Source organism: Chenopodium quinoa, unplaced genomic scaffold (assembly GCF_001683475.1).
Source record: "Chenopodium quinoa cultivar QQ74 unplaced genomic scaffold, ASM168347v1, whole genome shotgun sequence".
NCBI classification, from domain to species: domain Eukaryota; kingdom Viridiplantae; phylum Streptophyta; class Magnoliopsida; order Caryophyllales; family Amaranthaceae; genus Chenopodium; species Chenopodium quinoa.
In genome coordinates this window covers 11,063,106-11,135,194 of record NW_018742738.1, presented here as the reverse complement: position 1 = coordinate 11,135,194, position 72,089 = coordinate 11,063,106, and the positions used below count along the sequence as shown (strand labels likewise).

At 36.0% G+C, this 72,089-nt stretch overlaps 3 protein-coding genes across 3 annotated transcripts; 1 reads left to right on the top strand and 2 right to left on the bottom strand.

Annotated features, from left to right (window-relative positions):
• Nucleotides 1–36,687: 36,687 nt before the first annotated feature.
• LOC110724082 lies at nucleotides 36,688–37,176 on the bottom strand. The gene has a single exon (XM_021903479.1). The coding sequence runs from the start codon at nucleotides 37,174–37,176 to the stop codon at nucleotides 36,688–36,690; it is 489 nt and encodes a 162-aa protein (XP_021759171.1).
• A 2,108-nt stretch (nucleotides 37,177–39,284) lies between these two features.
• Nucleotides 39,285–47,931, bottom strand: LOC110724246 (pentatricopeptide repeat-containing protein At1g80880, mitochondrial-like). Its single transcript, XM_021903659.1, has 3 exons — nucleotides 46,683–47,931; nucleotides 43,699–45,104; nucleotides 39,285–40,170 (listed from the first exon to the last, which is right to left on the bottom strand). The coding sequence occupies exons 1-2, from the start codon at nucleotides 47,291–47,293 to the stop codon at nucleotides 44,000–44,002; spliced, it is 1,716 nt and encodes a 571-aa protein (XP_021759351.1). The 5' UTR covers nucleotides 47,294–47,931; the 3' UTR covers nucleotides 39,285–40,170; nucleotides 43,699–43,999.
• Nucleotides 47,932–50,285: 2,354 nt separating this feature from the next.
• LOC110724081 (pentatricopeptide repeat-containing protein At1g80880, mitochondrial-like) lies at nucleotides 50,286–50,750 on the top strand. Its single transcript, XM_021903478.1, has one exon. It carries the CDS (start codon nucleotides 50,286–50,288, stop codon nucleotides 50,748–50,750), a length of 465 nt encoding a protein of 154 aa, XP_021759170.1.
• Nucleotides 50,751–72,089: the final 21,339 nt, after the last annotated feature.

The window sequence follows — 72,089 nt, the reverse complement described above, 5'->3', positions numbered from 1 at the left end:
TCATCCTCTGTATTTTCACACCGATTCACCCCATTTCACTCTTCAAATGTCTTCTTCTCAACCAAAAATCATTGATCTCGAAAGCCATGAGTCCCTATCTTCTGGATCTACTCGAACTCCAAAAAAATCTGAGCGAACCACGTACATACCTCGTCGTGGTTCTGGGGTGATGAAGCCGCTCCGTCGTGCTTCTGTAATTGCAAGGAGGAAGATTCATGGTGCGAAGCTTGCCGAATACATTTCAAGCGACGAGGATGACAAGCCCATTAAGGTTTCTGGGTCCAAAAGGGCGGTTCCGCCACCTCACATCGCAGATCTGGAGGTAGTGTCCACCAAAGACGGTGGATCTGCTGCTGTGGTGGCTGTTCCAACTGCTTCACCACCACCAGACGCTAAATCTGAGACGGGGTCTTCGTTGTTCCAGGAGCTCACTGCCGGAGAAGTTCTCCAGCCACCCACTTCCCATCCCATGATGGGTGGGAGTGCTTCTGGGTCTGGCGCTAGTAGGAACTAGGAAGCGCTTGAGGGGCTCACCTCCTAGGGGCCAGGATCCTGATGATGTACTGGAGGCTTACCTCCAGATCTACTACCCCCAGTAGTCCCTTCCCCCATACTAATTGGGCAGCGTAATTTCTAAAACTCTAATCTTCTTCTTCAGTTCCAATTTATGCTATATTATGGTATTCATGAGTCCCCTATTGGTTGTTATGCCTAGTCTGATATTGTTTGTTGGTTGGCTTTGATTTGATGTGTTTCCTTTTATTATTGAATATGTTGTTGGTGCATCAATTGTTGGTTGTTTGGGTTTGAATTGTTGTTTTATAAACGAATTGAAATAATCCCCTGATATGTTTGGATATGTTGTTGTGGTATGACTTGTTGGTTGTTTGGATAAGAATTGTTGTTTTGGATTAAATTTGATGAGTCCCCTGTTTTTTTTTTTTGGAATTGAAATGTTGGTTGTGTGCTTCAGTAACTATGGTTGGAGTATGAAACGCATATGTTGGTGGTGTATCAGTTGTTGGTTGTTTGGGTTTGAATTGTTGTTTTTATAAAGGATTAATAATCTTTATCCAGTGATATGTTTGGATATCTTATTGTTGTATGAGTTGTTGGTTATTTGGATATGAATTGTTGTTTTGGATTAAAATTGATGAGTCCCCTTTTTTTTGGATTTGAGAAGTTGGTTGTGTGCTTCAGTAACTATGGTTGGAGTATGAAATGGCCTGTGTATGATTTTGTTCCTTGAGTCCCCTATGTATGATGCATTGAGTCCCCTCTCCCAACTGATTGCATCAAATTGAATCCCATCCAAATGATGAAGGGACTCATCTGATAGCTATTTGAGTGACATGGCTGCTCTAGATATCTCTGATTGAGGTATCTATTGAGGTATCATAACTCATTGATGCCTTGAAAGAGAAATGTAACCTTATCTGATGGAATATTAGTGACCAAAATAGATTGAGTTTCCCTTAATAACCAAAGTATAGTACCATACAAGACTGCCTAACAATGTTTACATCAACTATGTACCAAAATACACCTAACCAATACCAACAAAAACTACAAAAAACATGTTAAGCTTTTACTGGTTAGATGTGGCAGTCTTTGGCTGTGTTGGTTTCAATGTGGTTCCTTATAGTCTTCAATCTGCATCCATTTCCATTTGAAATTCAATTGCATTTGAACTTGGAATTGTGATTGAATCAAGATAGGAAACAACCTCTGCAATTAATTCCTTGTCTACTTGAAGCAATTCTGGTAGAACACCTTGCCTGTCTAGACTTCTTTTTTTCATGTGTGGTATTGTGTAGTTGTTTCCTCCTTTTCTTCTTAAGACCTCAACCATGCATGACTGAAGTGTAATCCAACTGTATTTGTTCAACTCTAGATCAAATCCTTTGAATGCTATTTCAACTTCTTTGATGAGATCATCTAAAGTTTGAGGAAATGACTGATATTGCAGTGATTGAATGACATTGAAAAGTCCTAAGTCTAGAACATTCATGTCTGGTGATTGTGCTGGTTGAAAAACAAATTGTATGTTGAATCCATATGCTTGACATGCTTCTTGAAATTCTGCATCTTGTGTTATTTGGTGAGGCCTAGCATTATCCCATTGGATAGTTATGTTTTTGGGAAGTTGGGGTGGCCATTGTTCATGTATTGTTGGCAACACATGATTAAGTAGCATGTCCCTTATTGCTTCCTTGTTAATTCTCTGGACTGCCTTAGCCTCAATGGTTCCCTTGTCTCTGTTTTTACTCTTTTTCTTTGCTTCCTCATACTTCACAAAAGGGAAAAGACCATACTTCCCATCATATAATAATTGTTTGTTTGCATCATACAATGGTTTCCCAATCATGCCCATAAACATAGCCTTTATCTTGAACCTTTTGGACTGTTGGGCTCTGTATGGATTGTCTTCAGCTAGGAGGAGGTAGAATGTCCTTGTTTCTGGGTTTATAAAAAACCACTATTCATCAATGTGTATCCATTGTTGCGTGTCTTCAAATAAAGGGTCCCCTTCTGCTGGAATTGGGGTTATGTGACTTAGAACCCATTTCATTCTTGTTATTTTATGCTGGTCAGTGAGTGCTGGTTTGTTTGTGCTTGTGTGTGTTCTCAATCTACTCCTTTTCCTTAATCTGTGAATAGCTGACTTAGACACATTAAGTGCTGCAGCATATCCTCTTTTAGTTTGTCTTTTGTACAAAGGCACTGATGTTAAGAATTCATCACTGTACTCCTTTTGTTTTCTGCCCACAGTGCCTATTTTTTTGGTCCTTACATCTACAACATTTCCTTGTAACATGTGTTGCTTAATTACCTTAAACCATCTTGTTGTTGTTGATCTATGCACATGATGCTTTCTTGCCAAACTGGATAAAAATCCCCTTGGCATTGAGTCCCCCTCCATATTGAGCATGATCTCATCAACTAGTTGGCGCTTTTCTTCTACTTTCATTTCTCTGCTTTGTCTGCCATACATATGTAGTGATCCATGTACTTCACCATCATCATCTCCATCATAACCACCTTCTTGTTCTGAGTTGCTGTTTTCATCTTGAGTCTCTTCATCTGTGAAATGATGCCATGCTTCCATTGTTTGCTCCTCATTGTACAGTTGATTTTCATTAAAAAGGAGTTCTTCCAAGAACTCTGCCATGAGTCCCTATACTTTTTTTTTTTCAGGCTGACTGTAGGTGATGAAGTGGTGGTTGGATTTTTTTGGAATGGTCTTCAACGGAGCCTAGAAGAATGGAACATAGATGCTGCTTTTGTCTTTTTAGCACTGTGAATTTTAGGCTAACTATGAACTAATTTTAGGATTATGTAATTTGTAGGATGGTCTTTTGTAAACAATTAACTACTCACCCTTAACCCTCCCAACCCCTCCTGCTATCTCTTTTGCTTGAAAAACAAACTGAAATCTGGTTTGGATAGTCCTCTTTTTATAAGGGGATATGATTTGAATATGAAAAAGTTTAGGTTTTGGGGTATTTGGCAAATTTTTTGAATTTGCCTTCAAAATTCGAGAGGGAATTTCGTGGGAAGTCAAAAAAATAAAGGGGATTCCCTCCTCAATTTGGCTGAAAAAGGGAGGGAATCCCCACCCATGTGCAAAGTCAGGGAGTATTTGGGTGGGAAAAGTACACCTCACCATTTTTTCCCACTTGTTTTACTTTATTAAAAAAAGACCCCACATGCTTTCCCTCCTATTTTACTCCCTTAATTACTTAATTTCCACATGCTTAGAGTCCCTTAAAAGTTTTGCCTAGGTATGCGTAAAATGGTCCTTTGTTGCAACTAAAATGAACCGGAGGTAGTATATACATTAGCTATTTAATTAGGGTTTTTGATTTCGCGTAATTATTGTTGAAAGTGAGAATTTGGATGATAACAGGAAGGTTCACTGTATGTTTTTTTTTTTTTCAATTTTTTGAAATATGGTCAATTATTAGTTGAAGTAGATAATAGGGTAACTATGATTTAGAAGGGGTCACTATATTTTGGAAAGTGGTGTTTAGCTTAATTATAATCAGGTTGATCATTGTGTGGATAAGAGAATCACTATATCATTACTGTTAGACCTTGGACGTACATCTGATGAAGAGATTGCTTGAGTAAATTCTGATTGTGAGAATCATGTACTAGGCTCAACTAAAGAGGAAGAGTGTAGAGGTGTCTGCCTGTAGTCACCACTATAGGTAATTATTTTGCCACCAGTTCTGTTGACACATTCTAATATCAATTAAAATTACTGCTGGAGGATAACAGATGCAACAAGATCACCCAAGCATCATCGTAAAAAAAGAAGTGAACATATACCTTTTGTGATCATTGAACTAGCGACTTTAATTTTCACTTTTCGTTTGGATACAACAAATATGTGGGCATAATAAATTGACAAGTGACAATAGTGTTTGTTGGGCTGCTTTAGTTTGTTTAATTTTTACCTAGTTTGACTTTAGTAGTTGTATTTCTTTAATGTTATACTTGTATGAGCTGAAGTTTGTTAATGTTATATCTTGTTCTTGTGGAAATTAGTAAAAATTCAATTATAAAGCCTATTAGCTTAATTGGTTGAGCTGTGTGCAAGTGCACAATGATGTAGGTTCGAATCCTACATAGGCTATGAAAAGATAACTAACCATATGTTGATAAAAGTTAACTATTAAAGTGTTGATAAAAGTTAACTATTAAAGTGTACAGGATAACTTTGTTTATGAAGGGATCACTATATTTAAAAAAAAAAAAAAAGAAAAAAAAGAATGGTTACTATGTATATATAATATATTAGGGTCACTATATGTATCAATATGGGTGATTATATTATAACAATGGTGACTATATAAAATTATACGATAGACAATATTTGATGGGTTATTAAATGTAAATTAAGTCATTATGTGTAAAAATTCAATAACTATAGAAAAGATGACTATATCTAACTATGGGTTATTATATTTAAGATAAGAATCACTACGTGTAAAAATACAACAACTACAAAAAAGATGACTATATCTAACTGTTATTATGCGTGTAATTGTGTAAGTATGGGTGATTATATATATATATAGGAGTCAATATGTCATATGTGTAAAGTATGAGTATTTGTAAATAAGGACCACTATATGTTAACAAAAGGTAACTATATGTATATATAGAGGTCGTAATATATGGGGAAAAAATATCTTTGAAAAAGGGATAACTATTTGGTAAAAAGGGTCATCATTATATATTTATATGTGTATATGTTAGCCTATGTAGGATTTGAACCTACATACCCTGTGATAGTTCACACTTCTTCACAGTGCTCGACCAATTGAGCTAATAGGCTTTGCATAGTTTTATATGATTTTCCAAATCCTATGATACTCTAGTATAAAAGCATACATGTCTTTGAATAAAATGCTCATGTGCCCTGCTTGTAACCAAACATACATAAAAACATAGATAACTAATAACTTGATAAGGATCAACCAATCAAAGCCAACCTTAGGAAGACATAAACAACAGCAAAGAGTTTTGCAAGGTGATCAGTATTTGGACAAAGTGACCTTTATTAGCTTAGAGTCACCTTTACTAAGTACTTAATACATTGTTGTTAGCTAGCCTCCTCCCAGAGTCCCAATACCTCCATTTCACAGACTTCCCATTTGTCTTGACATGTTCTAATAATGTCACATTCAATAATTTAATTGATTTGAAAGTCTTAATCTATTACTCTGCAATTTCAAGTTGTTTTCCTTTAATTTGAAGTTTCATGCTTCAGATTTAAGGAATAAATTTGAAGAAAAAAAAAAAAAAAAAAAAAAAACAAGACTGGAATACATCTTCTTAATTTTACTTAAAACAACAAGCACAATTAATGAACTAGAAAAGCAAAAGAAATCATATACTACTCACAACGTAATTTATGTAATTTTCCAGTCTTTTGAAGCTATGAAAAATTACATCTCTCACCATGATCATAGTTTCAATGCTTTAAACCTCAAATTATATACAAACGAAACCAAAATTGATGAATAAAATTCCAATTGATTAACGTTTTAGAATAATTAAAAGCCCTAAGTAGAGAAAACATAATGATTTGGGAAGAATTAAATCGAATTTAAAACATAATCAATTTTTATTCAGGATAAATAATCGAATATTTGACAGAAAATCAAAAAAAAAATGATACCTTTATATTTGTGTTTGAATCTGATTCAAAAACTGATTTGTTGAGATCAATTGCAGCGAAATTTCGTTCTTCAATTAATGAATTTGCATCCTGATTTTGTCGATGTTGTTCGTAGAGGAGAGAGAAACTAATTGGGGCTTTTTCTTTAACTAATGAAGAAATATTGGGTTATAGAAGGGATTTTGTTGAATTGGGCTGGCAGGTATGCGTGGGGGTATTTTCTTCACACAACAGCACGTGAGACCATAAGGTCCAGGTCCACCCAAGAACTTTTGCCAAAAAAAACTTTTATATTATAATATGCATATACAACGTTAAATTACTTATGTTATCTTATAATATGTGCTCTATGATTTTTGAATTATATTTAGTCTATTCCTAATTAAGTTTGTGAATGTTTTTGCACTATTGAATGATGTTTTCCAAGAAGTTGTAAACAATTTGAATAATTGTGCAGGAAAAAACGAAAATTTTAAACACAACCCAATATACACATTTCATTGATTTATCAAACTATTTTCCCTATAAACCCAATGTCGTGAAGAGTTTAAACACAACTCAAGCCAATATAATTAGAAATAAAAAAGGGCAAGTCACTCCGTGCGCATCGCGCGTGTAATACCTCGTATTTCTATACGTATTTTAAGTAAAATAAGTATTTTGAGAAGTATTTAATTAAATTGAATTGATTTATTTAAAGTATTTTAGTTATTTATTTTAAATAAGTTTGGAAATATTTATAAAACGAAAGTTTATTTAATTAATTAATTTAATTAAGTTAGGGTTTAATTTAAGAAAAGTTTTAATTTTGTAAAGTTTTATTAGGGATGAGATTAGGAAAATTAAAAGAGGAAAGTTGGGGAAAAAGAGTTTATAGAGAAGGGGTATAAATATCCCACATATGAGACAAATCAAACTTTGTCCAGAGTGGAGAAAATCCAAGATAAACTTTTTTCTCCTTTCTCCTTATTTTTCTTTCTTTTTCTTTCTCCTTTTTCCCCTTCCCCTTTCTTTTTTTTTTCATTAATGCAAGCTACAACATATAAATTTTTTTGTTGATCAATTCTAGATTTAATTAGGGATTATAGGACGCTCAAAAATATCAATCCCACTAATTATTTTAGGGGAATATCTATGTTTAGAAAATAATGATAAATTACTCTATTTTGTATTAAGTGTATTGTATTTGATAAGCAATTAATGAATGATAGTTTTTTCCGAATTTTTTATTCACTTTTTTTTTTATTTCATAAATTTTTATTCACTTTTTTATCATAATTATTTATTCACAATCAAATAATTTTGTTTTTATTATATCTCTACAATAATAGATTTTTATTGAATCTTTAAAAATAGTTGAATTTATAGCACCATTACTTGCTTATAGATCTAGCTCTCATATTATCAAACAAATAAATCCCGCTATTCAATTTTTTTATTAACCTTGTTAAAAATGTGTGTAAAGGCAAGTTAAATTTTTATTTACGGGCAAAAGTAGTTAAGCAGTACAATAGTAATAACATACTAAATATGGAGTACTTGGATTTATTCAGCTTAGATAACCTTGTCTTTTTTTTAAAAAAAAAATATTTTTTTATGTAGTAATCAAAAAATTGTTTCGACCCCAAATTATTAGGATGTAAGAAACTCCAAACAAAATATTAGGTAGAAGACACCTCAATAATCATGTTATAAAAACAGAAAGTTTAATGAAGTTAATTAATACACGTCTTAGCACCGGCTAAAATCCATATACTTCCTCTGTTCTTTTATTATTGTACCACTTGCATTTTTAGAAAGTTTCACAAATATTGCACCATTTCTATTTTAGGAAAAAAATTATTTGTGTTCACATTACAAATGCCCAACATACCCTTGCTTTTTCACACTTAATTTTTAATTTATCAATATGTCACATGGACAATTTTGTATTTTTACCTTTCTCTCTCTTACTTTTTCCACTACCAAAATATTTGTATTCAACCCCTATGGTGCAATAATAAAAAAACGGAGGAAGTATATAAACTCAAAAATAGATTAGAATGCGTGACATTCAAAACTATGAAGCTATAACTTAGGTTATTTTTATATAAACTAGAGCAGTCAACTCGCGCTGTAACACCCTAGAAATTCCTTCCTTTCAAAATACCTGTTTTGCTCTGTTTAAAACTTTAAATAGGAATACCTAAGACATTACCGCCACCGTGATAGTAGTTAAGACAACTATCAAAGACACACAGTGGAAAACTAATTTCAAAACAATTCAAACCAAGTCAACATTAAAAACCAAACAACAAGAGTAAAGTCAAACCAAAGTAAAACGAAGTAAAATAAAATCAACCTACAACTTGGAACCACTGTAGGCCCTTATTAAAACAAAACCGAACTTAAAAACTTTTTTTGTTAGTCACAAATAATAATAGTCATAAATAAATAAAGCAATAACACATTCATATACTTATAGAAACTAGCATGATTCGCTCTTCACTCATGTCTATTCATGAATATGCTTCATCACCTGAAAAGCTTATCTCTACTTGTTTCCACTACTCTCCATTAAAAATGTTCATCATAGGGCCAAGATAAAGACAAGGCCAACAAACACACAAAACACACACAATCAGCAGAGCTGAGTACATAAGCGTAAATAACACACTAGCACACAATTTCCTATCAACACATAACTTACATTGTTGCACCTGTGTTTCAAACGAACGACATTAAAAAAATGTTCTCACTAGACACTAAATAATTTATATAATGTTGACTACGCATCGAACGGGTTTTCCCCTAACCTCCCCCAAATAAATTTGAGGTTACTGACACGGGAGCTAACCGTGCCAGCATCAATAACCACTCGTAAGTGGCGGAATTCCTGCGCATAATAATAATAATAATAATAATAATAATAATAATAATAATAATAATAATAATAATAATAATAATAATAATAATAATAATAATAATAATAATAATAATAATAATAATAATAATAATAATAATAATAATAATAATAATAATAATAATAATAATAATTGATAAGTTTGGGAAAATTGGAGACTGTTTTGATTTTTCAGAAATTTTGATACTTACAAGGATTATGTTTTCTTTTTTTTGGTTCTAAATAATTTACTATAAGCTGAACTACGACTTTGCTAATTCCTGTTTCCATACATCTTGTTCAGTAGAATTTTCACTACATGGATGGTTATTCTTTGCTAGGTACTTTGTAATTTTTTTTTTTTTTTTGAAAGAAGTCCTAAAGGACACTAAATTTCATTAATTAAAGCTATACGACATCTACAATTGACAAATAACGATAATGAAAATGAATTGGACATTTGCTAAAAATAACACCACCTTTTAGCGATCTTCCGAGAATAAAACGACCTTTGGATTATTCCAAAATAGAACGGCTTTTGATACATATCAACCAAAAATAGAACATGACCGGTTGGTAACCTATTTAAAAGGTTACCTATGACACGTGTCACACTACCATTTGGTTAATTTTTTTAATACTTTTTTTAAAACAAATAAAAAACCCTTAAAATTTCAAAAAAAAAAAAAAAAAAAACTTAAAATTGAAAAAAACAGGAAAATCAAAGGAAATTCCCTCCCACCACTGCCACCTGCCAGGGCTGCACCGCCGGCGCCTGAAACCCCTTCCCCGTGCCGGCTTAGCCACTTTGCCGGTCGTCTACACCCAGTTTTCCCTTTAACCCACCACCAGAAAGTCGAAAACCCCTAAAACTACTTGATCGATTTTGGGGTTTTAGGGTTTTTGGATGGTGGTTCAAAGGGGGAAAGTGGTGGAGACAGCCGGTTGAGGGGCGAAATGGGTTCGCCGGCACAAGGGAGGGGGTTTGGCCGTCGGCTAATGAGGGGAGGAGGGTTATCATTTTCGAGGAGAGGGAGAAGGGTTTTTAGGTGGAGGAGAGTGGTTTAGGGGAAGGGGAGGGGTTGGGTGGTTGGAATGGTACCATCGGGTACGGAACTCTAGTCAAAGGGGGAAGGAGGCGAAGATAGCCGGTGGAGGGGCGAAATAGGTTCGTCGGCACAGGGGAGGGGGTTTGGGCGGGACCGGTGAGGGGAGGGAGGGGGTTTTAGGGTGGAGAAAGGTGGTTCAGGGGAAGGGTCGTCGGGCTGGTACTGCCGGTTACGGATTTCTGGTCGCTGGCGATGGTGGCAGCCTTGGCAGGTGGTTGTGGGGTTGTTGCCGTAAAGAGGGAGGGGTTTTCTTTTCTTTTTTCTTTTTATATTTTTTTAATTTTTTTTTAGATTTTTTTTAAGTTTTTTAATTTAAGTTTTGTTTGTTTAAAATCATTTTTTTTAAATGTTAAAATAAAAAGAATATTATAACCAATCACAGATGTGACATGTGTCAAATGTAACCTGTAAAACAGATTACAGGTTTATTGTTCTATTTTTGGCAGATGTGTATCAAAGGTCGTTCTATTTTGAAATAATCCAAAGGTCGTTTTATTATCGGAAGATTGCTGAAAGGTGGTGTTATTTTTGGCAAATTTTCCAAATGAATTTAACAAAATCAAACAAGAATTAATTAAGGAAGAGCTAAGAATCCAAATACATAAATATCACAATTCGGTACATTCTCGATTTGTTTTCTCATACAACTTTTTGAGTGGATTGGTCGTCGTTTCGCAATTTTGTGAGAAATTAAATTCTTGTGCTGATTCCGTAACCCGAATCCGAGCCATAATCAATCGTGACCCCGCACAATCGGAGACCAAGTTAAACACACATAAAACCTTGTCTTTCGATTCGAAGGAGTCCGAAAAACACTATCTTTTGAAGGAGATAGTTAAAACCTTGTCTGTCGAACGAGATAAATCCTTTCCTTCGAGGGATACATTATTGTAAATTTGTAACCTAAGAAACAAAAACCTTAAAAGAAAATAAAGATTGGGGTTTTCCACCGGTGAAAATTGATGGAATCCCGACCCCTTCAAAATTGACAATGAAGGCTAGAGTTAGGAGAGAGAAGAAAGGGTTTCGTTGTTGCTTTGGCTTTTTTCCTCCTCACTTTTAATGTGCACCATACCTGCATTATTTGGGTTGATTTTCGACAAAATTTGTAGCCAATTGAGTATGTAAATTTGATCATCATTTTGAAGATGAGTTCTTTGAAGCTTCAACATTCTCTTGGTATTCTTGGATATCTTTTAGACTTAACTTGATCAATTTATAGTCATTTGTTCTTTTCAAGGTATACTAATTTTTTTTATGGGTTAAATTATGATGTTATTAAATAATGCACAATGGTTGATTACGTTAAAAAAAACTAGTTTTTTCGAGGATCTAATCAAGCAATGAAGATCATATATAAAGGTTTGGAGTCATGAATTTTCAGGGAATCTATGCACCCAGAATGTGGTGATTACATTTAAATGTTGCAATTATATAATGAAATAAGAGCTACAAGAAAAATCACTTTTTGTAGCGATTAGGGCCGAACCCATAAAGATGTAACTTTCAACTTGCGACAGTTCTTCGAGGTCAAACCTTCAATCTTAGGGCATCAATTGAACCCAGACAACTTTGAAGCTTTTCACAGAAGGAATTAGGCATACTCAATTGTAGTCCCCTAGCTTTGCCATATCTTGTCTATACCTAAGAGGGACTTCTCGAATGAGAATTCACTAGGAGATCCAGCTTGCCTTGAAGTAGCCTTGTGGCATAGATAGCGAGTCCTACAGAGAGAGGGCGTTTGGTTCAGTTTCACTCTGAACAATGTCCTTTTATGTTCCTATTCAATTCTTCCTATCCTAACTTTACAATATGCAAGTATGTTTGTGAAATAACTAAGAATGTCGTATCATTTTTACAATCGTCATGGTTTTCCCATATAAAATCGATACAGAAAACATAATAATACATATCCACACTATTTTTACACATTTATATAATTTTGAGAAATCGTATCATTTAAAATCGCCACTAAATCCTAAAAATCGATACGAAAAGCCTTTTCAACACTAGATATATTAAATATTGTTTGACAAAGAGTACATAAAATATGTCATAGCTTATTGGTGAAACATTTAATATAAGAGTTTGAGGTTGCATGTTTGAATCTTGTAAAGATCATATACAAGTTTTTTTTTTTTTTGAAGAAAATGAGTTAAACATTTATAGCGATTGTAATCGCTACAATAATCACCACGATTGGATGTAGTTTTTCGTATCGATTATTGAGGCCAACCCTAGCGATATTGAAAACCACTACTAAAGGCTAAGGCAACGGGAGATATTGTATCGAATGACCATTCGTTGGGAAAGATTTTTGTTGCAATTACAATCGATACTAAAGGTTAAAATAATCGCTACGAAAAGGTTATTTTCTTGTAGTGATCTGATGGAATAGTGGATCATTGTCTTATGGCTTTACTTTGTTATTTGTTCGACGAAGATCTGTTATTGGGCGTGGGTTCTATTTTGATTTTTTTTTATATATAGTTTGAACTTTGAACATACTCTGTACTCCCTCCATATCAATTTACTCGCAACAAAGGGGGTGATTGTGGGCTCTAGGCAAAAGATTGAAAATATGATTAATGAAAAAGAAGGGCATATACTTAAGTGTTAATCCAACCTAAAAAAACAAAATAAATAAAAAAATCACAATCCACCGGTCCACCACCACCTATCACCACCAATCCACCACCTATCACCACGAAACCACCCAACACAACCATCTAGCACCACAAAACCACCCACCCACCACCATCACCTAGCACCAAGAAACCCACAACCCACAACCCTCAACCCCACCACCCACGAACCCCGAAACCCAAAACCCACAACCCCACCACCAACGAACCCCGAAACCCACTACCACCACCCACAACCCCAAAACCCACGATCCTAGATCCACCACCCACAACCCTGAAACCCACCACCTACAACCCCGAAACCCACAACCCACGAATCCAGATTCACCACCCACAACCCCGAAACTCACAACCCACCAACCCAAAATTCACAACCTAAAACTCGAACCCAAACCCAGAACCCCAAAATCCGAAACCCACAACTCTCTATCATCAATTAAAGCTTTGATTGGTCAAATTTAACTCACAACTCTCTATCATCAATTATAAATGGTTAAATTTGACCATAAAGCCTTCAAATATGTGCTTCAATGACAAAATAACAAGAAGAGAAAGAGAGAGAAAACGGAGGCGCCCACAACAAATGGGACGGCGGCAGTGACTTTCGGTGACGGTGGTGTCTCCATAAAACGTTGTGGTCTAATCGAGGGGATATGAACAAAGAAAGAAATTTATAGGTTGATGAACATAGAATGGAGATTGGTGGTGGTGCTGGTGGTGAGAATGAATATAGATGGAAGGGGAATTATTTTGGTGGAAATAACTAAATTAATCAAAGTTAGGGTTTAATTTAATAAGTTAAAATTAAGTAGTTTAATAAGGGTGTTTTAAAAAAAGGGTAATCATGTAAAATCACACATAAAAACTTACTATAAAAGGAAAAAAAAAAGTTTGTTACGAGTAATATGTAATGGTCATTTTTCGTAATTATTGCGAGTAACTTAAAACGGAGGGAGTATTTTGTTTGTTTGAATGTTCTGTTTGGTCAATATATGAGAGTAAGGTTGTTGATTGACATCTTCATTATATATGACCATAACAATAAATAAACAATTCAGTTGGGGATCAAAAAGATTTTCAGTTTCACCCTAGATGCAGTTTCTTACAATTAAATCATCTTGCATTTATAGATGATTTAATCTTGTTTTGTAAAGGTGAGGATTATGAGAGCATTTGCCACTTTTGCAGCTTCTTTTGGTTTAGTAGCTAATGAAGGGAAATAAAATATCTACTTTTGTAATGTTGAGTTAAGAGTTAAAAAGAATGTTTTGTAGAGTTTTGGTCTTAGTGAAGGGTGCTTACCTTTCAAGAATCTTGGAGTGAGTGTGAGCACTAAGAAGTTGTTCAAGAATGAATGCCATTATCTAATTGATAAAATCACAAGCAGAATTAGAAGCTAGGGTAGAAGGTCTTTTTCCTATGCTGGAAGAGCACAACAAGTCAACTTAGTGTTAATGTCTTTGCACATCTACTGGGCATCTATTTTCATCATCTCTAAATCAGTGTTAGATGGTGTTGCTGTTGTTTGTAGAAACTACTTCTGGAATGACAAACTTGTTTTTTTTTTTCTAGATCTCCTCCTATATCATGGGACATTGTTTGTAGAAGTAAGAAGCTAGGTGGATTGTAAGTTCATGACTGTTACTTGTGGAATGTGGCTACTATTTGTAAGTACACTTGGAATATTGCCCAGAAACAAGATATCTTGTGGCTCAAGTAGGCGAATGGGTCTTTACTTAAAAGACTAAAAATTGAAAAGGTTCCAGTGCCCTCCCTCTGCTAGCTGGAACTGGAAACAAATATGGAGAGTCAAGGATGTAATGAAAGATGGATATGTTGGTGACAGATGGATAGCTAACAGCAAGATATAATTGGCTAATGCAACAGCATGATAAGATTCCTTAGAGTGATTGGGTTTGAAATATACTTAATATTCCTAGGCACATGTTCATTTGTTGAATGATCATGTGGAGGAGAATGCGAGTGAAAATCTTTTTAACCAGGATTGGTGGGACTACAGATGATTAATGCCCTTTATACTTAGATGGTGTTAAGATTGTAGATCATTTTTTCTTTAAGTGCAAGTACGATAGAAAATGTTGTGAGTTAACTACAGAAGAGATTGAGGCAGTAGGGTGTTTCAAAGAACATTAAAGATTGCAATGAAAAATTGTTGGCTATTAGAGGTAGAATAAAAGGCTAAGGCCGGTTAATCGATCATCGGAGTTGTTTTATTGGGCTTCTCTACAACATTTGGAGGTAGAGGAACTGTGTGATATGGAATAAAACCTTGATTAAACATGAGCTTTGATCCAGAAGCGGTTTGATGAGTTGTATCAGAGAATTTCGTATTCAATGCCAGTGAAGTCTAGCAAAAAATAACTAGATCTAGTTTTGAGAGATTTTCTAGAAATAGGGACTCTTAGCTTAAAGTTAGTTTGTTTCTTGTTTTGTTCTAGTTTTGAGGACTTTCTTAGTCCTATGTCGTATTTTGGAGTTTGTTCATGATTCTTTTAATAAAATTTTTACCCTTTTTTTTAAAAAAATTAAATTAAAACAATAAAAGGCTAGTTCTATCTTTGGTTATAAAAACATGTAAGCCTCAACTCAGTTAGCAAATTCGCATGCTTCAAAAATTAGATTATTTTCGATCCTTATTCTTTAATTTTATTTAGTTTTTTTGCTTGGTTTGCTTTTTATTTAGTTTTGCTTTGCTTTGTTCTCTCCATCCGTGAGAGTCTGTCCCATATTTTTTTGAACTTTTTCAATTTTATGGAATTTTGATTCTCATCTATATATGGATGAGAATTTTATTTTAAAGGTTATGATAATTATTAGGAAAGTGATTTGGATCCATATAAATTTAGGATTTATCATCAATTCTACAATATAAACATTAGCATAGAATATGAAGGTTTCTATTTGGAAGGATACAAAGACATCGAAGATCACTGCTTGAGTCAAGCTTGAAGTTTGACGTGATGGAGTGTGAACTATGCCAAATATGCAAATTAGTTATGATTTTGATTGTAAAAGTTATGTTAATCTCTCTTAATTTGTTGTTTACAAATGATGGTTTTGATTGTAAATTAAAGTTATTATGTTAATTTCTTTGAATTTGTGGTTGACAAATCTTTATTATTATTGTAGATGTGCCATAAAACTATTCATTATAAAAAAAATAAAAAATAAAAAGTATCAAAGGTGGAGGTGTAGTACGGAAGAGTATAAGACATGAGACCAAACTGCATTTTTATATCATATTATCTCATAACTCTCCTACACCAAATATTTTTTCTTAAAAAAGTATTGTATCTTATGTTTTCATTCTGAAACAATGAATTTAAAGGAAGGTCTCATCATATCTTAATTGCACTGGACCATAATAATTGGGACTGCCCTATCCATCCCATTAATCCAATTATAAATGTTTATGAATTTGGATATTTTGAAAAAAAAATATTTTTGTTCTTCCTTCATCCTCAAATGATTTTTCCACTTGTGAAAATACATTAGAATTAAGAAAGAGAAAGAAAAGTAGTATAAATACATGGGAAGGTTAAAGTAGATAGATAAATATATGAAAACAAAACTAAAGTAATAATAAAGTTAAGAGAAAGAAATTTTTTTATTTTTTCTAAAGCTAACATTATAGTGTAAAGGGATGTAATGATGAGACAATAAAATCTAATTAAATAATAAGAAGTGGGGGCAAATGTCATTACTCTTAGAAGCGCTAAAAAGATAAACAAAAAGTGAGAATAATGCACCCACAAACATAATAATTTCTGCAGAAAAAGATCATAAAATTATTATTATTATTATTATTATTATTATTATTATTATTATTATTATTATTATTATTATTATTATTATTATTATTATCAAAGAATTATAATGTAAACATATTACATGTGAATATTGATAATTATTATAAAAGTTTATTTATACTTAAAATGAATACGATTTATAATTATTATTATTTGTACTTTTTAGTTTTAACAAACATTACAAAATAGATCATGATAGCCACAATAAAAGAGATTACGATGGTTGAGTTAAAATTTGGTAAGTTAGATAAAAAAAATTAGATTAAAGCGTAAAATATGATAAACTAAGTTCGCTTGATGGGAGTTCCATTTGGTAGTAGAATGTTGTAAACTTTCATAAGGGAAGTCCCTCCAGTTATCATATACATAATATCGCAACCAACTTGAACCATAATTTGTTGTGGGAATATAAACCATAACCCAAATTTTTCCCTAAAAGCATGTTGTGCCAATTCATAATAGCTATCAAATCTCTTCCCAGATACAATTTCATGCATTTTCACCATTTGCTAGAGTGTGTATAATGTTACGATACATGACAATACTAAATTTGTCACACTAGGGCCCCTGAATTAAAATTTGGTAAGTTGGATAGGAAAAATTGAATTAAAACGTACAACATGATAAAGTAGGTACGCTTGATAGGGGTTCCATTTGGTACTAGAATATTGTAAACTTTTATAAGGGAAGTCCCTCCGGTTATCATATATACAACATTATAACCAACCTGAACCATAATTTATTGTGGGACTATAAACCATAATCCAAATTTTTCTCCAAAAACATGTTTTCCCAATTCATAATATCTGTCAAATCTTTTCCCAGGCACAATTTCAAGCATTTGCACCATTTGTCAGAGTGTGTATAATGTTACAATCCATGAAAGTACTAAAATTGTCACACCAGGACTGAAATACAAACATTCATTCAATGTCATTTGTTTTAATATTATGCAAACTAATCATACGACTACACAATCTCCTAAATTATGTTTTCCTAATGTTTATATTTTTTTAGTATAATAAAATCAATTTGCTTCGTATTATATAATGACATGCAATTTTATTACATTATTAAATTATAACAATATATAATTTGTCGAGAATAAAAGCAGATCAATTAGTATCCATAATCACAAGGTTGCTAATTCATATTTTATTGGGCTACTTATGAGTCATGGACATAATATGTTATGGAGTACAATATTGGATTTGTACAGATATACTCACATAGTCACATATATTCACATTAAAAAAAAATCTACTAAAAATATCTCAAAAATTTTGGCTTCTTCAAAAATTTGTTGCCCGAATTCAATTGACTCATAATGATATTTGTGAATCCGTCCTTGACGTCAAATTCTTCCAATAAGATTGAAATTGGGTTTCAAAAGAGTAATTTAATTGCTTAGTCGGTTTTTTTTTTTTTAATTTTTTGTGAAAGAATTGCTTAGTCATTTTAATTTGTTAAACAACAATTATTGTGATTGATATGCATTATCTAGTTCATATTGAAAGTAAACTATTGTAGGATACAAATCATCACTGTCAACACCAAATTATCAACTTTAAATTAAGTTTCTCTGGGTTGATTTCAAGGAAAAAAATTTAGCTAAAAACAAAACTAATTAGTTCAATATACAAAATATTGGTTTCTACTTTTGATTTCTTGGTTGAAATTAATTAATAAAACTAAACTGTTTTAATCACAAAGAAGACTTGTTACATAAAAGTACATCTTACCAATCCTATTATCACAATTAGGGGTGTACACCGGTCCCAAACCGGACCGGACCTGGACCGGACCTGTTTGGACCGGGGACCTGAATTGGGTAATTATGAGGACCGAGGACCGGACCTGAATTAACAGGTCCGGTTCTGGGCCAGACCTGAAAAATCAGGTCCGGTTCCGGGCCAGACCTGAAAAATCAGGTCCGGTTCCGGGCCAGACCTGAAAAATCAGGTCCGGTCCGGGTTTGGACCTGAATGGACCTGTTTTGTGTCTTTTTCGTTTTTTTTTAATACAAAACCTGTTGGACCTGCATATGGACCTGCATATGGACCTGTTTTGTGATTTTTAGACCTGTTGCATAATTTAATAATTACATACAAACCAAAATTATCAATTACAAAACTACATAAAGTCTATAAAGTCCCGATTCTCAAACACCAAAAATACAAATGAGTCCACCGAAAAATACAAATAAGTCCACGAAAACTTAGTTTCAATTTTTCAGAGTTTGGTTTTCTTCTTCTTTTTTTTTTTTTTTTTTTTTTTTTTAATTACGATTTTCCCGGGTTTCAGGTCCGGACCTGAAAACCCCGGGTTTGGACCGGGACCGGGAACCTGGATTTTTAAGAACCGGGACCGGACCTGAATCAACAGGTCCGGGTCAGGTCCGGTCCGGTTCAGGTCGGTTCAGGTCCGGTTTCAGGTCCGGGCCAATTTTTGTACACCCCTAATCACAATTAGATAAAGTAATGCATTAAAAAGGTTTTTTTATTTTTATTTTTATTTTTACAATTACCACTTACAATGGTTGATGTTTTAGTAATTATGTACCAACTACAGTTTTTTTTAATGCCGTAGAATGTGAAGCGTGCATCATTGGACTAGAAGCAGCAGCTAGCATAGGTGTGCAAAAATTAGAGGTATATGGAGATTCTAGTTTGATAATAAATCATATACTTAAAAAAATGGAAAATAAAGAACTTCACAATGATAGATATTGTACCAAGCACACCTAGAGAAACTTATGGAGCATTTTGAACATATTGATTGCAAATATCTCCCAAGGGATGATAATCAATTTGCCGATGCGCTAGCAACATTAGCCTCAATGATCAAAATTCCAGATCACTTAAATATGATGCCATTGTGCGTTAATAGAAGAGAAGAACCAGCGTATTGCAACGCAATAAAGGAAATAAATGACATTGAAGGAGACAATCCTTGGTTTGATCATATCCTCCAATATATTACTCATGGCACATATCCTAAAAATACTTCATCGAAATGCCAACGAGTCTTGAGAACACTCGCGGCCCAATATGTCTAATAAATGGTCAATTATGCAAAAAGGGACCTAATGGTCAAAGCTTATTGTGATAGACCGACCAGAATCCACACGCCTTATGGAAGACACTCACAAAGGTGTTTGTGGACCTCACATGAACGGAAAAATGCTTGCTAAAATAATCTCACGGCAAGGGTACTATTGGTCCCCTATGGAACATTATTGCATACAATATGTTAAGAAATGTCCAGTGTGCCAAATGTTCGCTAACTTACAACATCTCCCACCATCCGAACTGTACAACCTCACTTCCCCTTGGCCTTTCTCGACTTGGGAAATTGACATAATTGGTAAAATTTCTCCAACGAGAACAAGAGGACATGAGTACGTACTAGCAGCCATCGATTACTTTACTAAGTGGATCGAAGCTGCTTCTTACGTAAATATCACTTCTAAACATGTCGCAAATTTTCTCGAGCGAAACATATTTTGTAGATATGGAATTCCACACGAACTAATTAGTTATCAGGGATCTCAATTCAAAGAAGAAGTTGACCCTCTTAGCTCGTTATAAACTAAAACATCATCACTCATCTCCATACATACCTCAAATGAACGGAGCTGTAGAATCGGCAAATAAAAACATAACAGTCATCATTAAGAAAATGGCAGAAAATTTTAAAGACTGGCCGAATAAACTACACTTCGCTCTATGGGCTGATAGGACATCCATACGAACATCAATAAGAGTAACTCCATACTCCTTAGTTTTCGGAATGGACGCAATTCAACCAATTGAACTGTGACAGGCTAAAGTCGTATCACCTAATCAAAAGTAATTCCTAAAACCACTAACTAATAATAGATAGGGAAGTAAGGTCGAATCCACAGGGAAACAAGTCTTTTTATTCATAATTAACTAATATAATCTAAATTATGAAGTAACCAATATATTATAATCAAAAGGAACTAAAACTATGAAGATTAAGAATAAGGAGAAAACAATGAATTAAAAGGCCTAGGGCATAGGTTCACCAATAAATAATATTCCAGGGTAAAACATAATAATCAATTATCAATGCATAAATTAATCAGATTATAAAGAGCTTTCGCTACGTATTAAAATCACACAATTAATTTACCGGTATTAAATCTCATCTCTCGAATCTTGACTTAACCATTTATAAATTAACCTGCCTATTGAAACTAAACCTAAACATCAATTCTCATCTTTCGAATCTCGAATCAATATTGTCAAACTCATGCATAACAGATCTGCGCAAATCTAGTCACAGAGCAATATATCAATAAATAGGAAATTAATCTAGCATTGACAATTAACAACAATAAATTACCCCTTCATATTATTTACGGATCCCCATAAACCCTAGATATAAAACTACTCACACATAATTAAATCTAAACAAATCAAAGTAATAAAACAAGACATGATCAAAGGAATAAAATAAATAACTAAGATTAAGAGAAGAGAAATCGTTACCAAAGAAATCTGGAATTAAGAATAGAGTTAAGAACAAAGTATATGAGAGAGAGAAACTAATCTAAAAGCTAAGTAGAGAGAGAAAATCTAAGAAAGAATTAAGAAAGAGTTAAAAAAAAAGATCCTAAACTTGCTTAACGGAAAAGTATTTATACTAAGCAAAATCCTAAACTAAAACAAACTTAATCGTCGAAAATTAACTCCTTAAAATAACACGCGCCCGATCGGGCTAAAGGCCGCCCGATCGGGCGCGCCTTTTCCTCGCGTACTCTTCTAAACAACCGTGCCCGATCAAGCTAGTAGCTCACCCGATCGGGCGCGCCTTTGGCCACGCACCAGCACAACTCTTGCGCCATGCCCGATCGAGCTAAGCTTGCCCTCGAGGCTTGGAACTTCGATTGGGCTTATTTCTTCGGCCCAATCCGGATATCCAATTAGGGTCTTGATCATTCGGTCCAAATACCTCGGTATCCCGATTATCGAGCCCTTAATCACCGGCTTGATGACTCTAACCGGCCTTGGGCTTCAAAGATGGTCGTGATCCTCCAATTTCCGCAGTTAATCCGTGAAAACCCGGGAAAATGCTCCAAAAGTGCAATTTCCTACAAAACTCAACCAAAACTACGAAAACAATAGAAAACACCAATTAGTAATAAAAGTGGCTCTAAAGAGCCAAAAACACTACTAATTATGACCAAGGGACGGGGGTAAAATACTATGTAAAATACACATATCAAACTGGATGTACCATCCCTACGCATCGTGCTCGAAAGTAAGATGCCGGAAGCTGAATGGGTAAGAGCGAGGTATGAAGAGATTTATTTCTCGACAAACGACGATTAAGAGCTTTGCATCATGTACAAGTCTACCAACGACGCATTACGCGACATTTTAACAAATGGGTACGACCCCGAAATATTAAAAAAGGTGACTTTGTACTAAAAGTGGTTAGAGGTCCACCAATCGATCCAAGAGGGAAATTCAAACCTAATTGGATAGGACATTACCGCGTAATTGAAATTTTATCAGGAGGAGCTGTCAGATTAATGGATATTGGGGGTGATGAAATTCACCAATTAATAAACATTGATCGACTTAAAAATATTACATATGAAATCTAGATAAACTCGTTCATTCATTAAACAAACTTTTTTTTAGCATTCAAATAAAGATTCTAAGTGTTATGCACTTTACCGAACACCACAGTAAAGTTCACAACACTTAGGGGGGTAATTAAAAAAAACAATATACCATTCAAAGCGTTCAGATTTTTTCAAACATCACGAAAATCTCTTCACACTTGGGGGGTAATAATACGATTAAAAAAAAGAAAAAAAAACACTCGTAGCACAGGTCTCGCACACAACTAAAACAGTTACGCGCGGCGGGCACGTGCAACCTTGGATGTTGCGCCCGCCACCTGATGACATGCGCGCGACAGCCGCGCGCAACCCATCCAGTTGCGCGCGATTTGACTGTCACGACATGTTATTAGGCTTATTTCCATATTTTTGAATCTCAAAATAACGGAATATTAACGGAATCTTATGACTAATCATACGCTTGACTTTGTTAACACTTGTTTTCTTTCTTTTTCCTCTTTCCTAGTGTCTTTTATTTTTATTATTTTATTTTCTTACTAACTTTTTTTTAATTATTTTATTTTTATTTTTATTTTTCTTTATTTCCTTTTCCCCTTTTCACCTTTTCTTTTCCTCTATCTTTTTTTCCTTTCTTTTTCTTTTTCTTTTTCCTTTCCTTTTACTTTTTCCCTTTCTTTTTTGTTTTTTGAGGGGGGTAAGGCGGGAACCCTTTCCCTCCCTCGAAAATTTTTCTATTTTTTTTCTTTTTCGAAAAAAATAATAATAATAAAAGAGAAAAAAAAACTAATGGAAACAAAAAAAATATATGTGTGTCATATGTACAAAAAAAAACACAAATAATAACATAAGTACATTTGTTTCCCATAATAAAATAAAATAATACAAAAGGGAGTTAGGATGCTCGACAACTCCCGAAAGGCTGTTGTATATCCTGCAAAATCCAAGACAAAGATTAGTACACTAAATGTGTAATAACTTTGACAAAAAAAAAGAAGGAAAGAAAAAGACTTACCGTGACAATCCGATGATCTATCACGGCATGACAAAGCCACGAGGGCTCTTCGATAAGCAGCTCGGAAAGCACGCAAAGTCCTCACCATGCCGTTCACGGTCTCTCGCGAAACTTGTTTCAAAAAAATACAAGGTGTAGACACCCATTTGTGTCTCCCCAAAACCAAACCCAGTGATGAGTGCCTTTCACGTCGAATCATAATCGAATGAAACGAAAGTGTGGAAATGTCTAGTGTTGCGGAAAGTTTTATTTCTTTTCTTTTCTCTTCTCTCTGTTTTTGAAAACTTTATTTTAAGAAAACAGCCAATCCAGTTTGGTTGGTCCATGATATGGGTCCAATAGTGGTGTAGTTGGATGAGGCTTGCAAAGGCCTTTCCAACGATATATTATAAGCCCAATTCCGATGAATATTGAGGAATTTATGGTCAATTTACTAAACTGGGCCCGGTTTGAGTTTTAAGTACGGCCCAATGATCTAGGGGAGGGCCTAATATGATTTATCATTCCTAATGTAATTAGGAATGGTTTTGGTCTTCTAGAATATTCTAGAAGGTCTTATCATTTTTAATTCAATTAGAATTCCTTAGAGTTTTAATTAGATCAAATAGCATTTTCGACTGAAATTATATTATTTTATCTTCCAGTACGGTAAAATGATCAGATTTTCAAAAACGTGTTAAAAGCCGGTTTGGCGTCCAACCCCACGCCTTGGCGCCTGGAACCAGGATTGGCGCCAGACGCCAGCCATTGGCGCCTGGCGCTAGCCACTGGTCCTGGCGCCAATGAGCCAGGGCTGGCGCCAAGTTGTTTCTGTGATCTTCAGACTCTGTTTTGATAAATTATCTTTTTTTGCCTGATTTTCTCTATAAAAATCGTATCAAAAACTCCGTTTTGGAGGACGGATTTTCATCTGTCATTCACCACTTCTTTTATTCTTAAGTTTTAATAAAATTCGTTTTTGTTCATCTATAATCTTCAATCGTCAACAAATTAGTTTATGAATCATTAATCTTTCATTCTTTCTTTCTAAACTTTATTCTTTAACACAAAATTCCGCAATCACAAGATCTTGATACACCTAGCCATATTCGAAGTTGCCTTCGCCCTAAACGTGAAAGGTTTTAATTTCTGAGGGTTTGGTCCCAAATCTCTCTCTCTATTATTTAATTTAATTGCTTTGTTTATTATTTTCCTTGAAGTTACTAACGTGTGTATTTTGTAATTAGAAAGAGGTACGAGGCATCCAAGTAAGTACTTTAATGGTTTAATTGATTTTATGATGTAGACATCATGTTTATATTATTTTTATGATATTCCTAGTATCATGTCTAGGGTATTTTTAATATTAAATGTGATTGTTATGATGCTTCCTATGTTCTTTCTAATATTTATGATTATGATTGATGATGATTATTTATTATGTTGCTTGATATGCATATTATTGTATATTGTTATTGCTTGATCACCTTTTATTGCAGGTTAAAGGGAATTGGTATTTGCAATCACGCTTAATAAGATAATTAATAATCTTGTTAGGGTTAACTGTGATTATAATTCAAGTGATCGCCAATAATAGATTTATTTGTGCATTAAATTCAACCAACATAGATTAAACAGGTTTAGGGTTAATCCTATTGATTGCATGTTAGTCAGAAAGCGCACATGAATACGATCAAAATAAAGTAGAGGCCTATTATTAGGGCAGGTTCAATCTCTTTTAGGTTGGATTTGTACCATCATCCCCGAACCCTTATTTGGTTCATGAACTTATGGAGTTGACGATCTCTTGGATCGTTAAGGGGTGTAACCTTCACCTCGTGAACGGTTTACAAGTTCCTTAAAAACTTGTTGGCGACTCTTTTTGCTCTATCTTCTTCCCTTTTGGACGCCACCGTACTTTAGTGTATGATCACAGTAGGGTTCAAGCTAGTGGGATTTTAAAGGCTTGAAAATATTCCCTACAGTTTTTGGCGACTCCACTAGGGAGGATTTCTATTTTAATTCCTGAATTTATTTCAGCAATGATTTAGAATGAGTGGATGAGACTCGAAAAATTCTAAGTATTTTATGTGCGTAATTTTGATTAACATTATTGTCATATGCATAAAAAGGTTCTCATTGGAAAGACCATCCGTAATGAGTCAAAAACAGAAGATTTTACACGTAGGAAATTTGAGAAATGTCTTTCACAACTAGGACTGAAATAACACCGCGCGAAACTGGATGATTTTATCGAGCACAGAAAGCTGCTGAGGCATGTGGGAAGTAGCGTCAGGGGCCAGAGCTTGGCGCCAAGTTTTTAGCCGTAGCGCCAGACGGCAGTATTGGCGCCAGGCGCTACAGTTAAAAGTTGGCGCCAGTCTCTGTTTGCTGGCGCCAATTTCCCCCAATACCGAGCCAGAAATATGCGTTCTAATTTCGATCGGTTTTTCGTATTGTTTGCTCGATCCTACTTCCTGATTGAATTTTTTTCTCATTTTTCTGAAACCCATATGTGTTCTACATATGGACATAACCCTCTGGGAATTCATGCTCTATCTACCTGATTGAACGCTCCTGGAAACAAAGGGTACATCTGAGAGGTTAAATTCACCAAACCATGGAAGCGAGTTTTTTCTAAAAAACTCGCGGTGTTCAATCCACACGCGTTAACCCTTCACAGTTAGGCTTCTACGCGGTGCATCTGAACAATTAACCATGGACCCTATTTGACTAAACCATATCCCGAACTTTAGAGAACTAGCGCCATGGTTAGGTTGCGAACTCATTGCATCATATTGTGCCTACTTGACTAATTGTGCATTATTTGTTGCGCATATATATTCTATGCTCCTCCTAACCGTTTGTTGATTTGTGTCGAGATTATAATTAATGACTTAAAGAACTTTGCCTAATTAATTAATTAATTAATTAATTCGAGTCAATAAAGTTTTTCTTCTTTTAATCGGAATTGACCTAATACGACTTTAAGCATACCCAAGTTGACTAATAATATCGAAAACAGTCCCAGACCAAGGCTCCAATGTTGGTGCCAAAATCTGGGCTGTAGCGCCACTGTATGGTGTGTAGCGCCAGACATTTACTAAAAAGTCTGGCGCCAACCACCATAGTGTGACGCCAGTCCTGTCGCTTGGCCGATAGTTCGGATTATTTGTCGAGTCATCACCTAGGGTCTAATTAACCAGTTTGCTAATTAATTCGGTTAATTTTCGCTGTCAATAACACCGTGTCGAGTCATTAATCGAGTCTTGGTCACATAGTCTAGCCACATGGTCATGACACGAGTCTTAACATGTCACCTACACTCACTAGTCTTAGCACACACTTTGAGTACACGTCACCATGGCCATGTCTTAGGTTCATGCATGAGTCGGTCTTTTCCGTCATTTGAGTTGGGGTACTACTCCTAATCCTTCATATCCCTCCATCTAAATCCTCTTCACATTCTATTCCCATTTTTCTTCACTTCCTCCATCCATTGCATGTTGAATAAAGTTTGAGTCAAATAATTAACAATAAGTATCCCCAAATTCCTTTCCCACAGTACTTGGTCGAGGAGAGAAGGGCGATTAATCAAGGACAACCTCTTTATTCAAGTTTTGCTTTTTGATAAACCGATTCGTCAAAAGAGGAAGGCTAAAAAGATAATGGCAACTCAAGAAGAAGTCAATGAGCTTAGGAACCAATTGGTTACTATGACTAAAACACTGAAGCTCCTCACACTTAAGGTCGATGATCCCGTGAAGCAACAATAGATGGACATCATGCAAGAGAGCCTAAGCAAGTTGTCTAGCGATTACAAGTTTCAAGAGCTTACATCACAAGGGGTCTCGCTGGACAAGCATCTTCTTCCACAGAAGTTCAATGCCAACGACATCCCAAAATTCAAGGCGACAGATAATCCTTACTTCCATCTAAGAGCTTTTGAAACTATAATGACCATTAAGAGTATCGATAAGAAGGTTTTCCCTTCTCTGTTCTCACTATCTCTTAAAACCGTTTGCCAACAATGGTTCTTCTCCCTTGACAAGGAGAAAACCTCTACCTGGGAATCGATAGCAAACGCTTTCGTTGATAGGTACAAGTGCAATATCCAAGTTGAAACCGATCATAGACAACTTGAGATGCTAAGACAAAAAGAAAATGAAGGCTTTACTTCTTTCTTTAATAAATGGAGGGAAACTTCCGCCAAGATGATTGAAGTCCCCACCGAAAAGGAATCTGTGAGGATGTTTATCAAGAATCTCCAAGAAAAGTATTCGAAGCACCTAAAATATCAACACAATTTGAATACTTTCAAGGCCGTTTATGACATCGGAATTGAAATCGAAGATGACCTTGCAAAGCAAAAAGCTACTAACAATAGTAACCACGGTGGCTGGAAAGGAAAGAAGAACGACAATCCTTCTTCTTCCGAAAACGCCCACTCTAGTAACAATGTTAGTACCTTTGATCTCAGTGAAGTTTTAGCCATGGATAACCAAGGATCTAAGAAGCAACTAAGGAAAGACTTCACCCCTATTGGGATGAGCTACGATACTGCCTTCGATCAACTCCATGCCAAAGGACTCATTACTCCCATTGGACCTATTCAAGATCCCACACCTGAAAAAAGATTGCCTAGTTGGAATCCTGACGAACACTGCAAGTACCATCAAGGTAGGGGTCATACTACTGAGAGCTGTTGGAAACTAAAGGAGGCTATCCAACATTTGATTAATAATAACAAGCTTCCCATGCCTCCAGTTAACAAGAAGACTGGGTGATGATGAAGCAAATGACACAAGACAAGAGGCGAGCTGCAACGATAAGATTTCGTGACCTCTTTTTCTATTTCTGCTTCAATTTTTTCCTTTCCCCAATAAGTCTAGCATAGGCACCTTTTCTTTTCTTTTAGATTAATTTTATAGGTTTTTCCTTTTTCCTTTTTTAATAAAATGAGCATTTATTTCCTTGAATATGATCATTTCATTACATTGCATTCAAAAAAAAAAAAAAAAAAAATCCATGTCGAGCTAAGCACAAAGTATACCAATGATTTGAGGCACCCCTTGTAGCCACATCATATCTCCTTTCGCCTTTCAATTTACACATCCTTTCTTCATAAATCACTTTGAGCCTCGTCTAACGATAGACCCTTCCTTTTTCAACCTACATCTACCTAACCTCGGGATGGGATGGCGTGCAACTTATGCAATTCTAAAGAGAGATTGAGCAAATTCAAAAGAAAGCAATAGCAAAAAATAAGCAATAATAAAAAAAAACAAAACAAGTGTACAAAAGGGTAAGTGTTCCAATGTCTTTGATATGAAAATATCTTCGATAAGAACACGTCTCAGATTGCGTCTCTTATCGAGTGCTCGGTACCGTGCCTGAGAAACATGAATTCCAAGTGAGTGATAGACCGCATGATCGGGATTGCCCACACTTATTAAAATAAAATAAATGCTAGAGCTAAAAAAAAAAAGTAGAAAACCTCAAGCATGAAAATACAAATATTCAAAAGCAAGGTTGCACACCTTGGGGGCTTATCTAGGGTCTTGAGCCTTTATCCCTTTCTTCTTTAAACCTTTAGCCTAACCACGTTACAACCCTTAAAAGACCTTTTTGAGGTATACACAAACTTGTGCGAGGTTTGGCTAGAGCTTCGTTCGGCCTGATTCCTAACGGATACGTAGGAAACCTCACATCGAGGTGCGGTCGTAATAAAAATGCATTCATATTTACATTCACACACTTACACCATGATCATATCAAGGGATCCCCTGTGCTCATCCCTATTCATTTAGAGCTAGACTTGGGGGCTTGATCCCTACATCATTAGCTTACCTAGCTTAAGAGTCACCATTATTTGGCTCTTCTAACAATAATATCTTTTCACACACTTAGCTCTTGCGGCCTAGCTTTAGTGTCACTATCACACACTGCACAGATACATGACCAAATACTTCCCCTAGGAACCCTTTGTCATGAAATCACAACTTTGAAGCATGCTTCGTCGAAATCACTCATAATTCATCATTGCATCACGAAGCATGAAATTCTTAGCCTCCGTGCCTAAGTTACCCAAATACTTTCATCATTGAGTCAACCATTGAGATAGCCTAGGATGAATTAATCCTTGCACCTTGAGAGATAGTATTGAATGACATTTGACTAAGCTCATTCAACATGCATCTTCAAACTTTCGATTCTATTTCGGGTCTTTCCTTTTCAGGAAAAAGTCGGTACCCTCCATAAAAATGACGGAAATTTTTGCATTTTGCATTTTCGAGTCGCACGAGTCATGTACACACTGAGTCATGTCGTGTCATATCACTTTGATTTGAGTCTAACACATATGTCAAACACTTTGAGTCGAGTCAACCTCGAGTCAATCACAGCGAGTCAAGTTTTTTCCTTGAGTCGTGTCGAGTCGATGAGTCAAACAATGCTAAACCTTAGGTCAACCCTAAGATAATTAAAGAGATTGGCAAAGTTCTATAGTCAAAATAAATACAGGTGCAGCAGAACATGGAAGACCCTATCGCAGCGTTCGCGACGAACAGACCAAGAAATAAAACGGAAAATTGAATTTAAAGGAGAATCCGTGCTGGCGCCAGTCCCTAGGCATTGGCGTCACTTTCTGTGCTTGGCGCCAGACGCCAATTCCAGCGCCTGGCGCTAATGCCATATGTTCGGCGCTGATTGATTTTCAGCGACGCCAAAGCAGCCAGCCACCTGTTGGGGTTGTGCTAGCCTTCTGCAATATATTTTTGGGTTCCTTGGTACGCTAGTTAGCCCCTATAAGCAATATTGACATGATTGAGTAGTCGATTTGATTACAACAGCAAATAAGTGATCGACCTGATGAAATAGCGTCTCACTTAGCTTAAGGCGCCTAAGAATTGGCTCATTTGCAAAAGGACACCGACGTATAGGTTCAAAGCAATGAGAGCGCCGACGTACATGCATAGCGGAAGCAAAGTTCGAGCGAGCTTTAAATATCGACAAGTGTTGGTCTTCGGTAATTTTCATTGGAATATTATCACAACAACTGAGGATGACTTCAAGTAAAGTTATTTTCGACAGCATTCGCTAAGATTGTGGAAGTTGTCACCAAAGATTTGAGAAGATAGCACGAGATGGGCGGTCTTCGACAGCATTCGCTAAGATTGTGGAAGTTGTCACCAAAGATTTGAGAAGATAGCACGAGATGGGCGGTCTTCGACGGCATTCGCTAAGATTGTGGAGGTTGTCACCCAAGATTTGAGAAGATAGCACGAGATGGGCAGTCTTCGACGACTTTTGCTATGATTGGGAAGGTTGTCACTATGATTCAAGAAAAGGCTCAAGATGTAGCAACATTGATCGACGGCGTTCCCTAGATTGTGGAAGATCGTCAAAACAAACAGCAAGATGGCGTTACCTAGATTGTGGAGGGTTGTCACAAACAACTGAGGATTGTTTCAAGAGAAGCAATCTTCGATGGTATTCCCTTGGACGTGGAATATTATCAATGCGGATGAGGATTGTTTCAAGAGAAATAATTTTCGATGGTATTCCCTTGGATGTGGAATATTATCAAAGCGGAGAGGATAGTTTCAGGCGAATCAATCTTCTAATTTGGAAGCAGTTACAAGGCGTAGCGGTTTTCAAGCGAGATAACATTCTCTAGCTTACAGGAGGTCATCAAAACAACAGTACAGCAGCAATCGATTACTTTCAGAGACGTGTGCTCGACGGTGCAAGATACGCGTTTCTTAACTCTTCTATCTGTTTAACTAATGCTAGGTTTTGCAGGTATCGGCGTTATAAGATTGATTTAGGATCGCAGAACGTTCTGAATCATTCTCCGTCCCTATCGATATTTTGACTTTTGTTTTCGAAACTTGCGTTTCTCTAAGCTCAGTCAAAGTGGGGGCTTCTGTAGACACCCATTTGTGTCTCCCCAAAACCAAACCCAGTGATGAGTGCCTTTCATGTCGAATCATAATCGAATGAAACGAAAGTGTGGAAATGTCTAGTGTTGCGGAAAGTTTTATTTCTTTTCTTTTCTCTTCTCTCTGTTTTTGAAAACTTTATTTTAAGAAAACAGTCAATCCAGTTTGGTTGGTCCATGATATGGGTCCAATAGTGGTGTAGTTGGATGGGGCTTGCAAAGGCCTTTCCAACGATATATTATAAGCCCAATTCCGATGAATATTGAGGAATTTATGGCCAATTTACTAAACTGGGCCCGATTTGAGTTTTAAGTACGGCCCAATGATCTAGGGGAGGGCCTAATATGATTTATCATTCCTAATGTAATTAGGAATGGTTTTGGTCTTCTAGAATATTCTAGAAGGTCTTATCATTTTTAATTCAATTAGGATTCCTTAGAGTTTTAATTAGATCAAATAGCATTTTCGACTGAAATTATATTATTTTATCTTCCAGTACGGTAAAATTATCAGATTTTCGAAAACGTGTTAAAAGCCGGTTTGGCGTCCAACCCCAGGCCTTGGCGCCTGGAACCAGGATTGGCGCCTGGCGCTAGCCACTGTTCCTGGCGCCAATGAGCCAAGGCTGGCGCTAAGTTGTTTATGTGATCTTCAGACTCTGTTTTGATAAATTATCTTTTTTTGCCTGATTTTCTCTATAAATATCGTATCAAAAACTCCGTTTTGGAGGACGGATTGTCATCTATCATTCACCACTTCTTTTATTCTTAAGTTTTAATAAAATTCGTTTTTGTTCATCTACAATCTTCAATCGTCAACAAATTAGTTTATGAATCATTAATCTTTCATTCTTTCTTTCTAAACTTTATTCTTTAACACAAAATTTCGCATTCACAAGATCTTGATACACCTAGCCATATTTGAAGTTGCCTTCGCCCTAGACGTGAAAGGTTTTAATTTCTGAGGGTTTGGTCCCAAATCTCTCTCTCTATTATTTAATTTATTTGCTTTGTTTATTATTTTCCTTGAAGTTACTAACGTGTGTATTTTTTAATTAGAAAGAGGTACGAGGCATCCAAGTAAGTACTTTAATGGTTTAATTGATTTTATGATGTAGACATCATGTTTATATTATTTTTATGATATTCCTAGTATCATGTCTAGAGTATTTTTAATATTAAATATGATTGTTATGATGCTTCCTATGTTCTTTCTAATATTTATGATTATGATTGATGATGATTATTTATTATGTTGCTTGATATTCATATTATTGTATATTGTTATTGCTTGATCACCTTTTATTGCAGGTTAAAGGGAATTGGTATTTGCAATCACGCTTAATAAGATAATTAATAATCTTGTTAGGGTTAATTGTGATTATAATTCAAGTGATCGCCAATAATAGATTTATTTTTGTATTAAATTCAACCAACATAGATTAAACAGGTTTAGAGTTAATCCTATTGATTGCATGTTAGTCAGAAAGCGCACATGAATACGATCAAAATAAAGTAGAGGCCTATTATTAGGGCAGGTTCAATCTCTTTTAGGTTGGATTTGTACCATCATCCCCGAACCCTTATTTGGTTCATGAACTTATGGAGTTGACGATCTCTTGGATCGTTAAGGGGTGTAACCTTCACCTCGTGAACGGTTTACAAGTTCCTTAAAAACTTGTTGGCGACTCTTTTTGCTCTATCTTCTTCCCTTTTGGACGCCACCGTACTTTAGTGTATGATCACAGTGGGGTTCAAGCTAGTTGGATTTTAAAAGCTTGAAAATATTCCCTACACAAGGACATATATCAAAATAATGTATATGAAAGAAAAAAATGATAAATACATATACAAAATAAACATACCGACTCAATCGTCTCAAGAACGTACGGTATGTCCTCATCCTCCGTTGCTGGGAGAATCTCATGAATTACCGACCCAAAAGCATTGGTATACGTGATCTCCGCCGTATGAGGTACCCAACCGCCTAGCTCGACTCGCTGAAATTACAATGAAAGAGTCAAAGTTCCGAAAAAAAAACAGACACTAAAAATACTAACCGGAACAAAGGAGTCAACCTGGATGCAATGAATGTCAGGTAAGATGCATCCCATAGCACCATCTGCTCCGCTGGATAATCAAGGATCGCTTGAGATTGATCCTCGGTAGATAGCAGGTCTGTATGTAGCATCCGGACCGGAGGGTTTGCAGGAACCAAAGGCTCCTCATACGAAGCTTGCCAGAGAAAACGCTCACCTAAAAACCAAGCGTTTGTTCTTTGGAGCACCGAAAGTCCCTGATAAAGGGCCCGGAAATGGAAACGAACCATGCCAGACCGGTCAGCCTTAGGGACTCCGACAATCAAACTCCAAGAACGGAGACTGATCTACACAACCACATGAAAAATAATAAAAAAATAATAATAACAATAAGTATATACATGTGTTGTTAAGATACTCACCGACGCACTTGTCGCCGAAAGAATCCTCTGGCGAAAGTCGCCGACTAAAGTCGCTCGCTTCTTCTTGATCGTGACCAGACGATAGCCGATAGGAAAGCAAGCTGTCCCGAGCATACAGGGGGCTAAGAAAGGCAGGTACGAGTGCCCCCAAGCCTAAAAGAAAGAAAATGAGATCAAAAGGCAAAAATGGTGATTAAAAAGATAACAAAAGATGAACACGCACCTCGAGGATACGACCATGCCACGAAATGGAGATCTGAGGCACCTCAATAGCCGCCGTGGAATCCATCATCCATGTCGCCTTGCCCAATGCTATATGCATATAGGCATACGACACCTCCTCCCAACTCAGGTTGCCTACTTTCCCCAAATCAGTGAGGCAAATGAGTAACCCAATAGCGAAACGCTCTCCGCGATTACTCAAGATGGTGACGGAAAGAACGTGAGCAATGTATATCCGAGCTAGCTTCTCAGGTGTACGTTGCCGATCAACCTCATCAGCCGACAACTCGTCGCCAAGAACCTATTACGGACAAGACAGCGCATACAAGTGGAGGGGTGCTACAAGGCGGTCCCCCACAAGGTCACACAGTCTCTCGTCTTACCTCTTAACGACTTTCATAACTACAGGCTCACCTCCAAAAGGAAAACCCGTAATCATAGAGAAATTGTAAGGGGTAATCGTCATCTCTCCCCATGGAAAATGGAAAGTGTTGGTGGAATCCCACCAAAACTCCAGCAACCCACGAAGGAAAGTTGACGACGCAAGCTGACTCGACAAATCCGGAAGCTGGGGGCTAATCCCCGAAAGCTCCACGTCTGGTAAACTCTCAAAATGGCCCTTCAAGTCATCCGATCCGTACAAACGAATGCTAGGCTCGCTGTAAAATAAACATATGAAAAATAATATGGTTACGGCTTATTTTAAGGAAAAAAGGAGAGAGAAGCAAAAAATGGAAACGCGAAAAAACTCACTATGCCACGCCAACTCCTAATCGACACGTGATGGTCTAGGTCCCACTTAAGGACCCGAGTGTCCCAGTTGGGAGGAGCCTCCCAGACCACATCCTCCTGGCGACGTCGATCAGAAGTGGCGTGTCGCTCCCGAACCTCCTCGCGAGGATGTGTCACCCTCTTTTGAGGGTAAACTGCCTCGTCAGGAACAGGAACTCCCAAGTCCTCCTTAGCATCGACAAACGGAGGGGTATCCATGCTATAAACGGAAAAAGTTCCCTATTAGGTTATTTCCTAAAAACTGGAACTAAGCTAAATGAACATGTTCAAGACCCATTTCGGCAGCATAACGGCTACCAAAAGGACATAATACAAAAATCGAATGCCACCCATGCTTGGGGGCTACGATACCTGCAGTTAAACTCGGTAAACAGGGGCTTTTAACACCCACAAAAGCCATCCTATACCAGTTTCAAGTAAAGCATTCAAGAGATTATATTCCTAAATCTCAAATAATAAACTATTTTTAGGCGAATAATAATAACACAAACATAATTATCGTCTACCAAACAATTTTTAGGTCGTACGGGCTTGATCTTTTTCCCACATGGGTATCTAATGATACCCTGCGTTGGCGCTCATGAAGCTTAGGAGGGTGTGATCAGCGGTCGAATCCACCAACCTATTAATCTTAGGCAAAGGATGATCATCCTTCGGGCAGGCTTTGTTCAAATCCGTAAAGTCTACACACATACTCCAGGAACCATTCGTCTTTCTAATAAGCACAACATTGGATAATCACTCTGTGCATTGGCATTTTCGAATGAAACCAGCTTTGAGAAGCTTTTTAACTTCACCAGTTGCTGCTTTGTTTCTCTTCGGCCCAGCATGTCGGAGTTTCCGCTTGATGAGCTTATAACCCTCCCTGATATTTAGCTCGTGTGCCATGACTTCAGGGTCTATGCTCGACATTTCATTTGATGTAAAAGTGAAGATGTCTTTGAACTCGCTAAGTATTTGAATGATTTTTTCTTTGAGCTAGGGGTCTAAGTTCTTTCCCACTCTCATAATTCGAGCGGGGTCATCCCCCAAAGGTATGTTCTTATCCTCTTTAATAGGCTTAGGCCTACCATATTGCTTGGGATTATCAGCCATGTAGATATTCATTATGGAAAGTTGGGGTTCATCTACATCCATTGCCTTTCGCTTGGTCCCCTTATCTTCCTGATTGACCGAGGCCTCGGATTCCTTCAAGCTATCTACATAGCATTTTCTTCCTTCAAACTGATCTCCATATATCTTCCCAAGGGAGCCATCATCAGTCTCGAATTGAAGGAGTAAGTGGTAGGTTGAGATTGCGGCTTTGGCCTTGTTGAGCAAGGGCCGACCAATGATCATGTTGTATGGCAGAGGGGTGTCCACAACTAAGAATATGAATACCAAGCTTCCCCCCTTCTTCTTCTCCCCCAGGCAGATGGGAACCTTGATAATTCCTTAGGGGTAAACATGTTGTCCGCCAAAGCCGACTAATGGCTTGTCTAGGGGTGTGAGGTCTCCTCTGCCAAAACGCATCTTTTCTAGACATTTCCAAGTAATTATGTCAGCTAAACTCCCACTATCCACCAAGATCTTTTTGACCTTAGCATTGGCCACCTTCATGTGGATCACTAGAGGGTCATCATGGGGCCTTTGAATTTTCTTTGCATCATCATCACCGAAGACCATGAGGGGGTCCTTCGGGGTGGATGAAGGAGTGCCAATATCGTAGATAGGTTCTTCGAGCGAACGCAAATGACCTTTGAGTGCCCTGTTAGACAAACTCCCGGAAACATATCCTCCGGCTATGACATTGATGCTCATGTTGGTGTCAACTGAGCTATGGGCATCTTGCACAACCTTGGAAGCCTTTCTTCTTTGCTTGTATTTTGAGGGGGACTTCAGATATCGGTTAAGATTTCCTTTCTCTACTAGCTTATCAAGAACTCTCTTGAGTTCCCGACAGTTTCGGGTGGTGTGACCGCACTTCCGATGGTTTTCACACCAGAGCTTCTTGTTCCTTTGTTATATCATTGTGTTAATTGGATTCAGCTTTAGGAGGATAGCCTTGTTCTTTATGTCCAAATAGATCTCACGCCTATCAGCATTGTATTTGAGTCCTTCATCATCACTCTCAGCCTTCCTCGGTCTTCTGTTCTTGTTCTCATGATAGTTGTCCTCGTGCTTTCTTTTCCCCTTGTTCTTAGCCACGGGTGCCTTGCACACCTCACTTGCTTCAATGATTCTTTCAGCTCTTTCTATGGCTTCGGAGAAGGTACTGACTTTATTATGCACAAGCTCAAACTTCAGCTTGTTAGACTTGAGCCCGAAGAGAAGGGCTGTGAAAGCAACGTTATCTTGGAGGTCGGGGATAATATGAGACTCAGTGTTGAACCTCTTAATATAGTCTTTAAGGCTTTCATTCTCTCCTTGCTTCACTATCATCAAGTGAATGCTAGGCTTTGTTTGCCTACTCCCAGCGATGAAGTGCTTTTTGAATTGGTTGGCTAGCATGTCAAATGTTCTAATGCTTCCTGGGGTAAGGTTGTTGAACCACGTCTGGGCTATGCCTTTGAGAGTGGAAGGGAAGAATTTACACTAAGAGGCTTCACACCCCGTTTGGACTCCCATCTGTGCTTTGTAAGCGTTCAGATGGTCCGTTGGGTTTATCTTTCCATCATATGGATCCAACGTGGGGATTTTGACCTAAGGGGGAATGGGTGTGTTCATTATCTCCTAGATGAAGGGGGTGATGTTCTTGATCCATGCCGAGAATGAACTCTAGTATGACCTCTTTGGGGAGGATCATTTTCTTCCTTTGAGTTCTCCCGCCTGGAGTTGATTATCTAACGGGCATCTAGAGTTCCTTCCCTCAGCCTTCGGTCATTGATTATCTCTCTAGCATCTCTTGGTTGGCTTGGTTGCCTTGACTCTCGCTGAGGGTTGGGAGATTGATGTGGAGGAGAGCGACGGGACTCCTAGCGCTGAGACAAGGAGGAAGCTTGATGGATATAAGATAAGTGAGGCTGAAGGTTAAGCTGTGGAGCGTTCCCCAACCTACTTCCCCCCCCCCCCGCCCGGGTTTACAAGTGCCCTTAGGCTTTCCTCAAGGTTTTTGTTGATCTGGGCTGCCAGCTGATCCAAATCTCGGCGGGTGACTACATGAGGGTTGTTCACCTCTCCAGCAGGGGTCCCTGCGAGATTGGGGTACTATCTCCTCGATTACATGAGCATGCCTAGCCGAGAGAATCGGAGCTTGTCTAGTAGCATCTTGATATGTGTTGTGGGGACACCTAGTGTTCACCATGACTTTTGTTAGTTATTCCCACAGACGACATCACCTGTTTCTGAAAACATAATACTCCTCGGAGTGTTAGGGTAATAATATCAAGATATCCCAAAGACTAAGTCCAGTGATTGTCCAAATGTCCTTCGGCTCCGCTTAGCAAGGGTATATCCGAGAGCTCCGCTTACACGTCCGAGGGCTCGGCCTGCAAAACAGAGAAGGTTAGCTGCCCCAGGGGTGTGACCCGAGAAAGCCCCTCTGATGCTAAAGTCTGCTAATGTACTTTCTAGAGAGAGAAAGTAGAGAGAAAAGGAGTAAAAGTCCTCATCATGAATGATTGGAGAGCTATTTATAGTTGTACTTTCAGGTGACATGAGTTGTACTTAATTGTACAGATTGAGAGTAAATATGTACTTTGCAACCATTAATGATGGGCTGGATCACGTAGGATATTTTCGTAATTTCAGGGCATTGGGCTTAGGCCAGTGGACTTAGCCCAAACAAAAGAGTTTGATAGAAGTCCCAATATATGTGTTTTTTCCCTTGCTAGCTGGGTTAAACCCCACCCCCCAATGGCGTAATCAAGATAAATGTGGACGCCCATCTTGGTACCAACAGCAGAGTCAGCCTAGGAATGGTTGCAAGGGACATTGAGGGGATAATTTTGCTTGCGGCGACTCGAAGATACGTGGGTGAATGCCCAGTAGAGCACGCTGAAGCTGCAGCAGTACGGTTTGGTATGCAGATTGCTAGATGATTTGGCTACGAGAAGCTGCGGTTTGAGTGTGATGCGATCAATGTAGCTCGAAGAGTTGCGAACAACATAGTGGGTGCTGCTCATTTATGTTTGATATATGATGATATTTGTCAATTAGCTCAAAGTTTTAATTTCTTTAAGTTTTCTCATGTAACGCGTGTATGGAATACCGTAGCCCATTTAATCCCATTTAATCAATAGATTGGATACTCAGGGTAATGCGGAACTTGTTTGTATGGATGTTTTCTCCCAATTGGTGATTTAATATAATGCCCCTAAAATCTTCCATGACACTTGTCATTACTTGTAAACAAATTTCCCGCCATTTTTACACTTTTTTTTTTTCAAAATCTATAAGTAAACTATTTATACATTATAACTTGACAATCATGTTCCATATATCTCTATACTTTATATTTTGTAATATTATTGTCACAATTATTTAACCTAGTATACTTTAATGTATATTCTTAAAATAATATTAAAAAAAAATGAAATATATATCTTTTAAGTATAGTATATATTTTCTTAAAATAAAATAAGAAAATTTACTATGTAAGACGTTTAACATAATTCATGTTTACTACGGAGTACCATTATATAAACGCATATAATTTACTATACATAGTATTTGTGTTTAACATTTATATTAGCAATGATATTCGAGAGTGAGGAATAATTCAAGTGGTTAGACCTTTCTTTCCGATTCAACAAGCTGAGAGGACATTTGGGTGACTCCATGGAGAAACAACATAAGAGGTTCAATGGGGTCTCGAATTCTATACCAGTCTCCTCATCAAATCTTTATCCTTAAAGCATTATCATGTGTATCGAGCCTTATGAATTTATGATCATCATACTCATGTATATAGTCAACATGTACCTCTTAGGCTCTTAGTATTTCGATGCTATATATATGCCCAAAACCATGGCACTGTCAGCATCGTTGTTTTTGTTGGATGTTGAAGAGCCAGAAACCAATATTCTTTAGCGTTCTAACGTTCTTGCTCGCAGATGCACCCCCACAAATTCACATCAACCTAATAGAAGATCTACACATATACTCAAAAAATCACACGATCCATTGTGCTAGAGCTCAACCTTTCCAGTAAGATCTATGTTCAGCAATCACCACAAAAGTTCTTTTTTTTCTTCAGGCTTTTCATGGACATCATACTAATCAAATTCAGAGATGCAATCCTCAACTGACAAGCTAACTTGCATATAAAATGGGGGTTAAATAAAACTGATCTTGGAAATAGTCTCTTAGCAAAAGAGCCAAGTTTGAGCTTTCCATCCCTCCTGTCCTGCTCCCTTTAAACATAAAGCCAACTTTATGCATATCAGATTAGTTTTAGAAGCAATTTCATCCATTAATGCCCATGTAATTAGTTCTCTGGGCCAAAGCTGCCATCAAACTCTAGAATAACAAGCTTCCACCCTTTATTATCATCATGCAATCAACCTAAATAAAAAAAAGCAGAAAATAAGTCAATTTACTCTAATAATACAGTAAATAAAAACAACAAAAGGAACTAATGAACTAAGAACAAGGTTTGCTAGAGCTCGCTAAGATTCTTAATAGTAGTTCAATTCCTAAATCACCAAGGAAATAAAGAAGAGGTAGCTTGGCCTTATAATTAAGGCCAAAGAAGCTGTCAATATAATGGTTCTTTTACCTCACATTCTCATTAATCTAGAAATAGCATTTACATAAGCTAATTATATAGCTAACAACACATACAAAAATGAATCATGCCAGGACTAGAATTACTAATCCCTATCAATCAATTTTTATCCTAAAGTAACCTAGTAAAATTAAGCAACGCGCTTAAGTCCTTTTTCCCAGCCACAGATAAATGCAGAAATAAATAAACTATCCTAACAAAGTTTCTTAAAGCGCTTCCATTAACCAAACATAAAACTTAAAGTTTCAAAATAATTGAAAATTGTAGCAGTAATTCAGAACATCTAGCTCACTTGCACTGTTCCTGAATGTGTACCACAAGCTGGGACAAACAATTCATTCATGCAGCAATTATCAATTTCAAAAAAGAGGACTCAAGAACTAATAACATCAAAGTCAGCCAGATTTAAACTATTATACCCAATTTTCAACCTGACAGATTATGAGCTAAAACCAATTGATAACAACCAGATTTGAAACTACTAAAACCAATTTTAACCTGACATAGTACGAGCTTTAGCCAAGGTTTAGTAATCAAGTAGAGTAATCACATATAAATCTATAATATCAACATGATGTCATTTAAAGACCTATATATTCATGTATAACTCTGCCTGCAGAGGTTACAGTTTGAAAATATTCACTTCGATCTTTACTAGCTAATAAGTCTCCAACTTTATCCTCAACTCCACAAGTACCACAGCAAAGTATGAAATCTAAAGAATGATTCAAAAACCACATAATAGGGTTATTGTTGTTTAACAGACACACACCACTTTGCAAACTCAAAGCTTCAGCTGGCAAGATCGTGAATATTAAAATTCACTTCCAAACTAGCTGACAAGTTTCAACCACATCCCGACCTTGCTAAAACCTACAGTGAAACCATATAACGCTCATGGTACAGAAAATTCACATAGTGTGACCATTTTTTTAAAAAAGAACAGTCAAACAACACTTAAACTTATAGTTCACCTATCAGAGTATAATGAGTTGTCAAAGAAATTTCCTTCCCAAGTTAAGTCCATAATACTACAAGAGTATATAATTTTAAGTGTCACATCCAATGTTGCCAGTAATCTACCTTAAACTATGTTGAGAGAATAGTTAAATCTAGATAGTTTTCCTATATTACAAATAAAGAGTACATCACATGACAAGACATTTTCGCAAGATTTGGGGAGCAATGTAATAAATTCTGTGTCAATTAATCAACATTGTCACCTTTGGTCGGAATCCCAAAGCTTTGCTAGGTCTCATTCAGAAACATTATAAAAATCCAATTGGTAACGAGACTGAAGTCTTCTTGTATGACAGCAAATAAATCAATGAATAATGCTTAAATGAAACCTCTTAATACTTAATCAATTATAATGGCAATCATGAAATAGAACCAAATTGTCCTTACAACTAATTGTTAATTAAACCTTTAATTCTAAAATATTGGTGTCAAAGCATTGTTTGGATTACATAAATTATTATCGATTAATTTTTATGTTACTCGAACTCTTCATTTTACCTCAAGCACCCCTATCGATCCCTCAACACTCGGACATGGATATGGCAATTCATTTTAGTTAAAAAAAAATATATAATTTATTCACAAAATAGACGCGTCAAACACTTACACACGTACCCGTGTTGAACATGAGTACCCGAGTCTGATTAACATATATTAATTTTGTTACCAATAAGGAAGTTAGAGAAATTTGATAGGTCTGTGTATTATGGTTTATGGAAGCTTAACAAACGATTACGAAGACTTTGATTGGAGAAAAGAAAAATCCATGTCATAGTTTTCTTTATGTTTATCAGACACATTTCTCCATGAAATTGTTAAAAATTAAATTTTGGCAGGTAATGGCTAAATTTTGAGCAACTTTATAAGACTAGAAGGGTGACACTTCTGAAAAATCAGAGTCAAGGATTTTCAACTTAGGAAAGGCAATTCAATATCACTTTGATGGCTTTTTATCAAATGCTACGGATCTGCACAATATGGATGATGAAGATTTGGCTATTACTTTTGCATCCTACATGTTTGAAAGTTTCGATATTAGAGTTATATTAAAGATAAACAGTGTAGCTATTAGCTTTATTGGAGCAGGACCATTCAATTATACATACTAAAGGTGTACTCAAGTATGTGAATTTGCCCCTTTGATCTCGATCTAAGGAATAAATTAATTTCTTTTGGTATAAACAATGGTAGCATATTCTCTGTTAAAGTTGGCATTCTCGAGGTGATCAAAGTTTGCTTTTAAAACAATAAAAGCTTGGAAGATTTGAAGTATTTGTAAATTTACTAGGAAGTAATTGATTTGATCACCCAACTCGGTACTAAATTTCATTGATGGGTACAGTTTTGGGCAAGGAAAAACTTAGGGGGCACAGGAAGCAAGGGAATCTTTCCAATTCTGTGATCTTGATTTTTATGGCATTGGATCTGTTGTGGCTGAATTTTCATTAAAAAAAAATAATAAAAAATAAAATAAAATAAAAACAACCCGTCGTATCAAACTATTAACATTTCAATTTTCATGTGATTTATTTTCAATCCCAGGGTATTCAGGTCAAGCGTCAAACATGGATGAGTAAGCATACATGAAACCTTTCAGATCTTAAGACTACAGCCTTCACAGGAGGCAGAAAAAGAATTTAGGAAAAATGTGGAAGCCTGAGAACTAACATTTCTCTTGCAATAATTTTTAATGATTTTCTTACACCATTCAGAATAATTAGAGAAAAATTTTACAAGCACCAGCTCCTCATCTTTCCGTACAGCAGTATCATCAAATATCTCTACAAATGGGCTTCTCTATTACAGTTCAGTTGTCTACCAAAGGTGATATGAGACAATAAACAAACTCATATGCACCATATAGCTTCTTCCATGCTTCTTATAAGTTTTTCTCAGAATATATTGTTGTTTTAATGATATGATTATTTTTCACTCAAGGTGATGCACTAATTCATACTTTTAGATTAATAAACTCTAATAGATTATGAAATATGGGAACAGTAGGGTTTCTCAAAAAAGTTACAGGAAAAAATACCCAAAAGTTTGAAACTATAATTATGAATTCACCCGTAAAGCCAATAGATAATGACAGCCAAATGAATTATGGTTGCATGGCAAGAAGAATCAGAAGAATAATCCCAAATTAGAAGGTTACAGATATAGCAGTGAACCCAGGTCCCAGCTCCAAACTTTATCCTGGAGTTCCCACATATTTGACAATTTTACAATGCCCTAACAACAAATTTGAGGATCGCATAAGAAACTGCACTATATGATAAACATACCTGACAGGGCTGACACTAAAGCGATCATTAGCTGGAGGTGCAAACAGAAATTAGATTAAGGCAATCCTTAGTGAACATCAGTACTCAATTCACATACTCTGGAATTTTTACCCAGAATAACCTCAGTACTGTTACCCTCCCAGATTATCTACACCAGTTTAACAAGCCTGTCTTCACCTTTCATTCATAGCATAGCTATAATTCACCAAGAGCTATCTTTCTATCACAAAAGACTATTTTGATTGAAGCAATATTGATGACATAGTAGATCATCTGATATAACTTGGTTCATAAATCATAATTACACAGAGGATCCTTTGAATCTTTGATGCTTCTTTGAGCTTTTGGCACCTCGACTTTTCCTTCCCCCTCCCCTCTCTAGTCTGACACAGGATGTATATGATGATTTTGATTCATTAGCAGGCCTCACAAATTTTATAGACCCAACTTCCCTATGATGACTACCTTCTTCTGGCCCTTGTAGCAATTTCTGGAGTGTCGGATCATCTACAAAGCCATTTGAAAGCATCTCAGTGTACAATTCCTTAGCCTTCATCAAACAGCCGCAATTTGCCAAACCATGCACAACAGACTGGTAGTGTCCTGATTCAGGATCTACTCCAAAGTGTCTCATTTCAACCCACAGCTTCAACACATTTCCAGGTTCTCTTAATTTAAAAAACCTATCAAAAATTAGTAGAAATGTACAATTGTCTGGACCAACTTTATCGTTTTTCATCTGACTCAGAATTTTAAAAGTGCTTTCCAAATCAGCACCTTTCAAGAATGCTTGATATGTCTCAATAGTTGGTTGGACTTGCTCTTGTGTCATAATGGACAGCAGATTTTTTGCCTCCTTGAATTTCCCAGCTTCACATAGAGGACAAATCAAGCAATTGTATGACTTAGAATCTGGTTTTAAACCCATCTCTTTGATTTTCTCAAGAATTTTAAGAGCTTCACTCAAACAGTTTTCATGAGCCATAACATAAATCAGTGAATTATAGACATCAAGGCCAGGGATCCATCCCCTTTTCTTCATCTCATCATAGAGTCTCAGAGAATCAAAAAGGTTTCCGACCTTCGAGAAGCAGGAAATCATGTGTGTGTAAGACATTGCATCAGGTGTAACACAGCAACTTGCCATCTCTCTCCAGACTCTCTTTGCTTCAACAACATCAACAATAATATTGCACCAACCATGAAGAATGATATTAAAGCCCTCAATCTCAAGAGGAAATAGCTTCTTATTTTTTAGCATGAATTCCTCAGCCTCTTCAATATTGCCATATCTGCATAGAGCACTAATGACAGTATATAATGCATTCTGATCTGGATGTAGTGTCAATTTCTCCATAAATTGAAATGTTTTAATGGCCTTCTCATGATTATTTGCTGCTGCATATCTGAAAAGGAGCTATTTAATGTGATATATCTCTATTGAGCTCAAGACTTAGTATAATTACAGAAGCAGGGAGATAAATTAGATATTGAAAGGTGGTGTAGGCAGGTACAACTAGACCAAGCACAGAGGCAACTAGGCAAGCACTATGGCAGACAGGCAGATACATCCATTAGTTTCAATTACTGAAGAGAAGTAGCATGATTTGTATCATGTAGGATTCTTTAAGTGTTCGCCTTCTTTTTCAAAGATATAACAGAATGACAGGTAGACTTCTTATAATTAAAAAAAAAAAAAAAAAAAAAAAAAAAAAGAAACAAAAAAAAAAAAGAAAAAGAAAAAAAGAAAAAAAAAAAGAAACCATCATATATTGAATTTTGTAGTTGCTAAAATCTAACACTAAACAATTAGATTTTTGTGTCATCTATAAAACTTGACATCATTTATCAAGTGGATCATTTCTCTTTGTTAATATCTTTATCACGCATCTATTAATCAAGTCTGGATATCATTAATTAAATATTGTTCCTATTAATTGAATTGAAAGTCAGCTTCCATCACTAACCCTGGACACTTTTGTGTGTCAACACACTGTGTAAGAACCACACCCACTTGCAAACCCATAAACATTCTGCAGAACTAACATTCAGAAGCACCTCAGTTTGATTTGGAAGGCATCAGCCAACTATTGATTTTACTTCAAACCAAATTGCACTAATTTGACCCACCAGAGCAGGCTACTTGCTACTAAACAAAAATTAACGCAATTTTCATATAGAAGCTGGTGAAAAAAGAGCATTGTATGAAAAACGCATAAATGATAAAGGAAAAAGTAAAACTTTGCGGCATCATTGGTCTTTTAGACCTCTAAGACTTATCAGTCACAATCTCTAACACTTTGTTTGGACAGATGGAAATGGAAAGAAAAGAAGGGAAGAGAAAGGGAGGGAGACAAACACTCTTGTTTGGGTAAAGGATTGGGGGAAGGAAGGGAAAGGACAGGGAGGGATCCATTTTCGCTCTCTCTTTAATAAGCATAATCCCTCCAAATTTGGAGAGATTTGGAGGGAAAATGGAACTCACCTCCCCCTCCCTTTCTTTTCCCTTCCCTTCCTCCTTTTTCCCTCCCCTTCCTTTCCTTTCTTCTTTGTTATCCAAACAAAGCGTTATATACAGCTTTTGACAGGCAATTACGAGTTCAAACCATTCAATCTTAAAGTAGTCTTTGCAATCAAGAATCAACTCGGTCATATGACAAGATAACTCATGTCATTGTACTTATGACCAAAATCTTAGATAAGTATATGCTTACATATCATATGTAAGCATATACTTATTTAAGATAACATATCAAGCTATCAACGCTTATATTAACATTAACAAATAAACCAGAATGTAACAATTTGCACAGCATAATAAGTTCTGCTATCATAAAAAAGAAGCATTCGCCTATTGCTGAACATAAACATAAACATAAACATAAACATAAACAATTAAACATAATCACAAACATATTGGCACTAAACATAAACCTGTATTCTCAAAAACTAGCTACTAGCAAAGAACTATGAGTTAAACTCACCTCTCTATGATAGCAAGCATTGCTTGTCGAGAATCCGCCGACCCGTGCAAATCACGAATCAAAGACCAAGCAACATCAAACTTCTGATGAGTACCCAATACCCAAACTATCAAACCTAATGATTTCTCATTTTCAAAACTCCATTTTAAATTCAATTCAAATGCCAATAAAGCCAACTTCCAATCATTCCTCAATTCCCAGATAGCTAAATAAACCTTGTTGGCATCAGGATTAATACTAGAACCAGCTACAAAATCAATAGCTTCCTTCCTAGAAGTAAAATCCTTGGTTTTCTGCACTAATTCTACTAATTCAACAACACCCGGTTCATCTTTCTGATTGTTTTCGGTTACAATTGCATTGAAATCAATAGGGTTATAAAAAGATTGTATAAAATATGGTTGTAATGTTGAGGAATGCAGCGAATGTTTTCTGTGTAAGGGAGTATGAAAGTGCATTGAAAGTGTTCGACGGAATGTCTGAGAGAAGATGTTGAAATACCCATTTGAAGAAGAGGGAATCTGGGGGCGAACAATAAGTGTTGATAGCAAAGAACGAAACTGAATTTGATGGGAAATCAGCTGCCTTTTAGCTAATACAAAGAATGCCATGATTTAAGGATCAACCTAACAAAGCTTGTATAAAAGTATATGAGTTCAAAGTGTAAAGGGGAATGATGGACCGCTACCCGGTATAGGCTACCGAATACCAAGTGACGTCAATTTTTTTTTTTAATATATTTTTTTAGGGTAAATAACAGTATTTAATGACTTAATAACAGTATTTAATAAATTAATAACAGTATTTAATGACTTAAAAATTAATAACTGTACCTTAATTTAAAATAACAGTTCTTAATAATACACTGATTTTTACTAGGATTCGATCTGATAATTACTTAAATGACTTTTGATGGTACTAGTTATCAGAACTCTACTACTTATACATCAATATAAATTATTTTAACAGTTTAAAAGCCCATCATGCTTCGCAATAATAGTTATTTAACTAAAGAATTTTGATCAATACTTGAACTTAGTCGACAATGGAACCTCCAGCGTTCTGAGCTTCCGGCTTTACCAAGGTAGCTAACCCCAACCCTGTCTTCCTTAGATCAGGCTCAGCACAAATCTAATTTGTTTCCTACCTTAAACCGTAATCTCTAATTAGACAATCCTTACTGTGTTTATGATGAAACTTTTTAAACAGAAAGATAACTCATTTGATGTATAAGTTCAAGGGGATAACGTTCCCTTCTTGAACAGAACTATTATTTAATTTGAAAAGATTACAACACTCATATATTACAACAAACACACAAACTGAAAGCTTAAATAGACATAAGCTGAACTAGAGTTTTTTTCTACTTTAAGAGAGATGGAGAGCCAATTTGTCTCTTAAGGTGTGTATTTTTCTCTAGAGGATTCTCTAATGCATTCAGAGCAATTCTCTAGCTAACTCTTCCAACTCTGTCTTCACTTCTTTGCCTAATGCCCTTTATACAGGGGAAGGCTTACAAAGGTCACCGACACTTTCTATGGCTTACAGAAAACCATGACTCAGCAAGTGAATATCGTTCACTGCTTTTCTAAAGATTCTTTAAAACAAATAAAACGTGCTACAATAGTAAAAGTAGAATACATAATTGCTGGTGTGGGCTCAAGACTCCATCATATCTTGTAGACTACCTTTGTTGTCCTTACTCTATTCATAATGGACATACATTGGGTCGTCTTCTTCTATACCTAGATCCATCACACATTTAGCAGCATAGGATTCATCCCATGTGACAAAGATCTCCAATAAGTGCTCTTTTCCCTCTAAGGGTAAATATCTCCCAGCTTCAACTTGTTCGAGATAATCATACACTGATTCACCATGTAATACTCCTTCTTCTAAATAATTTCTTAACCATTCTGGTGCTACTATAGTAGTATTTCCCACATGTATTATGACCGGTGGTTCTTCTTTTAAGGCTATGAAATGGTTAAGATACTGAGCAATATAGAAAAATCCATAAGCTCTTGCTACTGTAGGATCTTTTATTCGTCTCTGGTGGATACAGATTGGATCTTTGAGTTTGCGATGAACGTCTTCAAACATGATCAGTGTAACACCCTAGAAATTCCTTTCCTTCAAAATACCTATCTTACTCTTTAAATACGATTTAGGAATATCTAAGACATTACCGCCACCGTGAAAACGGTTAAGGCAATTATCAAAGACACACAGCGGAAGACTATCTTTAAAAACAGTCAAAACCAGTCAACTTAAAAAGTCAACTAAGCAAAATTAAAGTAAAGTCAAACCCAAGGCAAACGAAGTAAAATAAAATCAGCCTACAACTTGGAACCATTGTAGGCCCTTATTAAAACCAATTATGAAAAACCTTTGCGTTAATCTCATGAATATCCATAATATAAAATAATCAAAACATTAAACACATCATAAACTAATAGAACTAGCATGATTCGCTCTTCACTCATGCCCATCATGAATATGCTTCATCACCTGAAACACTCCTCTCTACTTGTCCCCACTACTCGCTATTAGAAATGGGTCGTCGTAGGGCCAAAGTAAAGACAAAGCCAACAACACACACAAACACACACAATCAGCAAAGCTGAGTACATAAGCGTATTTAAACACACTAACATGATTTCAACTATCAACACACACTTACCTCAATGCACCTGTTTTACAAGCACACACAACATTCAACAAAACCTTTCAACTAGACACAAAATAATTTATTTAGCATTGATTACGCATCGAACGGGTTTCCAACTCTACCTCCCCCAAATAATTTAGGTTACTGACACGGGAGCTAACCGTGCCAGCATCAAAACCACACATAGGTGGCGGAATTCCTACGCATAATAATATTAAAAGGAATGTACAGCGTCCTGTACTCCAGTAGAAGTTATGATCAAATATAAAGTCACATAACTCTCCCCCCCCCCATATGTTCATACTCAAGGTATATACGTTCCAAGAGTTTTGGTGCGTAATCTCTTTCACTTTACGTTATTTACATATTATTAAACTTGGTGATGACTCTCAAACCATAATTATTCAATCAATGATAAACAATCAAACATACCAATTTAATTCTTGAATAATTAGTGACCAAATAATATTTAATGTTGAACCCTTTTTAAATCTACCTCAGTCTCAAAGACACCTTAAACGCATAAAGCGCCACAAATCCTATCCCTCGGTGTTTGAAACACCTTAAGTGCACGAAGGCACCAACACACAATTTATTCCTCGTGTACATAGACACTTATATAGCTCCTTTCTCATGCCTATAGCATCAATAAAAATTATATGAACCATAATAAAATTCATTTTCAATATTCCAAGCCAAATTAAACATGTAGTTTAATTAAATATGCATTCTAACATGCCATAAATAAAAGTGTAGTCCATATAATCATGCCAAAATATAATTTTCCAATCCATAAACATTCACAAATAAATCATGCTTCACAATTCAATCACCAACATCAATAATCCACAATTCCAAACATAAATCTAATGATGCACGGGTACGCCGAAGGGTGGCCGTTTCCCGTACCGGCCATTAAAACATTTCAATTTATGGAGAAATTGACACTACATCCAGATCAGAATGCATTATATACTGTCATTAGTGCTCTATGCAGATATGGCAATATTGAAGAGGCTGAGGAATTCATGCTAAAAAATAAGAAGCTATTTCCTCTTGAGATTGAGGGCTTTAATATCATTCTTCATGGTTGGTGCAATATTATTGTTGATGTTGTTGAAGCAAAGAGAGTCTGGAGAGAGATGGCAAGTTGCTGTGTTACACCTGATGCAATGTCTTACACACACATGATTTCCTGCTTCTCGAAGGTCGGAAACCTTTTTGATTATCTGAGACTCTATGATGAGATGAAGAAAAGGGGATGGATCCCTGGCCTTGATGTCTATAATTCACTGATTTATGTTATGGCTCATGAAAACTGTTTGAGTGAAGCTATTTTGAGGACGGCTGGGAGGAGCTCTGGAAACGTTTCGGAGACGGATCTTCTTCCATTTTGATGTCCCCAATACAAGCCCAACCCATTTTTCAGAAAAAACCCCCAAATTTTCTTACGTCCGGTTAATTTTTCAAAACCCTAGAAATTGATATGCCAAGATTTCTTGGATTCCTTGCCGGCGACCACCTGTTGCGACCCACGAGTCCATGATTCCTTGCCGGCAACCACCTGCGATCCACTCAGACACCGGCGACCACCTGCAATCCACTCAGACACCGGAGAACACCTGCGATTCTTTCCACTTCTATTTCTACAGACTAAAGTTTTTTCATTTTAATGGTTAATGTGATTATTTGAATAATATTTTTTTACTTTCAATTTACTGATTACTGGACAGTAGCCTCAGTCAGGGCCCTCGACAAGTCAGTAGGTTTGTCATTTTTTTTGAAACCTGTTTGTCGTTTAATTTGTGCTTTGTTTTATTTTATTTTTTTCTTTTCTTTTTTTTTCGTTTCAAGTGGTTATAATTATATGTTAAAAAAAATGGTTAAAATAATATTATATAATTATCATGTGACTATGTGATTAAAACATTAATTTTTTTTGAAACTTTATATGTATTTATATTTTGCTAAATTAATTTTTGTCGTATCCATGCCGTACCCGTTTTTTGAAAATTTGAGTTTGCCGTATTCCGTCCCTGTATCCGTACCCGTTTTTGTCCCCGTATCCGTTTTCGTGCAACCTAGCATAAACCTTAGCATGATACTACTTGTAATTGATTTAATTCAAGCCTATCATGATACTACACCACCAAAATATGCTAAGTACGCGAACATACCTCAAATAAGCTCTTAAAATAATCGGGTACTCTACAACAATTCCCGAATTAAGTCTCCTACATAAAGGGACAATAATACTAAATTAATTACCCTTGTATACACAATTTTCAGCAACTTAAACTCACTTTAAATAACTTATAATAATCTGAAAATTATTTAAAAACCCCTAATTAAACTCCTTTTTAATGGGTAATCACACCCTTTTATTAAAATCACAATTATACTACTTTAAATAAAATTCCAGCATTTTGAACTAATAAAAAACCCTTTAAAACTTCATCAAAATACATCTTTATACTTAAATTATCCATAGAAACATTAAATTATCTCTTACCCTTTAAACTCAAGGATAAAATTTAAAGCATAAAAAAAAATCGTTAAAAATCAAAAACTGCCCGAAAATCATATTTAGATTCTGAATTTGGCCACGAGAGGGTGGTACTCACTACCAAAGGTAGGAAGTGAGTCTTTCTTAAAACATTGTTTCCACATGGAAGACACTACTTTTTTTTTTTTTTTATCAAAATCGGATGAGTTCAGAACCTAATCAGGATTAAAACGGGATTAATATTAACAAATGGAAATCTAAAAATTAAAACACGAATTTACGTGTTCAAAATAATCTGGAATTATGTTAAACTAATTAATATTTATAATCATCAAAATTTCAAATCATCATTACTATAAAATCCCTAAATCAATTGTTCATAAAAACCCTAAAATCATGATTTTCAATAATTAAAAACCCTAGGTTATAAAATTTACAAAATATGAAAATTATGACACTTATAAAATCTGAAATTATAAAGTTTAATCATCAAAATACAATTTGATACTAATTAAATTAGTTTCAAACAATAAAATCAAAACCCATAAATCAATAATTATAATTACACAAATTAATAAAACAAATGAGAAATAAAATAAGACTAACCTTTTTGTGTGAGAAATTTTTGGGGATTCATGGGGTATTTATAGAGTAGAGAGTGTAGGGTTAAATTTGGGCTTATAACAATGTGGGCTTAAGTTATGGGTTTTGGAATGGGTTATTCCAATAAAAGTATGTAGGAATAATTTACATTGCCCAATAATTAATAAACGTTTGGCCCAAAATATATTTTACTTTTATAAAACCTTATATTTAAAATACTTTAACCCTTTAAAATATTTAATTAAAATACTTGAGCCCTTAACAATACATTTTTTAATACTTAAATACTTTATAAAAATACATAAAATACGGGGTATTATAGTCTACCCCCCTTAAAAGAAGTTTCGTCCTCGAAACTTAGGTACGGAAACTTTAAAAACTCGTTTAAAGGCAAATAAATACTTAAAATCTCAAAAACTTTTCTTAATACTTTTAGTTGTTGTACTTTTGTGATACTTCCTTTCTACCTCATCTATTGATTCACACACAAGCTAGTGTGTAAAGTAACCAACTAACTTACTGACCAACTTACACAAAATAATGTGTAACATAACAACTTTACTAACAAACTTACACAAAATAATGTGTAAACTATTAGACTATCTAACAAACTCACACTAGCATTAGTGTAAGAATCAACTTTGGTAATAAACTTACACATCTTAGTGTATAAAATAATCAGACTTATCAACTAAATCAGTGTAAAACTGACGAAAAAACACTTTAAAATGTCAAAATTAAGGAAAAAGCGTGTAATTCTATCGCACTCTACCCCCCTTAAAGAAACGCCCCCGTAACTCCACTTAACTCAACTTTAGAATTATGTTGATCTTTTCTCATTCCATCCTTGGTAAGGTTATAACACTTCTCTGTATGCATTCCTTGTTGCAAACCAAAATCTTATTAATTCTTTACTCATTATACCAAAAATAATCAATTTCCATCTATACTATCTTTCACCCATCCTCTAGTAAAAGTATAAAGCACTTTGATATTCAAAACTTTGATTTGTCTAGCTTTTTCATGATCAAATTGGCTGAACTCAATGGATCCCTTTGCAACTCATACCTTTAGTTAATGTTCTTTCACAATGACTTATGAAAATTGTCTTATATTTTACCAAGGTCCGATAATATGCCAAGTTATTTGCCACTTTACCAATTCTATGCAAATTCATATATATTTCTATATACTTTGGCTCAAATTTTCTTTCTTACCAAAATTCATCTTTTGTCTTATGGGTTACACTTTCAATAACACTTGTGCCTTGTCCGTTGTTTAACTTGCACTACTCAAATCAAATCCATTCATGTAGACTTTTCTTGCTCCGGTCACTAATGTTCCCCGAAATAGTGAACTTTCATGGTTCTTTTATTCCAACCTCAAAATGTTGCCATACCAATGCTGGCTTGTATGGTGACTTTGTTACATCCTTTCTGAAATTGAATACACATTTTTTTTCTGCATAAATTCTCTGTCAAATATTATTTCGTTATTATACCAATGGGTGGATGTTGTTGGTAATACCCCGTATTTTCTATTAATTAATTAAGAATTATTTTATAAAAAGGGTATTTTAGTAAATTCAATATTTGGGGCCAAAATAATATTTGAATTTTGACGCCAAATATAAGTATTTAATCATTTGAATAATTAATTATTTTCGGATTTCTAATTGATAATATAGGTTTAATTATGTTTTTTAAGGTCGGTTCATATTTTATTATACTAACTATTTCAAGAGAAATATCTAATATTCATAATGTAATTTTATATTATCTAACATATTTATTTATTCAATTGTTTTATTATTATTTTCATTTTTATATTAAAATAAATAAATAAAAATAAATAAATAATTGTGAAACGTGATTTGATCATGTTTTGAAGAGTGATTGTTATCACTTTAGTTTGTTAATTATTATATTTTAAATTAACCTCTAATTTTCTTCTTCATTATCTCATTTTGTTTATATCTTTCTTCTCCCAACCATATGTATATCCATTTAAATTTATCTTTTAACCCAACTATTAATCTAGACTTAATTTGATTCAAGTACCTTAACAACCCCAAAAACTTATCACATTTTCTAGTAATCATATAACACCTAAAACTCTATCCTTTCTACACCCTCAATACTATAAATAGACCCTTAATTCTTCCCACTTATTCACACCAATTCTATACTTTTCTTCTCCTCCTTTTAAACAAATCATCCCATTTATCTTTGAAACTAATTTTCGGGCACTTCTGCTCAGTTTTTGGGGTATTAACGTTTCACAGAAGATTGTTCCTCTCAAACAATTATTGAGGTTAGGCTCAAGAATCACCCAATTAGGAGTTATATCGAAGGAGTTACAGCCTCTGAAAGTTTTGCCTATTCTTTCCAACGCAAATCCAATTCTTCTCTTTTCCTTGGTTTCTTATCTTTTCTTATTCTCTTCTCTTATTCAATTATTATTATTATTATTATTATTATTATTATTATTATTATTATTATTATTATTATTATGGGGGATTTATAAATAATTATTATGAGTAGTTTTAATTATATAAAATCATATTTTAATAATGTTTATGTTGAAAGGTTCATGAACATATAGTTGGGAGGTTTTAATTTAATTATTTGTGATTATTTATTAACCTTATATTTATTAAGGCTATAATTATTTGTAGAGTGTGTTCAATCAAGGTTCTTGAGGTTCTTTTTGTGTGGTTTTTCTAGCAAGGATCAAGGTACGTTTAGGTGGCTAGATACCTTTGAAAGTAATTTGTTTGAGTAACATGTTTTACATGATTTGATTAGTGATTGAATTAAATTGATTTTGAAATAAATTATGTTTGAAGGTATTTATTTTAATAAAAGTATTTGAATGATTGATTTTTAAATCATGTTTTGAATGGTTTGGATTACTTATCGTGTTTAAATAATATTGGGAACTATTGGATATTAAAAGGATTTATTGAACCAATGAATTATTATTATTGTTAATGCTTTATAAGCATGTTAGTAATCCCACTATGCGGATTTGGTTTATTGATAAGGCCTTGGACTTTGTATGACCGGGTCTTTCCTCAAGAATAGCCTTGTAATATAAGGAGATTAGCTTGGGGGGTGTGCACACTTGGGTGAGGAATTGGATTAAAAGGAATTGGTTCTTAATAAAGGAATTGGTTTTATTAACTATTGTTTTGAATATTGAATCATTGGAATCGGTTTTGGAATAACGAGTTTTGAATTTATTGGATTAATTATTGGAATTGGTTTTAAAAGCATGTTTGCAAATAAATTGAGTTTACACTATCTTGCACTTATCGTACTTAGCATATTTTGCTAATCCATATTTCTTATTTGTTTTGGTTCGCCCTGTTTACCGTAATGGTAAGCAGTGTTGACTATTTTCAGGTGGAGTCATGAATGAGCATATGGGAGTCCAGGGATTTGCTTCACCTAGTTTAGGAATGTTGATCTTGTCTTTATTTTTGAGCACTCATAACAATGTTACTATTTTTATAAGTATTAATAATAGAAAATTGAGTTTCCGCTGCAAGTTTTGTAGTTGAGTTAAGTACTTTGATTAACCTTGAGTAATCAGGTGGCGGTAATACGCCCAAGTCTACCTCTACGGTATAATTATACGTATTATAGTAGTATTTCCGTAGAGGGGGATTTGGGGGTGTTACAGTTGTAATCGTCCCCAATGTATTACCAAAGTTCTCATGTATACTTCCTTCTAGGATTTTGAAAGAAACTAGGAATGTTTATCTGACATGATATTCTCGGGAACTCCATGTAGTCTCACAACGAATTTAATGTAAGTTTGCAAGTTGCTCCATCTTCCAAGTCTCCTTCATCCGTTTTTTTTTTTTTTTTTTTTTTTTTTTTTAAACATCGTGGACTTAGACAATCTATCCACCACAATCCAATTGAAAAAATCACTCTAAACACTCAATACACCTTTATCAAATCCTTTTTGCTTCTTGTTCTTTCCCGGTTGTGTTTCACTCTTCTCCCGTTATATTTCCTTTAAACTTCTTACTCTTACAAATTATACTCAAGCTTGTATCTCCATGAATATTAAAATGACATATTCTCTTACAAATTTGATCAAATTCACACTCTCTACTTGATTTTTTTCTTTATTTCTTCGAATATTGTTGGTATCATGCTGTAGTTACCCCAACATTTTCTTAACTTTTCTTTTCCAACACTTTCGAGGAGATTAATTTCCTTATTCCCCCTTAAATTTAACATAATTATCAATGTATTTTCCCAATACATTGCTTCCCTTTCAATGACATTGAATGTCCCTTCCATGGTCCTTTATCAACTCCAATCATTTATTGTTACATATTTAAATCCTTATGTGCGAGAGTCTATCTCAAACTTTAAACTTTAAACTTCATTCACAAATAATCATTAATTCACACAAAATTATTTCACACTTATTACTTCCTATGAACTTCCAATTATTCTTCGCCAGGGCATTCACTTGTCAATAATCCTTTCGAATCAATCAAAATATTCCACATTATTGTCCAACTTAAACCTCAACAACAATTGTTTTATCATAGAGTCCATAATTCACCGCTTCTATCCCTGTTACATCATGTAGGGAATAAATTTCAAGCGCTTGAACCCCACTGTGATCATACACTAAAGTACGGTGGCGTCCAAAGGGAAAGAAGATAGAGCAAAAGAGTCGCTAACAAGTTTTAGGAACTTGTAAACCGTTCACAGGGTGAAGGTTACACCCATTAACAATCCAAGAGATCGTCAACTCCATAAGGTCTAGAACCAAATAAGGGCTCGGGGATGATGGTACAAATCCAACCTAAAAGAGATTGAACCTGCCCTAATAATAGGCCTCTACTTTATTCTGATCGTATTCATGTGCGCTTTCTGACTAACATGCAATCAATAGGATTACCCTAAACCTGTTTATCTATGTTGGTTGAATTTAATGCACAAATAAAACTATTATTGGCGATCACTTGAATTATAATCAAATTAACCCTAACAAGATTATTAATATCTTATTATGCGTGATTACAAGTACCAATTCCCTTTAAACATGCATAAAAGGCGTGATCAAGCAATAACAATAAATATCAAGCAACATAATAAATAATCATAACAATTATTATCATAATAAAAATTATAATAATCAAAACAATAATCATCATAATAACAATTATAATAATCATAATCATAATAATCATGTTAAAGCATAATATTAGCAAGATCCTAGGCATGATACTAATAAGATTAATAACAAACCCTAGCATGTCACTAAGCAATAAAAATCAAATCTTTAACCCTAACATGATACTAACAATCATAAATATTAGGAAGAACATAAAAGGCATCATACTTTTAATCATACTTGATATTAAAATTACCCTAGACATGATACTAGGAATATCATAATAACAATCTAAGCATGAACTCTACATCATAACATCAATAAAAACATTAAAGTACTTACTTTTATGCCTCGTACCTCTTTCTAATAACAAAATACACACGTTAGTAACTTCAAGGAAAATAATAATCAAACAATTAAATTAAATAATTGAAAGAGAGATTTATGACCAAACCCTCAGAAATTAAACCTTTCACGTCTAGGGTGAATGCAACTTCGAATATGGCTAGGTGTATCTAAGTCTTGCGAATGCGGAATTTTGTATTTGAGAAAAAGGATAGTTTAGAAAAGAGAGAGAGAGATGGTGAATGATTGAAAAGAATGAGAGAGAATTGAAAACTGGTTGTAGGTCAATGAAAACGGAGTTTTTACGACATTATTTATAGAGAAATCAGCCAAAAAGATAAAATTAACAAAACAGAGCATTGGCGCACAAAAAAACTAAACCAACGCCAACGCTAGCTGTTGGCGCCAGGCGCCAATGCTGGCGCTAGGCACCAATGCTGGCGCTAGGCACCAATGCTGGCGCTAGGCGCCAATGCGTAGCGCCAGGCGCTACAGCTGGCGTTTGGCGCTGATCTGGAAAATTACGCGTTTTCTTAAAATCAGATAAAAATTGCCGTACAGGAGGATAAAATCGTATTTTCCTCAAAAATGCTCTTTGATTTTAATTAAAACTCTGAAAAGTCAACAAAAGTCAATTTATCAATGCTAATTGAATTAGGAATGAAAAGAACCTTCTAGAAGAATTTAGAAGACTAAAACCATTCCTAATTGCATTAGGAATGATAAATCTATATTAGGCCCTCCCCTAGATCATTGGGCCGCATATAAGGCTCAAACCGGGCCCAATTTAGTAAATTGGCCATAACTTCCTCAATATTCATCGGAATTGGTCTTATAATATATCGTTGGAAAGCTCTTGTCAAGCCCCATCCAACTACACTATGATTGGACCCATATCATAGACCAAACAAACTGTATTGGCTGTTTTCTTAAAATAAGTTTTCAAAAACAGAGAGAAGAGAAAAGAAATTAAAACTATCCACAACACTAGACTTTCCACACTTTCGCTTCATTCGATTATGATTTTATGTGAAAGGTACTCATCAACGGGTTTGGTTTTGGGGAGACACAAATGGGTGTCTATAAAAGCCCCCACTTTGACTGAGTTTGGAGAAACGCGAGTTTCGAAAACAAAAGTTAAAGTAGCGATAGGGACAGAGAATGATTCAGAACGTTCTGCGATCCTAAACCACTCTTGCAACGCCGATACCTGCAAAAGTAGCATTAGTTAAACAGATAAAAGAGTTAACGCGTATCTTGCACCGTCGAGCACACGTCTCTAAAAATAACCGATTTGCTGCCGCTTTTCCGTTGTTTTGATGACCTCCTGCAAGCTAGAGAATGCCATCCCGCTTGAAAACCACTACGCCTGTAACTGCTTCCAAATTAGAAGATTGCTTCGCCTGAAATGATCCTCCTCCGCTTTGATAATATTTCACGTCCAAGGGAACACTATCGAAGATTGCTTCACTTGAAACAATCCCCATCCGCATTGATAATATTCCACGTCCAATGGAATACAATCGAAGATTGCTTCACTTGAAACAATCCTCTTCCGCTATGATAATACTCCACGTCCAAGGGAATACTATCGAAGATTGCTTCTCTTGAAACAATCCTCAGTTGTTTGTGACAACTCTCCACAATCCATGGAATGCCATCTCGCTGTTTTGATGTTCACTTGTCTCTGAACAAGAGCTTCTTTTGGATATGTCCTTCTAAATGATATGCCCACGCGTCTCTAGAGCAAAAGAGCTTTTGATTGATATGTCCACGCGTCTCTGGAACAAAAGAGCTTGATGATATGTCCACGCGTCTCTGGAACAAAAGAGCTTGAAAGGATTGTCCACGCGTCTCTGAACAAAAGAGCTTGATGACATGTCCACGCGTCTCTGAACAATAGAGCTTGAGTAATATGTCCACGTGTCTCTGAACAATAGAGCTTGAAAGAAATGTCCATGCGTCTCTGAACAAAAGAGCTTCGATGCTTGAATGTTTGTTGCGATAATATTCCGATGACCAACCCTTGCCGATCTCTAAAGCTTGTTTGAACTTTGCTTTCGCTTAAACCAGTATGTCGGTGTTTCCGTGATAAGCCAATTCTTAGGCGCTTTAAGCTAAGTGAGACGATCTTTCATCAGGTCGACTACTTATTGTGATTGTAATCAAACTGACTACTTAATCATGTCAAATTGCTTATAGGGGCTAACTGGCGTACCAAAGAACCCGAAATTTCTGTTCTGAGAGGCTTTGAGCTCTGTCGCTGCTAAAATATCTCTAGCGCCAAGAATTGACTCTGCCGCCAGATGCTGAGATCTAGCGCCAAGCGCTGAAATCTATTTCCAGACGCTAGATGTTTTCGTCCGGCGCTGGAGTAGGGTCTTCCCTGTTCTGCTGCACCTGTATTTATTTTTTACTATAGAACTTTGCTATTCTCTTTAATTATCTTAGAATTGACCTAAGGTTTAGCATTGCCTGACTCATTGACTTGACACGACTCAAGGTATAAACTTGACTCGCTGTGATCGACTCGAGGTTGACTCGACTCAAAGCGAAATGACACGTGTGACTCATGCATGACCCGTGTGTGCATTGTATTATGATTGTGCGACTCGAAAAATGCAAAAAAGCAACAAATTTCCGTCATTTTTGTGGAGGGTACTAACTTTCTCCCGAAAAAGAAAGACGTGAAAAGGAATCGAAGTGAAGTTTTTGAAGGTGCATGTTGAACGAGCTTAGTCAAATGTCATTTGATACTATCTCTCAAGGTGCAAGGATTAATCCATCCTAGGCTATCTCAATGGTTGACTCAATGATGAAAGTATTTGGGTAACTTAGGCACGGAGGCTAAGCACTTCATACTTCAATGTGCAATGACAATTATGATTGGTGAGTGATGTTGATATGACAAGGCATGCTTCAGCGTTGTGTTAAGATTCCATGACAAAGGGTTCCTAGGGGAAGTATATTTGGTCATGTATCTGTGCAGTGTGTGAAAGTGACACTAAAGCTAGGCCGCAATAGCTAAGTGTGTGGGAAAATATTGTTTTTTTTTTTAAAAAAAAGTCAAATGGTGGTGACTCTTAGGCTAGGTAAGCTAATGATGTAGGGATCAAGCCCCCAAGTCTAGCTCTACATGAATAGAGATGAGCATAGGATATCCCTTGATATGATCATCGTGTAAGTGTGTGAATTTGAATGCATTTTTATTACGGCCGCACCTCGATGTGAGGTTGCCTACGTATCCGCTAGGAATCAGGCCGAATGTAGCTCTAGCCGAATCTCGCACAAGTGTGTGTACCTCAAAAAGATATTTTTAAGGGTTGTAACGTGGTTAGGCTAAAGGTTATAGAAGAAGGGGATAAAGGCTCAAGACCCTAGATAAGCCCTTAAGGTGTGCAACCTTGCTTTTGAATCTTTGTATTTTTATGCTTGAGGCTTTCTGTTCTTTTTAGCTCTTTTTTTTGTGCTTTAGCATTTATTTTATTTTTTCAAGTGTGGGAAATCCCGATCATGCGGTCTATCACTCACTTGACATTCATGTTTATCAGGCACGGTACTGAGCACTCGATAAGAAACGCAATCTGAGACGTGTTCATATGAAAGATATTTTCATATCAAAGACATTGGAACACTTGCCCTTTTTGTACACTTTTATTTATTTTTTGCTTATTTTATTTATTTTGATCTTTTTGAAATCACTCAAGCTTTTGAGATTGCATAAGTTACACACCATCCCATACCAAGGTTAGGTAGATATGGGTTGAAGAAGAAAGGTTTATCGTTAGACGAGGCTCAAAGTGGTTTATGAAGAAAGGATTGTAAATTAGAAAGGTGAAAGGTGATATGATGTGGCTACAAGAGGTTCCTCAAATCATTGGAATACCTTGTGCTTAGTTTGACATGGATTTTTTTTTAATGCAATATAATGAAATGATCATATATAAGGAAATAAATGCTCATTTTATTAAAAGAAAATATATAATGATCCTACAAAATAAATCTAAGGAGAATAAAAAGGTGCCTATGCTAGACTTATTGGGGAAAGGGTAAATAAAAAAGAAATAGAAAAAAGAGGACACGAAATCTTGTCGTTGAAGCTCGCCTCTTGTCTTTTGTTGTTTCCTTTATCATCACTCGCTCTTCTTGTTAACTGGAGGTATGGGAAGCTTGTTATTATCAATCAAATGTTGGATATCCTCCTTTAGCTTCCAACAACTCTCAGTAGCATGACCCCTACCTTGATGGTACTTGCAGTGTTCGTTTGGATTCTAGCTAGGCACTCTCTTCCTAGGAGGGGGATCTTGAAGAGGTCCAATAGGAGTAATGATTCCCTTGGCATGAAGTCGATCGAAAGCATCATCATAGCTAATTCCAATAGGAGTAAATTCCCTTTTCGGTTGCTTTCGATTACCCATGGGTAGGATCTCACTAAGGTCGAAAGTACCAACACTATTACTAGAGTAAGTGTTTCCGGAAGAAGAAGGATAGTCGTTCTTCTTCCCTTTACAACCACTGTTACCATCGTTACTAATCTTGGCCTTCTTGTCGCGCGGAGGAACATGAAGGAGATTTGAATCAATGGAGTCTTGAACACGATCCTTGAGGGCGAGACACTTTTTGATAGTGTGACCGCGACCTCTATGGTATCGACAATAGGAATTTAGATCCCCATTGGGAAAACGTTTTTCAGATGGAGGGTCTTGGCTGGGACCAATGGAGCGAATATGACCTTGATCATGTAGACAGTCAAAAGCTTCATTGTAAGTCGTTTCTATTGGTGTGTATCCTTCAATGGTCCGTTTTGTCCGTGGCTTAGGAGCATTGAGTTCTTCATTAAACTCTTGGCGAGAATATAGTTCAATAGCCATCACCCGATTTGCTAATCCTTCTACCACATTCAAGAGCATGGCAATGACATCTTGCAGTTTTCGAACGTCCTCTTTTAGACTTGACGAGTCTTCCTTGGTATTATCTAAGAAAAGACTTTCATCCCCCTCAATTATGGCCACTTCATCGAGAGAGGTCATATAAGTTGTCTCGATCATGGGCTCTCCTACAGGTGTGATAAGAAGTGATGGATCAAAATGCTTGGTCATCTTTGATGGATAGAATCTCGGAAGTTTCACTGTTATCGATTAGATCTTGAATAGCTTCTTTGAGTTTCCAACACTCCTCAGTGCCGTGACCCTTTCCTTGATGATATTTGCAGTGCTTATTAGGGTCCCACTTAGGTAGCCAGGCTTCTGGAACTGGATCTTTGATGGGCCCTATGGGCATGACTAGTCCTTTGTGATGTAGCTTCTCGAAAGCTGTTTCATAACTCATGCCAAGTGGAGTGAACACCCTTTTTGACCTTTGGATTCGTGATTTAGAGGCGTTCGTGGCATGTACCTCATTAATGGGAGAGGAAGAAGAAGGATGGTCGCTCTTCTTTCCTCTCGCACTATTATATTTCAGAAGGTCATCATCAATGTCAATGCCTATATTATAGACAACCTTGAAAGTATTTAATTGTGTTGGTACTTTAGGTGCCTTGAATACTTCCCTTGGAGATTCTTGATAAACATCCTCACAGATTCTTTTTCAGTAGGAGCCTAGACCATATTAGTGGAAGTTTCCCTCCATTTATTGAAGAAAGACGTGAACCCTTCGTTTTCTTTTTGTTTTAACATCTCAAGTTGGCTGTGGTCTGTTTTGTCTTGGATGTTGCACTTATATCTATCTATGAAAGCGTTTGTTATCGACTCCCAAGAAGAGGTTTTTTCTTTCTCGAGAGAAAAGAACCATTGTTGACAAACGGTTTCGAGAGATAGTGGGAACAGAGAGGGGAAAACCTTCTTATCGATACCCTTAATGTTCATTATGGTTTCGAAAGCTCTTAGATGAAAGTAAGGGTTATATGTTGCCTTGAATTTTGGGATGTCAGTGGCGTTGAACTTATGCGGAAGAAGTTCCTTTTCCAGCGAGACCCCTTGTGAGCTCATGCCCTGAAATTTATAGTCGCTAGATAGCTTGATTAGACTCTCTTGCATGAGGTCCATCTGTTTTTGTTTCACAGGATCATTGATATTGAGTGTGAGTAGCTTCAGTGTCTCAGTCACGGTGACCAATTGGTTCCTAAGCTCATTGACTTCTTCTTGACTTGCCATTATCTTTTTAGCCTTCCTCTTTTGACGAATCGGTTTATCAAAAAGTGAGACTTGAATAAAGAGGTTGTCCTTGATTAATCGCCCTTCTCTCCTCGACCAAGTACTATGGAAAGGGAATTTGGGGATATTTATTGTTAATTATTTGACTTAAACTTTATTCAACATGCAATGGATGGAGGAAGTGAAGAAATATTGGAATAGAATGTGAAGAAAAAATGATGTAGATGAAGGGATATGAAGAATTAGGAGTAGAATGTACCCCCCAACTCAAATGACGGAAAAAAACGACTCATGCATGAACCTAAGACATGGTCATGGTGACATATACTCAAAGTGTGTGTTAAGACTAGTGAGTGTAGGTGATATGTTAAGACTCGTGTCATGACCATGCGGCTAGACTATGTGACTAGACTCAATTAATGACTCGACAAGGTATTATTGGCAGTGAAAATTAACCGACTTAATTAGCAAACTGGTTAATTAGACCCTAGATGATGACTCGACCAATAATCCTAACTGTCGACAAAACGACAGAACTGTCGTCACACTGTGTAGTGTAGCGCCAGACGACAGAGCTGTCGCCAAGCGCTACACTCCACAGAGTGGCGCTACAGTCCAGATTTTGGCGCCAATGCTGGAGCTTCAATCTGGAACTGTTTTCGGTGTTATTAATCGACAAGGGTATGCCTAAGTCATACTAGGTCAATTCTGATTAAAATATTAGACTTTATTTACTCAAATTAATTAATTAATTAATTAGGCAAAGTTCTTTAGTCATTAATTGATTTAATCTCAACACAAGTCAAACAAACGGTTAAGAATTCATAGTATATGCACAACAAATAATGCACAATTAGTTAAGTAGGCACAATATGATGCAATGAGTTTGCAACCTAACCATGGCTCTAGTTCTCTAAAGTTCGGGATATGGTTTAGTCAATAGAGGGTCCATGGTTAATTGTCCGGATGCACCGCGCGGAAGCCTAACCGTGAAGGGTTGGCACGAGTGGATGGGACACTGCGAGTTTTAGAAAAACTCGCTTCCATGGTTTGGTGAATTCAACATTCTCGGATGTACCCTTTGTTGCACAGAGCGTTCAATCAGGTAGATGGAGCATGAATTCCCAGAGGGTTATGTCCATATGTAGAACACATATGGGTTTTAGAAAAGTGAGAAAAAAATCAATCAGGAAGTAGGATCAAGCAAACAATGCAAAAAACTGGCCGAAATTAGAACGCATATTTCTGGCTCGGTATTGGAGGAATTTGGCGCCAGCAAACAGAGACTGGCGCCAGGTTTTAGCTGTAGCGCCTGGCGCCAATGCTGGCGTCTGGTGCTACGGTTAAAATCCTGGCGCTAATTCCTACATGCCTCAGCAGCTTTCTGTGCTCGATAAAATTTTCCAGTCGCGCAGTGTTATTTCGGTCCTAGTTGTGAAAGATATTTCTCAAATTTCCAACGTGTAAAATCCTATGTTTTTAACTCATTACAGATGGTCTTTCCAATGAGATCTTTTTATGCATATGAAAATAATGTTAATTAGAATTACGCACATGAAATACTTAGAACGTTTTGAGTCTCATCCACTCATTCTAAATCATTGCCGAAACAAATTCAGGAATTAAAATAGAAATCCTCCCCAGTGGAGTCTCCAAAAACTATAGGTGTAGACACCCATTTGCTTCTCCCCAAAACCAAACCTGGTGATGAGTACCTTTCATGTCGAATCATAATCGAATGAAACGAAAGTGTGGAAAAGTCTAGTGTTGCGGAAAGCTTTTATTTTCTTTTCTCTTCTTTCTGTTTTCGAAAATCCACTCTATTTTATGAAAACATCCATTCTAGTTTAGTTTGGACCATGATAAGGGTCCAATAATGGTGTAGTTGGATGGGGCTTGCAAATACCTTTCCAACGATATATTATAAGCCCAATTCCGATGAATAATGAGGAAGTTATGGCCAAAATACTAAACTGGGCCCAAACCGGATTTTACCTACGACCCAATGATCACGAGGAGGGTTCAAAGGTTTAATCCTATTCCTAAACTAATTAGGATTGATTAGAATCTTCTATAAGTTTCTAAAATATCTTAATTATCCTTTTCTGAAAAGATAATATTAAGGAATTTGATTTAAATATAAACTTTCCTTTTTTTTTTTATAAAACTTTCCTTTTTTAAAGTCCTAATTCTATTCGGATTTAAACATGTTCAAAGACAGTCAGATATTATTTTTTTGCCTCATATTTTATATCTAAATTTTATATGGTTGGATAGATCATGAAATTATCTTTCCAATGATATATTATAATAATAATTCCGAGCCATAACGAAAAAGATATGAATAAAATATCAAACTCTATCCAAAACTGACACCGTCTCACTATTTCGTTCATATCTTTTATTATACAATATATTTTAATCTGATTTTAATTGGGTTAGAAAGTATAATTCAAGATCTTTCCAACGAAATCTTATTCATCTTATTCCGATTTCCGGATCAAAAGATATGATAAAAACAAAATCCGCAAAAACTGCTGTCTACGAGTTTTATTTCGATTCGAATTTGGATTCTTTTCTTAATTCTTCGACTCTATTTTTTCCTATAAATAGAGGTCATATCTCCTCTTAATCAATCACCAACTCTCATCAAGATTTTCTTGATTATTCTCTCTCTCTCTCCCTTTTTCTAAACTAGCCTTTTCTCAAATAAATAATTCCGCATTCATTAGATCTTGATACACCTAGCCATATTCGAAGTTGCCTTCGCCCTAGACGTGAAAGGTTTTAATTTCTGAGGGTTTGGTCCCAAATTTCTCTTTCAATTATTTAATTTAATTGCTTTGTTTATTATTTTCCTTGAAGTTACTAACGTGTGTATTTTGTTATTAGAAAGAGGTACGAGGCATCCAAGTAAGTACTTTAATGGTTTAATTGATATTATGATGTAGAAATCATGCTTAGATTGTTATTATCATATTCCTAATATCATGTCTAGGGTATTTTTAATAGTAAATATGATTGTTATGATGCTTCCTATTCTCTTCCTAATATTTATGATTGTTAGTATCATGTTAGGGTTAAAGATTTGATTTTTATTGTTTAGTGACATGCTAGGGTTTGTTATTAATCTTGTTAGTATCATGCCTAGGATCTTGCTATGCTTTAACATGATTATAATTGTTATAATTTTATAATTATTTAATTTATGATGATATTATTATTTTTATTATTATAATTATTATTCATGATATTGATTATTTTTTATGTTGCTTGATATGCTATTTATTATTTATTGCTTGATCACCTTTATTGCATGTTTAAAGGGAATTTGGTACTTGTAATCACGCTTAATAAAATTATTAATAATCTTGTTTAGGGTTAATTGTGATTATAATTCAAGTGATCGCCAATAATAGATTTGTTTGTGCATTAATGTTCAACCAACATAGATTAAACATGTTTAGGGTTAATCCTATTGATTGCATGTTAATCAGAAAGCGCACATGAATACGAGCAGAATAAAGTAGAGGCCTATTATTTGGGCAGGTTCAATCTCTTTTAGGTTGGATTTGTACCATCATCCCCGAACCCTTATTTGGTTCATGACCTTATGGAGTTGACGATCTCTTGGATCGTTAAGGGGTGTAACCTTCACCTCGTGAACGGTTTACAAGTTCCTTAAAAACTTGTTGGCGACTCTTTTGCTCTATCTTCTTCCCTTTTGAACACCACCGTACTTTAGTGTATGATCACAGTGGGGTTTAAGCTAGTGGGATTTTAAAGGCTTGAAATTATTCCCTACAGTAGGGAATAAATTTCAAGCGTTAATCCCCTTGCTTGAACCCCATTCTGATCATACACTAAAGTACGGTGGCGTCCAAAGGGAAAGAAGATAGAGCAAAAGAGTCGCCAACAAGTTTTAGGAACTTGTAAACCGTTCACAGGGTGAAGGTTACACCCCTTAACGATCCAAGAGATCGTCAAATCCATAAGGTCTAGAACCAAATAAGGGTTCAGGGATGATGGTACAAATCCAACCTAAAAGAGATTAAACCTGCCCTAATAATAGGTGTAGGCGTCATTTGAAGTGCGCCTACGTTAAAAAGCATGTTGTGAATATGCTTGGCACTCATAGGAAGTGGGAATTGACATTACGATTAGGGACAACGATTAGGGACAAATAAAGTAGGGAGCCGCCAACAAGTTTTTAAGGAACTTGTAAACCGTTCACGGATCATAAAAGGCAACCACGATAAAGGGACAACGATAGGCAACAACGATTGACCCGTGAAGGTTACACCCCATTCATAATCCATGAGATTACTAACTCCATATGGTTCGGAACCACGAAAGGAGGATCGGGGATGATGGTAAGAAGTGAGTCATGGAGTCACATTCGCCCGTATTGGCCTCTACTCGATTCTTATATTGAAAGGCATTCCTGTGATCTCAAAGGCATACAAACAATAATTCAATTTGCTCCAAACTATTATTTAACTAAATTGGTTTAAAATTAATGCACACATAATTCTAAAAATTTGGTGATCACTTCAATTAATAATAAGATTAAAAAGGAACCTAAACCGGTTGTCCAAATTATCTTATTAGTCGTGATTTTTAATTTCATATTCCCTTTAAACATGCAATATGGTGATCAATAAAAAAAATAGAATCAATATTAATATAAAAACCAATCTGATCATAATTCCAACAATATAAAAATCGTTAGAAAAATAATCATAATAATAATAATAATAATAAAAAGGGCATGATCCTTACTTTGAATCTGTTTGTTTGCAACTACAAAAATAATAAACGAGTTAGTAACTTCAAGGAAATAATAAAACAACAATTAAATTAAATTAAATAAAATAAGGTTGATTTTGGGGCCAAACCCTCAAACAATTCTACCTTTCACGCCTTGGTTTAAGGATAGAACCTCGAGTAAAATATGGACTCCTTTGAGTGCTTGAAGAAGGAATTTTGAAGTGAAAAGGGTAGGCTAGTGTTTAGGTTAATAGCATAGAAGAGAGAAAATAAGAATCATAGCATTCTGGTTGCCCCGTACATCAGAAATGAGGGGGTATTTATAGGGAAATGTGCTGAGGGAGCACACGGAACCCTAAAATGATAAAAACCCTAAAAAAGTATCCCGTGACACGGTCATACTGTACCGTGACACGGTTAGACTGTACCGTCAAACGGTACAAGTTCCCGTGACACGGTCAGTTTTGGAGTGACGCGGGAAATTTTTAGAAAACGGAACAGAAAACGCGTTAAGGGTTTACGCGGAAAGGACACGAAACTTCCCGTGTCACAGCAGACCTCCCATGTCACGGGAAATCCTACCTTCAGACGGGAACAGTTCCCGTGACACGGTCAAGCTTGACCGTGACACGATCAGTTCTAGTCCACTTTTCCGTCTAAATTCATTTTTAACCCTAATTTCTTTCGGCTTTTTAAGTGCCGATTGATAATTTCGGGCTTTTTTCTGACTTTTATTATTCGGGCTAAAATAAGAAAATAATAAAATAAAAATAAATAAAATATTTGGGCCAAAAATAATAATAAAATAAAAAGGTTTGGGCTTAAAATTAATTAACAAGCTTGGGCTAAAATTAAAACTATGCTTTTACCAAACACCAAGACTGATCCATGGACCTTTCAATAATATGAATTTAATAAAATACGATTTTTTAAGCACTCTCGGGATTAAATACTAAACCCGACCAATAGCGGCGGTGAAAGGTTATTTATCATCGGGCTTGGTTTTGGGGAGACATTTTTAGGTGTCTACAGATAGCAAATGTGGTTCCAATTCCAAAGAAGGATGGAAGGGTCAGAATGTGTGTTGATTACAGGGACCTCATTAAGGCAAGCCCGAAAGATGGGTTCCTTCTACCTCACATTGACATTCTGGTCGACAACACAGCAAACCATGCACTCCTATCGTTCATGGACGGGTACACCGGATATAATCAAGTATTAATGGCCGAGGAAGACATGGAGAAAACCATATTCATCACACAATGGGGTACATATTTCTATACGGTAATGCCATTCGGGTTGAAAAACGTGGGTCCACCTACCAAAGAGCAGCCACGGTATTGTTACATGATATGATGCACAAAGAGGTGGAGGTCTATGTTAATGATATGATCGTCAAGTCAAAAGATCGCCCGGGCCACAACATTGCACTTCGCAATTTTTTTGACAGACTCCGCAAGTATAACATGAGATTAAATCCAACAAAGTGTGCATTCGGAGTCACGTCAGGAAAACTACTTGGATATGTGATTAGTTCTCGAGGGATTGAAATAGATCCTACAAAAGTCAAAGCGATCATGGTCATGTCACCACCCAAGAATGAGAAAGAAATTCGAGGCTTCATTGGAAGGCTGCAATATATAAGTAGGTTCATATCAAAGCTCACAGCAATATGTGAACCTATATTCAAGAAGCTTAAGAAAAATGTCCCAGTAAGATGGGATGATGATTGCCAAAAAGCTTTCGATAAAATCAAAAAGTACCTGGCAAACCCATTCGTGCTAGCGCCAGCAATGCCTGACTTTCCTCTTCGACTCTACCTTACGGTCACAAGAGAAACGATGGGGGCAACGCTAGCACAAGAGATCGAAAGCAAGGAGAATGCAAATTACTATTTGAGCAAGAAGCTTCAAGGATATGAGACACGATACACACCACTTGAAAAGTTGTGTCTCGCACTTGTGTGGGCCGCCTAGAAATTAAGACATTACATGCTCACTCATACAGTGCATGTCGTGTCCAAGATGGATCCTCTCAAGTACTTGTTCGAAAAAGCAACACTCAATAGCAGATTATCAAGGTGGATAGTCAACCTTGCTCAGTTTGACTTGAAATTTGTACCACAAAAAGCCATCAAAGGTTCTGCGGTTTCTGACTTCTTAGCAGATTTTCCACTAGAAGAAATTGAGAAAGAAGAAAATGAGTACGATTTCCCTGACGAAGATTTACTCATGACCGAAGATGATAGCTGGACGCTCTATTTTGACAGAGCTTCGAACCAAAAGGGTTGTGGTGTAGGGGTATTGCTCGTATCACCCAATGAAGAGCATATCCCAATTTCCATGAAGCTCAACTTTGATGTCACCAATAATGCAGCAGAGTACGAGGCATGCATCTTGGGATTAGAAACAGCTGTGACCTTGGGAATTAAGAAGCTCAGAATCTACGGTGATTCATCACTAATTATTAACCAGATCTCTAAGAGATGGAAAGTGAGAAGTGAAAGTCTCGCTACGTATCAAGCTTATATGGAAACTCTCACGGAGCAACTAGATGAAGTGGAATATATGTACTTGCCTAGAGAAGAAAACCAGTTTGATGACGCACTGGCTAAATTAGCATCAATGGTGCGAATTCCAACAGACACAATCAGAATGCCATTGACTATAGAAAGAAGATATGAGCCGGCTTATGTTCACGCACTTGATGATGAACAAGAAGCACAAGAAGAAATCGAAGAACCATGGTATACAAATATCCTTAATTATGTGACAAAGGGAGAATACCCTCCGAATACTGACAAAAGGGCACGCCGTTCTTTGAGGCTCCTGGCCTCATAGTATGTGCTCATCAAGAGAGAACTCAACAAGAGGACTGCACTAGGGAGAATCTCTTATGCATAGCCAAGAAAGAAGCACACAGAACCATGGAAAACCTTCATGCCGGCATATGTGGAACGCATATGAATGCTAAGATATTAGTCCAAAAGGTTCAACGACAAGGTTATTATTGGACTACTATGGAGAGAGATTGTCACGAATACGTCAAGAAATGTATGAAGTGTCAAGTCTATGCAAATTTACAGCACGTTCCACCTTCGCTTCTCTACACATATACTTCTCCATGGCCTTTCTCTACTTAGGGTATGGACATCATTAGAAAGATAACGCCACCAGGACAAGGGGGGCATGAATTCATCCTCGTAGCAATCG

Coding starts and splice junctions, on each gene's coding strand:
- LOC110724082 (XM_021903479.1), bottom strand. CDS start 37,176: ATGCTAGCCAACCAATTCAAAAAGCACTTCATCGCTGGGAGTAGGCAA.
- LOC110724246 (XM_021903659.1), bottom strand. CDS start 47,293: ATGGCATTCTTTGTATTAGCTAAAAGGCAGCTGATTTCCCATCAAATT. Junction 45,105..46,682: donor ATGCTTGCTATCATAGAGAG/GTGAGTTTAACT, acceptor GCTCCTTTTCAG/ATATGCAGCAGCAAATAATC.
- LOC110724081 (XM_021903478.1), top strand. CDS start 50,286: ATGGAGAAATTGACACTACATCCAGATCAGAATGCATTATATACTGTC.